Source organism: Dermacentor variabilis, chromosome 3 (assembly GCF_050947875.1).
Source record: "Dermacentor variabilis isolate Ectoservices chromosome 3, ASM5094787v1, whole genome shotgun sequence".
Lineage (NCBI taxonomy): Eukaryota > Metazoa > Arthropoda > Arachnida > Ixodida > Ixodidae > Dermacentor > Dermacentor variabilis.
The window spans coordinates 17,793,614-17,865,702 of NC_134570.1; the positions used below are offsets into that span (position 1 = coordinate 17,793,614).

The 72,089-nt window shown below is 46.3% G+C and overlaps 1 protein-coding gene across 2 annotated transcripts; it reads right to left on the bottom strand.

The window, feature by feature from the left end:
- Positions 1-15,428: 15,428 nt before the first annotated feature.
- On the bottom strand, positions 15,429-51,439 carry LOC142575213 (chromatin assembly factor 1 subunit A-A-like). 2 transcript variants are annotated; one of them, XM_075684349.1, is made up of 7 exons: positions 51,095-51,439; positions 49,595-49,704; positions 40,365-40,478; positions 38,771-38,953; positions 36,816-37,173; positions 34,878-35,091; positions 15,429-16,252 (listed from the first exon to the last, which is right to left on the bottom strand). In XM_075684349.1, exons 1-7 carry the CDS (start codon positions 51,126-51,128, stop codon positions 16,084-16,086), a joined length of 1,182 nt encoding a protein of 393 aa, XP_075540464.1. In that variant the 5' UTR covers positions 51,129-51,439; the 3' UTR covers positions 15,429-16,083. The 2 variants fall into 2 exon arrangements, with proteins under 2 accessions (XP_075540464.1, XP_075540465.1); XM_075684350.1 differs by having other exon boundaries at positions 15,429-16,260; positions 51,095-51,435.
- Between the last annotated feature and the right edge of the window lie 20,650 nt (positions 51,440-72,089).

Below are 72,089 nucleotides of genomic sequence, written 5' to 3' on the forward strand. Positions count from 1 at the left end.
TACAGGGGAGGATTTTGCTAGAGCCAGTCATCAGGCACACTTGCAAGTTGGTAAGGTGTCACAATGAAAAGACGACAAGAGCGTTGTCAAAATGACAAGTGCTCGTGTCTTTTTCTCAGTGTCCCTGTCCCATTCACACTCATTTTTTTTTTTTTTTTCATTACGGATGGCAAATTGGCAAATCGTTCATCTTTGAACTTCCTACTTCTCATCATCATTTCTCGTTTTTGGTTGGTTGAGAGGACACTCGATTTCACTGTACAGCACAGCGTAGATGAGATGCTGTAATTACATCTACAGGCCAGAACTCAGTTCCATGCGAATTACTTCTTGTTTCCATGAATACATGTCATTTCTGTGAGTGATCACACTTCACATGCTCATCGACACAAATCATGCATGTGGTAAGCAGTGAATTTTTACCTATTGAGCTCTTCCATTTTGTTTATTCCAATTCGGTATTACTTGCAAGTTGCTTTGTCTTAAGCAGAGGCCTACAAGCTGAGGAATATTCCATCATGCCATAGTTCATGCTGACTTTGCTTATAAAAATTTTACTTATAACCTAACTTAAAATACCAGTTGCAAGAACATTGCCCATTTATTAAAATCTTGTGAGGTGTTTTGTTCACTGAATGTTTTAGTCATCAGAATTATAGGAACATATAAAAAGTATGCCTTCCCAAAATCACAAGCCTTGCAAGGAAGTTTTTAATGAAGTTTTTGGTTGCCACATGATTTTGTTATATCAACATACAACTATCATATATTTTATGCATTCCTATTAGCTGTGAGGCACTTCTGACCCGTATATTAAATTTGCAGTGCTTTAGAATGTTTTGCTTCAAAAGAAACATCATGGACTAGCACACTGGTTCTCTCTTCCTCTTGATGTGCCACCGTTCAAGTAATTACTTCTTATCAACACTTTCCTGCAACTGTCTCTGATACTTGAGAAGTACCTTTCAACTCCAATGCCTTGGTGCAGATGCTAAAAGTGTGTTTACAAATAATGTCTCTTAATGAAAGGAAAAAATTGGCATCTACCCATTTTCCCTTCATTTTTCCTCTTTCATGATAGAAGGCATGAGAAAGGATGGTATGTTGAGCCAAGGTTTGTTTGTGAATGCACCTATTAATACTTTCTGTCAAGAGTAGCAAAAGAGGAGGTCAGTCATGTTGGCTCACGGGCTACCTGACTTGCCCCCAAACGTTCACACATGCGGCCTGTGTGCAACAAATGGCCAATGAACACACTGTTACTGGAGTGACCACAGTACAATGCACTCTCAGTGCTGCATACACACATAAAAAAAACTACTCTTGCCAAACCTTGATAGTGGTATAACCAGGGTCCTTCTATACTTTTCATCTGGTCATTAAACTTCCCCCAAAGTTTCATATAAGGACAGATGGCAGCACCAGAGGCGCTGGCGTAACCAGAACGTGAACAATCTGCTGCCCAAGATGGCCGGGTGGCATCATCATGCAAATCTTTCATGAGGAGAGGCACCTCTCCCACATTTATTTCAGCATATTTGTAGAGCGTTTGTTTTCAAATTATGCACGACACTGTTTCGTCATTGACGTCACCTCCTCCCCCTAGTAGCCTTCCTTGCACAAACTGTTTCACTTGGCTGCCTCTTTTGCACTTTGTCTAGTTAGTTAGATAAGTAAGTTACATTTGGTTAGCTAGATCAGTGTAGTTATTACTTGATTAGTTAGTTAATTATATTTGCTCAGTTAGTATAGTTAGACAACTTGGTTAATCAGTTGGTTTGCTTTGCTGGTTTGATTAGTTATTTAGCTTTGTTTTTTACTTTAGTTGGTGTGCTACTTAATTAATTAATACGGGTTTAATGGCACAAAAGCAACTAAGGCCATGCTGTGCCAGTCACAGTACAGTGTAAGATCCAATGTTAAGGCAGCAGTAGCTGTGTTAACTTAAAGTCGATGTAGATAACTGGTTTCATCTAAAAACTCGAACAAGTTAGTGAATGGCACTAGTGGATCATCGCCCAATAATAAGGCAGGGCGCAAAGGTATATGCAAGTGATACAAATTTTTGATATGTCCCTGCCTCTGTGTTTCAGTGTGTGGACATGACATAATGATGTGGCTTACTGTAAGCGATTTATGACATTTCTTGCATGTTGGTGGGTTTTCGTTTCGAAGTAAAAAATTGTGTGTTAAATGCGTGTGTCCAATTCGAAGTCGATATAATATTACCTCATAGAATCGTTCTTGGTGAATGCATGATTTCCACTCGCGAAGCAGGGGTTTAGTCATATGTAACTTGTTATTTATGCACAAGTTCCATTCTTGTTGCCATTTTGATGCTAGGGCCTTAGGTACGAACTGCTTGAATACTGTCTTTGTATGGAAGTTTTATCTGTTATGCTTTTGTGCGCTGCCATGGATGCGCTTCTATCTGCAGCTTCATTCCCTGCTATCCCAACATGGCTTGGGACCCAGCAGAATCGTATGGTTCCTCCATGTTTCGTGTTAAATACTATGTTTAGGATATTGTCAAGCGGAGGTTCAGACGGGGAGTTTAGGTTTAGAGCTTTTAGGGCACTTAACGAGTCAGTATAAATAATAGCATTCTTCTGCTTGTCGGTAGTAAATTTCTTAATTGCCATCCATATCGCATAAACTTCGGCAGTAAACACATAAGAAAAATTATTTATCTGAATGCTATTTTCCCAATTTTTCGTTACGATCCCGACATCTACGTATTCTTGTTTTAGAGCCGTCAGTGTAAAATTCCGGGTAGTTTTTATATTTTTCTTGAATAGCTCAGAACTCTTGTATTATGTGTTCGTGCGGAATGTCTTTTTTCTTTACATGTGTTAACGTCCAGTCACATAGCTGTGTAAAAGTGCACCACGGGGGCAATCTTGGTGGCCTTTCGGCAACCTGCAGGGCTTTAGGAGGAACATCATGTCATGTCAGTATTGTTCGTGTCGTAAGATGAGTGGCGGAAGCATGTTTGGTTTGTTTTTATAGTGTACCCGTGATTTGCACTGCGTTACGATGCTGTAGCATGTGTTGTGGTGATGACCGAATTCTCAGTATGAAGGAAAGTGTAAGTAGTGCTCTTCGGTGCTGTAAGGACGGCTCATTGCAGTGAACGTATAAACTTTGGACAGGTGATGTTCAGTAGGCACCACTTGCCAGTCGTAGGCCGAGATTGTGAACTGGATCAAGTCGTTTAATGTAGGACTGCCTAGCTGCACCATAAACTACACTACCGTAGTCGAGGATGCTACATATAAGAGACCGGTATATATGTAATAGACATGTTCGATCAGATCCTCGGTGCTTGTGCGATAAAACATTGATAATATTTTGTGCTTTCTTTGCTTTAATTTTAGTTGCGTTGATGTGGGCCAGGAAATTAAGTTTTGTGTCAAAAGTTACGCCTAAAAATTTGTCGCCTTCTTTGACTAGCAGCATTGTACCATACAATGTGAGAACTGGAGTGCCATTGTAACCCTTGCTTCTGGGAAAAGAGAACTGCAACAGTTTTGTGTGTTGAAAAACGGAAACCATTTTTATCAGCCCATTATGTGAGATTATTTATAGTTATTTGGAGTTGCCTTTCACAGGTGGGTAGATTTGAAGTGCGGCAAGCCACTTGCAAATATTCAACATATAATGAGTGCATAACAGAGAATGGGACGTCCTTATTAACAGAATTCATTTTGACTATGAAAAGTGTCATGCTTAGAATGCAACCTTGTGGGACGCCATTTTCTTGTGTAAATGTGCGTGAAAGTATTGTGCCGAGACATACTTGAAATGTTCTATTTGACATGAAATCAGATAGACAATTTAGCATTCTGCCGCGAATCCCCAGGTCAGCCAGGCCCCTCAAGATTTCATATCGCAACGTCGTATCATATGCATTTTCTAAATTGAAGAAAACCGTGAGACAGTATTGCTTGTGTAGAAACATGTCACGTATTTCCTGTTCTAGTCGCACGAGATGGTCATTGGTGGAGCAGCCCTTTTTGTATCCGCACTGGTGCATGTTTATTAGGTGTCTCATTTCAAGGATGAATATGAGTCTGATGTTTATGATGCTCTCATAGGATTTGGCTATGGCTATGATGTTGGGCTGCTGAGCACGAGGTCGCGGGATCGAATCCCGGCCACGGCAGTTGCAATTCGATGGAGGCGAAAGATGAAAACACCCGTGTACTTAGATTTAGCTGCACGTTAAAGAACCCCAGGTGGTCCAAATTTCTGGAGTCCTCCACTATGGCGTTCCTCATAATCAGAAAGTGCTTTTGGCACATAAAACCCCATAATTTAATTTTTTTTAGGATTTGGCTAGACAGCTTGATAATGCAATGGGTCTATAGCTGCTAGGGGATGTTGTGGGTTTACCAGATTTTAGAAAAGGCACTACTATCACATTTTTCCAATCTGTGGGCATTACCCCAGACTCCCATATCTTATAGAAAAATTTAAGAGGTGCCCCTACCGATGCTTGAGATAGGTGTGCCAGCATTGTGTAGTGGACACGGTCAAGACCTGTTGCAGTTTTTTTACTGGCAGAGAGAACTCTGTTCAATTCATGTATTGTGAGGGGGTAATTGTACATTTCAGCTGAAGCCCCAGTGGTAGGCAGTCTCTCTTTCTCAGCCGATTCTTTATATTTTATGAATGAACTTGAGTAGTGTGCTGAGCTAGAGATTTTGTAAAAGTGTTCGCTTAAAGAGTTGGCCTGGTGCTGTAGTGTTGTCTGTGTGCCTGGACATGTAAGTAGTGGTATTGTGTAAGACGAGTACTCTCCTCTAAATTTCCTCACATGGTTCCACATTCGCGTCGATGAGACCATACTATTAATTGAAGATATATTTTTGCCATGATGATTTTTCAGCCTCTCTTCGAATGAATCGTGCTTTGGCTTGTTTGAAGTTTAAGAGGTTGCAACAAGTGGTGTACCTCTGTAGGATTCCCCAGGCCTTACTTTGTTCTTCTTTAGCATTGGTACACTCCTTCGTCCAACAGGGGTTTAGCTTTTCGCGCACAATACCCGATGACTGGGGTATTGCCTTTTCTGCCGCTGAGATTATTACCTCAGTGAATTTTTTTCTAAGTTCATGAATGCTTAGGTCTGGCGAAAAGACATCTTCCAGTTTCGAATTCTCTGTAAAGAACGGCCAGTTAGCGAGCTGTAATTTCTATCGGCGTGGTTTAGTGGTTAAGGTTGGTTGTGATGATAAGAGCTTAATGACTGCTGGTAAGTGATCACTACAATATGACGTGTTGAGGGCCTCCCACTTAAGATCACCAAAAAGAGATGGTGAGCAAAAATCTAAACAACTAAAACTGCGGGAACTTGGTGAAAAGTATGTCGGGGTATCTGAATTTACTTAGTTTTTTACCTGAATACTTAGTTATTATTATGTAATCAGGGTGTCTACCAAATTGACATTTCCAGATTCACTGAGTTTTTCAGGTTTTCCTTGAGTGCCTTTGCAAAGTTCCCTGAGTAACACAGAACTTTGTTTTACGTCAAGACAGGCTGACACTATGTAGCCTGATGCCATCACTCTCTAGTAAGCTGCTAAAAAACAAGTTAATCCACTTTGAATAGGAAGAATTATCATTTATATTATTTTAAAAAATCTGAAGCAAGGGGTTAGTAAAATGCACAGCGACTAAAATATATTTGAAAAAGAAATGGTAAAACTCATTGTAAATCGAGTGGAGCATTCTCAAATACGAATAAAAAGGAGATGCATACATAAACAAATGTTTTCGAATATCCACTTCAGTCATGAATTATGATTGACCGTCGATAAATATTCGTGAAACATAGGTGGTGCTTGAGACTCCACTGAAAGCAAATAAAGGTGATAGAATGGCTCTTTCAGCATTATATGAGTCATTATACTTTAACTTAGAGAGTAACTAAATATTTGAATATTGTAAAATCAGTCATGCTACGTTTCTTTGTAAAAAGGATTAAATCCCCCGCTTGAATTACGCGCACAAGTTATTCATTAGACTCAAGCATTTCAAAAAAGAAAAAAAAAATTTCAAGGTTGCTACCGACACATCTCACACATCAAGCATCACGTTAGTGCCTTGACGAAAGCGATACTCTGAAACGATACATATCACTCAGAAGCAAAATGGAAGTAAATTATGTTATCAGAATGTTCAATTTGCTTTAAGCTTAATGTTAGTGCTCTATTTCTTGCTACCACTGCACAGAAATGGCAAAAATAGGTCGCGTCTACAAATGTGGACACCATGACTGAAGGTGATATGAGCTATTTTTATCAATTTATAGCAACCTCATTGGTGCTAGGCCCGAACTTCATCACAAATGAGTCTCAACAGCTGGTGTGTAAACCTCAACTGTCCTGACATACTCGCAGCCCGCGCACAACGCCTCAGTGTTGCGTTTCACTGCTTTAAAGAGTTTATTTCGGTTTGGATGAGGGACAACTGCATTCCGGCGTCAGCCATTGTTTTTTGAGCTCAAGCTCCTTGAAAGAAGCGGCGGCAGGCTTCCTTTCCCGTTCATTGCTCAATGCGTAGGCCCCTTTTGTTCTCGTCTTCCTTCCACCGCGCGTTCGCTCCACGGAACATTTGAAGCATCCTCTCATCAGCTGTACAGTCAACGTCTGATTTTTCGGACTCCCTAAGGGCCGCGAAAACATCCGGAAAATTAGGCAGCGCGAAAAAATGAATGCATTTCTTTTATTATTAAAGGCTCAAATCGTCACAGACACATCCGAAAAGGCCTACCAGTACACTTATTAGGCATATCGGTGCTCGTACTGTGACAGATGGCGGATGGACGCGTGTATAATTAAGGAATAGATACTGTGTCCCGTGACATTTGCCCCTTCCCACGCTTGTTATGCTTCACCGCGTAACACTTTTGTATTGAGGCGAAGCTGCTTTTGGGAGCTGCAATTATGCAACGCGCCGGTCTTTCCGAGCTTCGAAGCCAATCGCGAGGACCACAAAGACGGAGTCGGCGCCATGCCATTGCTTAAGCGGCGAATTCTTTCAATGAAAAACACGGCACCGAACGGCAAGAAGCTTAATAGCGAACGTTGATGCAGCTAGGCTTAGCGTTTACCACGGTATGGTGTACTAGTATAACCACGGCGGCGAGGTAATCAAAACGGTGGCAGTGGTGGCTTTGATTTTTCTGTACTACTGTAACGCCCCCCTTACCCAATGCCTCGTACGAGGCCTGTAAGGGCATTTTTAAATAAATAAATAAATAAATAAATAAATAAATAAATAAATAAATAAATAAATAATGCCGTTTCTGACCACGGCAAAAAGTCCGGAAAATCGGACGGCGAGACGTTCTTGGACATTGACTCAATGGGGTACGTGGTGGTAGAACACCATAGTGGTGGTGCCGCGGAGCCGTCGGACGTCCGGAAAGTCGGCCATTGGCTGTACACTGGCAACTCATAGAATAAAGAACCAACTCCTCCAACCGACGACACGGCGTCAAAAGCGATTCGTTACGATCCCTCTCTGTTACACGAGCCAGCATTATTGCGACTTTCGTTCTTTCAATAAAGCTACAGCTAATTTTCCCTGATAGAAGCACAAATTCCCCGAGTTTTCCCTGAGTATTTCCAGACTATTTAAGATCACTGAGAAATCCCGGTTTTCCCGCTTGGTAGACACCCTGGTAATTAGTTTACTGATTGAGTTGGTTTTGTTACTATAGTTTGTTACTGCTTATTGAGTTTAGCTAGTTAATTTAGTTGTTAGATTAGTATGTTAGGTTAGTTATTAGTTTGATAATTAGTAACTAAACCTATATGTTTGGTTATTTAATTGGTTGGTTGCACAATTACATAAAAGTGTGAGGTGAACTTGCTCTGTAGTTGGTTTCTAACGATGGGGTAGTTCAAGTGTATAATTTGAATTCTGAATTAAGCCGGTGTTGCGAACGCAATTGAACCTGGAAATGAAACAAGGCACTGCAACTGTTTCGAAATTGTTGTCATTTAATTTTTGGAATACTGCATAGAAACAGGGCGGTATTTGCATGTCGTGTCAACAATATTCCTACACCGATACAGGCAGGTGACCCCTGCACAATAGTGAGCGCATGCACAGAACGCCTGTGGCGTCCATTCGGGATCTGCTCCATTACACCTTCTACTTGCCCCAGCGTCGTGGTGCGTCCATTGTGGGCGCTATGTGAAGTTCTCTCGTAGCGTATTGAAGGACCCTGGTATAACTTTGATGTTTTTTGGGCAATGCATATACGATCTGTTCTGTGAAGCAGCATCAGTAATGTGTGAGCCTGGCCTCTATGTATATGATGCCTGCCCAGTCATGTTAAAACTGGGAAGAGTGGTTGCATCTTTCACTTTCATTCAACACTCATCACTGCTGCTTGTTGAGTTGCATGTGTAAGTAGAAAAGAGGGGAGCAACACAGTGAAGGCTGCCTATGGTCTAGCACATGACATGTAGATGGTTTGGGTTTCGTGGCCCTGCCACAGCAGATCATTGCCTTGCATGCATTTTTGTGAATCTTGGTGGGCAGGCATTGAAAAATACACGAGGCAAGGATTGCAACAGCTTGGCATCCACTGCTTTGAAGCTTGCCAGGCTAGCCACTGGGAAAAGCTGTCCAGTGGCTGGCAGGAGACAAATTGGAGTCAACTACACCATTGGAACATTGCCACTCCTCAATTTCCTGGTCTAACCAAAGCCACACAGGCGAATTTTCAGGATTTACAAATAAAAGTGAAAGAAGGCACCTCTACGAGCACTAAACCCTGGCGAGGATGCCACAGCTGTATGTCTAAAAATGTCATGTGCTGTATGAAATAGAAAAGATCAGGAAGCATGAGGAATAGATGTAGTTCTGAAGCATTGTCAGCCTACTCTATTTACCCAATATCCATATTTGCACAAGATAGCATGATGAAGGACTCTCACAGCTGAGAACATAATACTGTAACTACAGTTGCTACAAGATGACAGTAACCATGCTTAGCTGTAGATCAATTCTGGATAGCATGATGTTACACTTCAAGAGGCCAAAAATAATGCATGCTCAGACGCAGGAGCGCTTGATCAGATGAAATCATGTTTCCATTCACGTCATGGTAGGAGCAGTGAGAAGAGCAGTAGTTCTGCAATATTGTATTACATTTCCACCTCTTTTTCTCTATTCTTGTGTTTACTCTCTTTGTAGACTTGTGCCTGCCCTAACACTTGCATATTTGTATAGCCAAATAAATGCACACAGACCTGTACTTGATTATTCAATAGTTTTTGATTTTATTTGATATTTAAGCATGTTTAGTGCATATGACTTGTAGCAAATTCCATGGAAACAAACACACACACAATAAATAATAAAATAAAAAGAGTCTGTATTATCGCCCAACACATCAAAGATGTTGGCTTTTGTATAAGTCTCAGCTTTTGGTGGTTCAGCTCACTGGACTTTGAAGAGTGATATTATACTGTGTTTCATACACAGCAGGCAATGCTACGAAGGCTAAAGACACTTCTCTCACTGCTCACATTTATGACAGAAAAATAGCGTATCACTTATGAAAGATATAGCTATGCATCATGTAATCAGGTGTAACATTAAGCCTTGTACACATGTCACAAAATATGATGTAATTATTACATGGAGGGCATCACATACTTAAACATACTTACTACTGAATTAGTAAAATGATACATTCCTGCAACTAGTGGCCATAGCACAATGCTTGTGTTAGTGACCAGAGAGAGAGAGAACTTTAACGATACCAAATGCAGAGAATTCAGCCAGAGGTGCATTCCTCTAGCCAGCTACTCTGTACTGGGGTAAGGGGAAGAGGGAAAACAAAGAGGTACATGATGGGTGATGATGATGATAGGAGGTGTAAAACATATAACAAGCAATTAGGTCTACTCAAAGCCTACAGTCCGGACCCATTCTTTTCAAAAAGTCAAGTAAGGCCTGGATGGCCTGAAAACTAGATTTAACATCTTGCCAAGGCCTAAGATAACATTCTCCGACCAGTGTTGCAGCTAGAAATTTATACTGAGGGGGGGTGGGGGGTGCATTCTGCGCCAACAACTGCCACTCTTCCCCCTTCTCTGTCTCTCTCTCTATATATATATATATGCGGAGGTTGTACACCACGCAAAGACAAACTCCTAGCACTCCCTGAACAAGAATGCGTTAACCACGAGGTTGCATGCTCTTGCGTTGCCGAAAGAAAACTTTGCTTAATTTTTTAGAAAAGTTTTTCTTTGCTGAGGCGTGCAGCCACTTTGCATAAAATTGTGTTATCATCCTTGTGCTATTTTTAAAAATGATGATATTAATAAAAACTAAAATTTCGTTTATGAATGGATGCATTTATATAATGTATGGCGATGACCCAGCCGATACATGATTGGAAAAACGAACAGCATAAAAAACGGGGCCAAACAAGAACAAAGTACATACTATCCTGCGTCTTCTTGTTTGCAGGCCAGACTTCTAGCAGCCCAGGTAACAGGGAAGATAACAGTTGCTTTCCAGCCAGATCTTATAGAGGGGCACAAGCACATTTACGTACATAAGAGAGCAGGCACTATCATGCAAGTTGCCTATCACTCACATTGTGGGCCATGCTATATTATTCTAGACTTAAAAATACAGGAACGAAGCTTTGTGCTAGAACTTCGACAGTGTCATATGATTCAAATTTCGCTTACTTTCGTTGGCCTGCTGTCCGACTTGCCTGAATAAATGTTTGGAAGTAACCAGCGATCATGGTATTGTAGTCATCAAGCAATGTATATTGTTATTTAATCACACTCGGGAACTGATGAGGCAGACTGTTCAAAGCTGGGCTGCTTCCTGTTTAGAAGCCTTTGTGGAAATTATGACATCCGTAGTTCGCAGTAAAATAAGGGCAAGGTGGTAGATTTGAGATTTGAAAGCCTTGTGGCTCCTGACACCTATCTATTCTGTCAATTGCTGAAACGTTTAGTAAGGATGGGCTCTCCGCTGCAAGCAGCATGTGTTACAACGGCGTAGGTGAGCCTCAGCTAGGCGACTGGCCACGGCCACCTGGTGTTGAGCGATCGGGCAGTGACGAGACACACTCCCTATGTCCATAAGTATCCGGCAACTTTGTTCTTGACGCCTTTTATGTGCGTTGTCCCTCCCCCACCTCCTTGTATCCATCGCCCCATTCTCCTTCTTAAAATTCTTTTCCATCAGTCACTGTGACACTCAACATTCACCGGGTTTGTTGAACGACACAGTGCCCCTAACATTCCTATATTTCTGTTTCTGCGTGGACTTCGAGGCCATCGACTTACCTGCCCTCCGACCTGTTTATTGCGGCAGTTTCTTAGCTTCCCTCGCCCAGCACCCTCGTCCTTGATATATTTTGCCGTGCGCAAATAGGCATTCTGTAGGCCCTTCTTTGTTGTCCCGTCCTTTTGCCGTTTTCATTCTTAACAGTGCGTTCAAACTAGGCTAGCAGCAAGCTCTTCTCTAGTTTATTAACGTAATGAAAGTCAGAGACAAGGGAAAGCAAACAAAGAAGAAGAAGAAAACAATGGAGTTGGGGGGTGGGGGGGTACTTATGCGTTTCCTAGACAAGCAAGTCGTAATATTTTCGGAATTCTTTTCTTCCGTGCAGCATGGCCGACAATTCGGTCAAGCACCAGAAATGAGAAACTCTTCATAGACACAAAGGCCTGGTGGGGAGCAACAATGCCCTCAAGTTTTATGCACATGCTCGTCCCATCTTTATCTGTGTGCTAGAACTTCGACAGCGTCATATGATCCAAATTTCACTTACTTTCGTTGGCCTGCTGTCCGACTTGCCTGAATAAATGTTTGGAGGTAACCTGCGATCATGGCATTGTAGCCATTACGCAATGTGGAATTTTTAGCATGGATCACCCCTCAGCTGTTACAGTTAACATGATCTGGAATGAGGCAGTGGCTGCGCCATGAGTGGGACCATAATGTTCTCAGCATGGGAGAGGGGATCGCCCTCATGAACCCCTCCCCCCCCTTCATACTGCCACCAGGCCTCGCCTTACTTTCACATTCAAGCTTTCCCTTTCATCTATGTGGCTCTTTCGGAGCCCACCTCCTGAAACTTTCTGTTCTGTGAGGAAGGGGGAGGGAGTTTGTACGAGAAGACAGATCTGTCTGTATCATATTCACTGAGAAGCCGCATTCTTTCAACGTATATTCAAGTGTTAGATGTCCAAGGCCCACGGTAGGTCGTATTCGCAATTTTTTAGAAATACCAGGAATAGAGAGACATACCCATATTTCGGATGTGACCCATGGGGATATATTAGGAAGGTCAGCAGGGGCAAAGTATGATGGTATGGCAGATTTTTGGTGTTTAATGGCTCTCGAAAAAGTGGAGTCCAGCCATATATTTGGAAGTGTTGATGAGGAGTGGCATCAGCGAGGCCACATCTGCTGCAGCAATACTTGGTGAGGTTTGCATCGTGAAAAGAGAGGTACAGGGGTGGCATGAGCTTCCTCAATTGTGCCATAAGTTGAGGTGCAACCCGGAACTCTTACACATGCTCTAAGCGTCTGGGCACGGGCACTCTTCAGCGTACACAAACATGACATGCTCATGCCTGATATAACTGGCAGGCTGTACCAAATGTAGCTGACGTGAAGAGCCTGGTACAGCCGTAGTAGCAAATGCCTCACTTCATATTGGCTGGAAAGCGAAAAATTAAACAAGCCCACTTAATTTTTTCTTTGACATTGCGACATGCTTCGACCATGGAACTCCATGGTCAATGACAACGCCAGGATATCTGTGGTGGGTCACACATAGATGACATTGCCAGTAATATTAATTGGATTCCGACACATAGGTTTCCATGTGAACGCTATCGCAGTTCACTTATCTGTTGCCCGTTGCAGCCCTTGGCACTGCAGGTACCGAAACGCTAAAGACACAGCTCACTGCAATCGTGCACGAATTTGGCGTTGGCGTGACTCCGGGCACTTATATGCACACATTATCGGCATAGGTACTGATGCGTACTGTATAAGGGATTACTTTGGGAAGTCCAATGAGGGCAACATGGAAAAGGGTCGGGCTGAGCACTGCTCCTTGCAGCACTCCGTGGACAACAATGTGTCTTCTCGTTCCACCAATATTCATAGACATGAAGACATGTGCAACCATCTAGGTAATTTGCAATCCACATGTAGAGGAAGCTGCCAATGGTCAAATTACTGAAGGCATCAAGAATTGCTCTGTGAAGTACATTGTCAAATTCACCTTTTAATTCTAAGAAAACTGCTTCTACAAGTCAGCACCTGCTTTTTTAGTGTTCATTATGGACACGAGACCAATCCCATATCAAAATCCAGTCATCTTTTCAGGATAAAGTTCATTCTTTTCCATGAACCACTCTAATCTAGTTAGCATCATCCGTTCCATCACCTTACCAACACAAGCTACTGACTGGCAAGATTACAGTTCATAAGGTGCTTTTCCTGTCAAAAGGAAGGCCACCAAATGGTTGGTTTTCTGCAGCTACAGAGCTGCACTCGACCGCCATGTGGCGTTACAGTATGACAGCAGGACTTTCTGACCTTCCACACACAGGTGACACGGAGCAGTACATCAAATACCGTCAGGTCAAGGTGCAGATGATCATCTCAAAGCAGAAAGTGCAACATCCAATTCTGGCATTGTGAAAGGAATTTCAAGATGAGCATCTTTAGGAGTTGGTGCAGCTCAATACAATGGGAGACATGTTGAAATATTTCAACTGGTCTTCGGTGGCTTACACTTCCGCCAGAGGCTGGCGAAGTGCTAGAGCATGGAAAGAATGTTGTTGAGGAAGAGCATGAAGACTTTGTACTATCTGCCAGATCCTAGAGAGTGGCTTTCGAGGATCCAGTGATGAATAGAAAGTGCTTTCACATTATTGAAGGTGACACCATATTTTTTGTTGAGCTTGCTGACATAAGACAAGGTCTAATCAAGATTTAGTTATACACTTTCTTTCGACTCGACAACAGATTATGCGGAACCATTCATGCTGGAAGTACAAAAGTGTACAAATCATGTGCAATTTGACAAACTTACACTCACAAACTGTGGTTGTAATGTGTGAAGTAACTTTTGCTGAGACATTGTTAATAGCACTAACAAGACTAACAGAAAAAAGTTGGGACAGGACAGAGCGCTCTGTCGTGTCCCAATTTTTTTTTTCCGTTAGTCGTGTTAGTGCTAGTAGCTATGTCTCAGCAAATGCATCAACACCAACTAGCCCAACTTTCTGCATTAATTACTGTGAAGTAGCTGTCCCAAAGAAAGCATTGCAGATCTAAAATAACTGCAAAACGTGTAAAGTGATACTTTTATGACTATACTAATTAAATAGCTTCCCTTAAGTTACCAGCAAAGTATAAAGCTGTCTAAGTATAGAGGGGTGGAGGCAAAAAATTGTTGCATTATGTATGAAGCATCATTTAAATTTTAGCATGAGACAGTTTCTCAACCTGGCAATCAACTACACACACGGGCACATGAGACTTGCTTAGTTGCAAAAACATAGTACTGCACGTAACTAAGCTGCACAGTCAGATGTTACATCTTTAATTTAGCAGGCGGAAACTCTGATGCTTGATGTACCGCATTTGCTCGAACATAGGTCGAACACGAATACAGATCGATCCCTGCATATTAAACTCGCTAAGTAATAAAGAATTATCACTCGAAACTAGGTCGACCCATATATTTTTAGAAAAATGAAATACTTGGAGCATGACGCACCTATTTACCGTAAGCTCAGCTACTAAGTCTCGCTAGTTAGAAACTGCCAGAGAAGTCAGCCTCATCAGATGCTTCGCCAGTGTCCTTGGCACCGCAAACAATGTCGTCCTCTGTGCGATCGAGTGCATTCGGCATGCAGCACTTCCTAAAGCCAGTCTGGTTAATCTCCAGACTGCTGTTAGGGTGGGTGAAACATATAAACTCTGTTAGGTTGGTACTTTAGTAGTTTTTATCAGAAGTATAGGATGAGAATCTTTGGTCACAAATATAAGGTGATAGCTCACTTTGGGTAACATTTCTGGAGAGAGAAAGAGAGAGAGAAGTCGGCATATATTCGAATAAATATTCTGCTGCTGGTTGTCGCACCCCACACTGCCGGACAAGCAGTGCAATGATTAGCAAAGTAGTAACACGATGAAGTGTCGTAAGGTGATGTGAATAGAAAGAATGCAAATGATGTGGTGCATGTTACAGTGCTTTGACCTAACCTTGGAGACCCAGAGCTGAGAGAAAAGACGTGTTTCAACCCCGCTTATAAGCAGTATTTTTTAACATTTTGGGAGAATATTTTCCAAGATTTCTTGATGCATGCACTACAATTTGCAAGGTAGTGAGTTGGTCTAAGCAAATCTGCAGCAAGAAAAATCTGTTTATTTAAGACGCAAGAATTCTACAGCAATACTTTGAAAAGTACGAAGGAACTGTGCCACGGTGAAAACAAGCCTGCAACAATCTATGCTGTGCTACATCATTCACCAGATGGCCCACCAGAAATTGGGGAAAGTTAGATAAAGACATATCTTGAGTGTCTTGTGCGTTCTAGGTCAAATTGGAGTACAAGTCAGCAGATCGTTGTTTGTACTGGGATGGACTAACTAGCACCAACTATTGCAGTTAAAGCACAGCTGAAAAGACGGTAGTGATACAAGCACTCGGCAGAACTACTGTTTGGTTTAGTGAAAGGAGTGCTTACCCGGTTGCGCAATTTCACCTGCAGAGCTGAACACACACAGAGAAGCCATCTCTGAGGCTACTAGACCTGTTCTAATAGGAGGTTTGTGCGTCAATTGCTAAAAGAGCAATGAACAAATTTTGGAACACGATGATGGCAAGAACTAGCACGCTTGACACAGTTTCCTGCTAAGTGGTGTATTTTCCTGCAAAAGAGTAGACGGTGCCACAATAGCTGGTTTGCTGGCTGCCAAGGGCACAAATTTTCCCTTCTGCAGCAAAAAAGTGTGCACCATACAACTGCAGACCTGCTTTGAAGTCTACTGCATGGTAGTCTAGGGAAAGTCTATGGGCCTGTCTTGCACGGAGTTCCCAAATCTGCAAGCACTTGTGCAAAAACCACACTTTACGGTTGTGCAGCAACTGAGCCACATCTTCACTGCTGTGACTCGACCGGGGTGGTGTGACTTCCAGTCTCTCGGCTCCAAAGACGGTCCAGGGGACCTGCGGGCCTGCAGGGTTGACCATCACTAAGATGTATACTTGCATCACATCACTAAGCCGCACGCAATGTGCACAAAAGCCTAATTTACTTATTTGTTTGAACAAGGGGCATGCAAATATTCAAAAATGTCAAATAATATAGAATATTATATTTTTAATATTCGTATTCGATTAAAAAACTAGGTATTTGAAAATTTCTGGATATTTGGTTGGCTACGTATATTGCTGGCTGTATGGAAGCAAACACGGTTATTAGCATTTTCTTCTATCTAATCAAACAATATGTGTCTGATTTTGTGCTGAATTTTGTGATAATGTCATGGCGCTGGGCGAAATTTCACCTGCAAAACGTGCTCAGCTAAGAACGTCTAAGGTTTGCGTGAAAGCCAGCTTCTCAGTAGCAAGGGGCATGGGTTTGCTGTAGAGGGGTGTGTGAATAGTGATTTTTGAGACGGGATCGAATACTTTTCGAATAGCTTTCGAATAATGAACAGCCGTTATCACAACTAATATAAAACAATGTTCACATCCCAGTATTCTTAATATTAGCAAGTTTCTGTCATTACATAGTACGCTAGGGTGAGTTGTTTAATAAAAGCACAAATGAAACTTAGGAGCAAACAACTAGTTTTTTCGCATGCACAAGGCTCTTCAGAGTGTGCGAATGATCGCTGTACAACCTCTACAGTATGGCTACCTAAGAGGCGTAGCCTGCTCCACTACGCAAGTTCTGATGTTTTATGTCTATACTATGCCCATGGGTGTGAAAATTTACCGCACTTTTGCTCCAATTTTACGTTCATTTGGGCCCAGTTAATGTTGTGAAATATTTGAAAAGCTGGATCCTACGCACTGTGGGAATTGATGTAAGCGAAGCTTTCTGTGCTGTTTGCATTGACTGACGATAATTAGCAGTGATGTTGATGTTAAATGATACCTTGCGTGTACCACTGCTCTTTGTCTGCGTAGTACACAAAACATAAAGGGAGAAGTGTTTGCTTGAGGCATTGTTGTGCACCATATTAAACTCTGAGAGGGCTGAGCATTGTCACTGCCTCACATGGAACATAGCATCTTGGCAGAAGCACTAAACTTGAATTGGATTATGGGGATCTACGTGCCAAAATCACAATTGGATTATGAGGCAGGGCGTAGTGGCACACTCCAGATTAATTTTGGCACCGTGGTGTTCTTTAATGTGTCTCTAAATCAAAGTGTGTGAGCATTTTTTATTTCGCCCCGATTGAAATATGGCTGTCTCTGTCAAATCCGCGATCTCGAGCAATGCCATAGCTGCAAAGCTCTTGCGGCAGGCAGAGAAGTGTTGATCTGATGTGCGACTGCTTCCGTTGTGTCGCCTAGACCCTGCGGTGCACTTTAATGAATGCGACTCTGCTTTTGCATGCCCTGCGTAAGTTGCCCACTAGACATATTTGCATGGTTATATTTTTCAGAAATAGCAGAAACGCACCGTACCTTGAACTTAAGTATATCCAGCATTTCCTTGCCTTCTTACGTCACATTTTCCCTATACCCCCTCCTTGTATTTGTATGGGAACTCTGAGCGTAGAGTGGCAAGGCTGTTATTCACGTGTTTCACGACTGCATCGGTTCTACCTGTTCTCTGCCTCCTCCCGCCCTCCTCTCTTCCATTCTATCTAGCTTCCCTCTGGACTTGCATGTTGCTAGAAAGGTAAGCGCTTGCAAGGGGTCACAGATAATTACAGCCTTCAACACACTAATGTGGCGATGAGCCAGTAGCTCCAGAGAGCATTGCGCACATTCGATGCGGTGCAGTCCAAATGAGTTCCTCGCGCTTATTTTCTTCTCTGCCACACTCCTTCCCTGTATATACACGCTCTGAACCCCCCCCCCCCCCCGACGCAGTTTGCCGGATAGCAGCAGCAGCAGCAACAGTGGGAAAATAGAAGAAAAGGCAAACAAAGCTTCGCTTTAACATAATCGCATTTATGAATAGTGACTATTCGATTCGTTATTCGAAAGTTTAGAATATTTGCACACCCTTCTTTTGCTGACAGCAGGGGTGCATGCCACCCCCAATCCTGAGCTTATTGCTTCATAGCAAATGCGATGAGTGGCAGCTGGCACAGAGGCACAAGGCCTCTGAGTTTAAGGGTGTTCGACATTGTATAGTAAGGCACAGGTTGGCAAGAACAAACAACTAGAGGGAATTACTTAATTGTCAATGTTAACATTAGTCTTATACACAATCTTTTAATATAACGGCTTACTAGCCTAATTTCTTGCTATTGACAATGTAATTGCGATGTTTCAACATGTTAAACTAACCAAACATGCTAATAAATGCATCAGTATATCATTATTCAATATTAGAAGCTAGGTACTCATATTTAATTTGTATGCAAAAATTTTATAGAACACCCACAGTTTAACATATTGCAGCTGTACAGGCTTATTTCAAGTGTGAGGTGTACAAAATACAGTGCAAAATCAGTGGGTCACAACACATGAAAGCCCACCGTGGTGGTCCACTGGCTATGGTATTGTGCTGCTAAGTGCAAGGTTGCAGATTTGATCCCAGTTGCAGCGGCCACATTCAGATGGGAGCAGAATCCAACAATGCCCATGTACCACACATTGGGTACCTGTTTAAGAACCCCAGGGGGTCAAAATTAATCTGGAACATTCCACTACGGCATCCCTCATGATCTGCCGTGCAGTTTTGGGACGTTAAACCCCATAATATTTAACAATATATGAAAGAAATTCAACAGGCAGTAAATATTTTACATGACTGAATAAAACATTTCAGCATTCTATGGTGTGGACAAATTAACTGTACTTGAACATCTCAGTGCATTGATAGAAAGGATATACAATGGAACCTCGTTGATATGGTTATGTACGATTTCTTGGCGCCAACGCTCACGATCGAGGACACAAGAAATGATCCAATACAGTAACGCTCATACGTTACCGGTTCATATTGACACGTGTACTTGTTTGTCTTTATCGGGCGACACGTTTCACCACCTAACAAATGTTATCGCACAGCACTGGACGCGCCTGCATGTGTCAGAAGTTTCTGGAATGTTATCGATGCTTCCATCCGCTGTCTGTGACCGAACCTTGTGTAATCTGATTGCATGTATGCGCGACGCGAATAATGTAGAAGACACGCGGGTCCCAGCGATTACTCTGGAACATTCGACGACTGATGTATAAAAGCTGGCGCGCTTGACCCGCTGATAAGATTTTCGCCGATCGCCAACTGTGTCCGCTGCTGTCGCTGTTCTTTGAGTGTAGCCTGTTCTTGAGGGCCACAAGCTTGCCAAATAAAACGCTAGTTTCGTCTTTCCCAGTTTGGCTGCTTTCTTCACCGTCACTACCACGTGACATCTGGTGGAGGTGCTTGTGCGTTCATGTACCGAACGCCCCCGCAAAGCTGCGATCCAAGCCCAAAGCCCGAGGACAAAACCAACATCGCCCAAGACCAGCGTGCTAGCCACCCACGCTGGTCTTGTCTTCTACCTGAGACGACAAAGAAGATCGTGGCCAAGACAACCCCAATGGCTGCCCCAGCGTCCCCCATTAGTCTGCAAAAACCTTGGGACCCACCGATCTTCCATGGAGCAGCGACTGAAGACCCGGAATCCTGGCTGGAAACCTACGAACGAATCAGGACTTTCAACAACAGGGACTCCGACGACAAGCTGCGACACGTATACTTCCCCTTAGAAGATGCCGCCAGAACTTGGTTTGAGGACTAAGAGTCGACCATGACAACATGGGACCTGTTCTGTAGTGGCTTCCTGCGCACCTTTACGAGTGTCGTGTGCCAGGAAAGGGCCTAAGCTATGCTGGACGCCCGAGTGCAGCTACCTAACGAGAACAGTGCCATCTTTACGGAAGAAATGAGATATCTGTTCCGCCACGCCGACCCGGATATGCCCGAAGAGAAGAAAGTCCGCCTACTCATGCGTGGTGTGAAGGAAGAACTTTTTGGCGCAATGCTTTGAAACCCACTGAAGACCATAGAAGAGTTCCTTTGCGAGGCCACCAGCATCGAGAAGACACTCGAAATGCGGAACCAGCAATTCAACTGCCACACGAACTCTACCAACTACGCAGGAATTCAATCACTGGCCCTCGACGATTTGTGCGAGACCATCACGGCCATTTTACGCGAAGAACTGCGCAAGGTCTTGCCTTCGTCGCAGCCTTAAGTGGCCTCGATCGCCAACGTCGTGAAATAAGAGGTGCAGCGATCGCTTGGAGTTCCCGAGGTGCAACCACAATTACCACAGCCCCAGCCAGAAGGGATGACATACGCCACCGTCGCATGCCGTCAAGGTCCCCCTCCGCGACTGTGCCAGGGCCCTGTTGTGCCGCAATTCTGTCGTCCGCAGCCACCGCCGCCAGTATGCCCACCCGTCGCCCAACGCACCTACGCGAGGAAGACGGACATTTGGCGAGCCCCCGACCACCGCCAGCTCTGCTATCAGTGCGGATAAGCCGGCCATGGTGCACCACCGATGCCCATACCGGGAGATGGGACTGCGAGGTTTCGCCGTTAACGCACCGTGACCACAGCTTGGCGAAGGACCTTGCGATATCGCCGACTACCTCGCCACCACTCAGTGGAGCCCTTGACGACCGTCCCGTTCACCGTCACCAGGCCGCTACCTGTCACTGCAGCGCCGACCTAAACACTGGCCCAGCCTGGGGCCGGTCTGCGAGCCCATATCCGGAAAACTAAAAGCAGCAACCAATGGAGGTGCGGTTGCTGTTCGTCAACTGACGAAGATCCTCCGCCGCTGACGAAGACGCCGAAGAAACGACCTCGACGACATAACGACACGCCGCCGTCCTGACAAAATCTGGAAGTAAAGAATATGCCGACGAAGGACGACACCATGCACCAGCCACAGGCCAACGCAACACAGCCGAGATCCGACGCCAGGACCTAACTGTAACGCAAGACAAAGAACCACCGACCTCGACGTGCTTCTTGACGGCCACGCAGTCACCGCCTTAATAGACACAAGAGCTGATTACTCTGTCATGAGTGGACCCATCGCCGCCCAGTTGAAGAAAGTTAAGACTGCATGGGAAGGCCCTCAAATTCAGACCGCTGGAGGACACCTCATCACACCGACTGGGATCTGCACGGCAAGAGTTACCGTTCATGACCGGACTTACCCTGCCACCTTCGTTATCCTCCAACAGTGTTCACGAGACGTCATTCTCGGCATGGACTTCCTGAACCAACACGACGTAATCATCGACCTGAAGTCGAAGTCGATAACGCTGTCGGAAGATCGAGCGATATCGCCGGAGAGCTCTCGTAGTCACCATGCCTTAAGCGTGCTTGAAAGTCAAGTCAGCATCCTGCCCTGCTCCAGCATTGTCATTTCCGTCGGCACCAAAACACCTACCGACATAGAAGGCGTCATCCAGGGTGACCAAGGTCTACTGCTAGACTGTGAAATTTGTGTTGCAAGAGGGATCGCTCGACTGCACGGAGGAAAAACGGCAGTGTTGCTGACAAACTTCAGCCAGGAGTTCAAACACATCAACAAGGGCACGACGATCGCATACATTGAGGAAATTCTGGAAACCAGAAATGGGTTCGTCCTCTCGAATTCTGCTGCATCTACCCCGACGACCATAGTTCCCGAGCCAGACTAGGACATAAATCCAAGTCTCCCCATGATTAAGCAGCGACAGCTCAGAAGTCTGCTCCGACGATACAAAGGCTGTTTTTCGACGTCATCGAGGATTCGACTAACACCAGTCGCAAAGCATCGCACAATCACCGAAGAGTGCGCTCGACCACTCCAACAGAGCCCTTACCGAGTTTCGACGCGAGAACGTGACACTGTTAGGCAAGAGTCGACGAAATGCTGCACCGACATCATTCAGCCGTCGAAAAGCCCATGGGCATCTCCTGTAGTCTTGGTGAAGAAAAAGGACAGAGCCCTACGTTTCTGCGTCGATTATCGTCGACTAAACATGATCCCGAAGAAGGACGTATACCCCCTCCCACGGATAGAAAACGCATTGGATTGGCTCTGCAACGCTAAATACTTCTCATCCATGAACCTCAAGTCTGGCTACTGGCAAATAGAAGTCGACGAAAGAGATTGCGAAAAGACTGCCTTCATCACGCCAGACGGCCTCTACGAGTTCAAGGTCATGCCATTCGGACTGTGCTCGGCGCCTGCAACGCTCCAGCGCGTCATGGACATGGTGTTAGCAGGATTAAAGTGGCAGACCTGTCTTGTTTACTTGGATGACGTCGTCGTCTTCGCTGGAAATTTCGACGATCACCTTAGGCGGCTAGCGACAGTACTAGAGGCCATCAAGTCATCAGGGCTCACTCTGAAGACAAAAAAGTGCCGCTTCGCTTACGATGAGGTTCTGTTACTAGGCCAAGTCATCAGCAAGTCTGGAGTCCGGCCCGACCCGCAGAAGACTACAAAGTCTCCACAGCCCATCGCAAAGTTCCCACAGCCTATCGACAAGGCAGTGCGTCGATTCCTTGGCATGTAGGCCTACTACAGCTGCTTTGTCAAGGACTTTTCACGCATCACTGAGCCGCTGACACATCTAACTACATGTATGTCGAGTTCAAGTGGGAAACACCGCAGGCCGACGCATTTGAAGAACTCAAACGACGCATACAGTCGCCCCCAGTAATTGCGCTCTTCGACGAGGACGCTGTTGCAAATGGGTCGCAAGCCTCAAGGGTAGCATTGGCCTGGCGGCCTGGGGCACAGCTGGAAGCATCCGAAGGTCCTGGCAAAGCATGAGTCGACTGCTAACAGAACAACTTGTTTATTCTAGCATCGCAAAAGAGCAGCCGGTCAGGTCGACCGAAGCGGAGAAACGGGAGACCACGTTACTCGATTGAAGAAATCGAAGCTTCTCTCTTAGCGTCCAGGGGCAGCTGCTTTTATACTCTCGGAGTCGAGGGCAAGAAGGAACGCCTCGATAGAGGCGCACGTGACGGCGGCGCACGGACACGTTGTGACAAGAAGTGACGTATCCGCCGGGCCGGCGCCGGTCAGACCTCCTCGCTTCACAGTTGGGGAGCTCCTCTCCCCAGCTGCCGCGCTTTGAAAAGCGTGGGCACCAACATGCACACACACACACACACACACACACACACACACACACACACACACACACACACACACACACACACACACACACACACACACACGAAGACACATGGCATTGAAACATGCCTGGACGCGCTTGGTAGGAGGCGTTGGGGCAGCGCTGAACTGGCCAAAATGTCTGCCGCTGTGAACAAAACCCCGGCGTCCGTTGCATCCGCGCCGGCTATACCACACGTCGGAGGCGAAACGTAACAACGCCGATACCGAAATCCACACTGACGCCTCGGTGCTGTCCTAGTCCAGAGAAAAGACGGACTTGAACGTGTGATCGCTTACGTTAGCCGGTCGTTTTAAAAAGCGGAAGGCAATTCTACAACCGAAAAGGAATGCCTCGCCATCGTTTGGGCTACAGCGAAATTTCGCCCTTACCTTTATGGCAGGCCATTCAAAGTCGTCAGCGACCATCACGCCTTGTGTTGGCTAGCGAATTTAAAGGACGCTTCAGGACAGCTGGCGTGGTGGAGCCTAAGACTGCAAGAATATGATATCACTATAATCTACAAGTCCGGACGAAAACACTCTGATGGCGATTGCCTATCACGCGCCCCCATTGACTCGCCTCCGCAAGATAATGAGGATGACAATGCCTTCATTGGCATATTAAGCGCGGAAGACTTTGCTGAACAGCAACGAGCAGACCAGGAGATGAAAAACCTCGTTGAGTATTTGGAAGGGCACATCGACGTCCCTAGGGCATTTAAGCAAGGATTGTCTTCGTTTGTGGTTCAAAACAACCTACTTGTAAGGAAGAACTTCTCACCAGTCCGCGCCAACTAACTTCTTGTTGTTCCCTCAGGGCTGCGTCCAGAAGTATTGCACGCCCTACATGACGATCCGACCGCTGGACACCTCGGATTCTCCCGGACACTATCGATGATACAGGAAAGGTATTATTGGCAGCGCCTAACTGCCAACGTCGCCCGTTATGTAAGAACATGCCGAGACTGTCAGCGACGCAAGACACCGCCGACAAGGCCAGCGGGATTACTACAGCCAATCGAGCCTCCTTGCTGACCATTTCAGCAGATTGGGATGAACTTGTTGGGACCCTTTCTGACGTCAACAAATGGAAAGAAGTGGATCGTCATGGCGACGGACTACCTCACCTGCTTCGCTGAAACGAAAGCACTGCCGAAAGGTAGTGCAGCCGAAGTGGCGACATTCTTTGTCGAGAACATCTTGCTGCGACATGGCGCCCCAGGAGTCCTCGTCACCGACAGAGGAACAGCCTTTACAGCGGAGCTCACCCAAGCCATACTGCAGTACAGCCATACAAGCCACAGGAGGACAACTTCCTATCACCCAGAGACGAATTGTCTTACGGAGCACCTGAATAACACCCTCACCGGTATGCTAGCAATGTACGTCGATGTCGAACACAACACCTGGGATGCCGTCCTGCTGTACGTAACATTTGCTTACAACATGGCAGCGCAACAAACAACACAGATGACGTCGTTTAAGCTGGTTTACGGCAGGAACCCGATGACGACGCTCAACGCCAGGCTGCCGCACGTCACTGACGAAGAGAATCTTGACATCGCTACCTATCTTCAGCGCGACGAAGAAGCCCGACAGCTCGCCCGCCTACGGATCAAGAGCTGGCAGCGTACCGACAGCCGACACTACAACCTCTGACGATGCTTCGTCGAGTACCAGCCTGGCGACCGTGTTTGGGTTTGGACCCCGATATGCCGACGAGGACTGAGTGAGAAACTATTACGGCGCTATTTCGGACCCTACAAGGTCGTTCAACGTATCAGCGCACTGGACTATGAGGTCGTGCCAGATGGCATTTCACATTCACAGCGGTGCCGCACAGGATCTGAAGTGGTCCACGTGGTGCGTCTTAAACCCTATTACGGGCGCTGACGAACTTCCTTATTTTGTTGCTTTCTTTGTTACAGGTGTTTTTCTTTATTACTTTTGTTTGTTTGCAGCATCGGGTCGATGCTTTTTAAGAGGGGAGTATTGACACGTGTACTTGTTTGTCTTTATCGGGCGACACGTTTCACCGCCTAACAATTGTTATTGCACAGCGCAGGACGCGCCTGCATGTATCGGAAGTTTCTGGAATGTTATCGATGCTTCCATCCGCTGTCTGTGACCAAACCTTGTGTAATCTGATTGCATGTGTGCGCGGCGCGAATAATGCAGAACTTTGTGGAAGGCACGCGGGTCCCAGCGATTACTCTGGAACATTCGACGACTGATGTATAAAAGCCGACGCGCTTGACCCGCTGATCAGATTTTGGATGATCGCCGACTGTGTTCGCCACTGTCGCCGTTCTTTGAGAGTAGCCTTTCTTGAGGGCCAGAAGTTTGCCCAATAAAACGCTAGTTTCGTCGTTCCCAGTTTGGCTGCTTTCTTCACCGTCACTACCACGTGGCAATATGTTCCCGGAAAACATGATCTTTTGGCATGAACATTCAGTACATCACCAAACTGTGATCGTATGATACGTTTTGCTGCTGCTAGATCCAATGTAAACAAGAAAATGTGTGATTGAGAACAGCAGCTGCCCGCCTTGGCAGCTTCATCGCAATAGGCACGGGGCGCAGAATGAGTTTGGACCGATGGCACTTTCATGCGGTGGCGCCGCATATGTAATGGCATGTGACGGCCGAGGCGGGGGCAGCAGCTGCCGCCGCTGGCTACGTTGGTTGAATGTGTTCCGTCATTTCTTCTGATTTGCATTTTCTGATTTCTTCTGATTACCATTCTGCATTGCATTTTATTGTGCTAGCAATTATATGGACACTCCAAGCGCATTTCTGCCGTTGGCGTCGTCGTGAGGTTCCGTATAAAGTCCAAGGGCAATAGGTAACTTTCACCACGCGCCCTAAACTGTATGTGCGAGTGAAAGTGTGCAAAGGGAGGAAGGGGGGGGGGCAGCGTTCTACTCTGTACTACTCTGGCTGCAACTACGCATGCGGCGGCGGTGCGTGGTAGCATGGCCGTATCTTGAGAGCGATTTGTGTTGGGGGCAGAGTCTAGGTGTGTCCACGGCTTATAGCTTTGTGCGTGCTGTGTTCTCCGCGCTCACTTAGATCGTTGCTGCTGCCGCGTTTCCTCCCGCCAGCGTTTTGACAGCCAGTTTCTGCGGTGATAGAGTGAGATTGTGTTTGTTTGCTTGTGAGTGCGTGATACCATAACTGCTAATTTAGTTAGTGTGCCTATGTTTACCAGTTAATATGGCCGATAAAACTACTATCCTTACTTCGTATAGCTGTCCACTAATTTGCTATCATTATCGATGCTTCACCTCTAGTGTGGAACTGCAACTTTTTTGGGTGCATGAACAGTTACTGAAACATTACTGAAGCTGGTAGGGCCATTCGGTTCAATCGGTTTTCATTGCGGCATTATCAAATGCTATGGCAGGAAGCCTGGGTAAGCGCAGTGTCTAAGCAACGCTAGCTACATACAGTGCTCAACAAATGAAATGCGATACTCGGTGCGCATCGCCGCCGGTGCTTTTTGCACCGACTGTGAAGGAATCTTGGCGTTTTACGTGCCAAAACCATGATTTGATTTTGAGGTATGCTGTAGTGGGGGAACTCCGGATTAACTTTAACCAACAAAGATCTTTAACATGCCCCAATGCACGGGACATGGGCGATCTTGCATTTTGCCCCCATCGATATGGGGTCGCCATGACCGGGATTTGACCGTGCAACCTTGTGTATTGTGCCGACCGTGAGCGCTGGGTCGCCGAGCTGATGCATCGTGGTATAAGATTGAAGTTTGAGACAGTGTAACGCATTGTTATTGCATTTGGTCTCTCGGCGATCGCCGATGGTGAAAAAAAAAAAAAAAAAAAAAAAAAAAAAAAGAAGACAGCCTCCGCACGCTCTGTTTTGGACTCCCTCCGTGGATTCGTTTTTTACTTTATATACTACCTGATGCCATGAATGTGACCAGCCTTATACAAATGGCAACCTTTCTTAAGAGCACACACAAGAAAATGCATTTTCCGGTACGTCAGGCCTTAAAAGCCATACAGCGAAGTCAGTGGGTGTGCCGTGTGCACCTTTGTCCCATCATGTGCTTCACATTCCAGTACTCTTACTGTTGCCGTTCATGCGCTTTTCGCCAGCTAGCTGCTAGTGTCTTGCGATGACCACCCGGTGCTTATACTCGCCTGCCTATCTCACGTGAAAACAGGTCGTTGCATGTCGCATTCGCAGCCATCGCCGCCAGCCCTATTGCAATAAGCATCTTCAGCTACCGTATTTACTCGCATAATGATCGCACTTTTTGGTCATAAAAAACTGACGCAAATTCAGGGGTGCGATCATTACGGGGGTTAAATTTCCCGCGAAAAAAAAATTTTTTTTTCGTCCCGCGTTTACTGCGGGATGCGGGTGCGGGACACCAAAACAAAAATGGCGGCCGGTGGAGCAAGCTGAATGTGCCGAACGCGATTTTTTTTTCTTCTCGCGAGTACATTACATGCATCGAAACAGTTTCTTCCGTATCAGTAATGAATAATATTGTTAATATCGGCAAGTTTGCGGCAATAACGTAGCCATGTCCACTTTGAGGGGGCAGAAACAGATGGGCGCGCTTAGCTGCCAGTGACATAGAAACACATGGCGGGCATGCTGCGGAAACTGCGGCATCTGTCTTCACTATTATCCTAATACCGCACGTCTGCGCTAAGGGTGGGTGAATATCTTAGCTGTGTTACAAACGTTGGTGTATGAATAAGGTACACTTTTGACATATCAGTGTAAACGTGGCTACTATCACTGCCGCTCGCGATTTGTTGTATGCCCATGAGTGCAGATGAGAAGAATCGAAAGGCGCCTTTTTTTGTTGTTGACCACAACCATTATAAAGCCGACACATAATAAAGGCAAGTTTGGTTGTACCTCTTTTTGTCATGGAAGTGCGGAAAGTGATGAAAGTAATGAAATGAGGCACCTACTTAAGAATGCTTGGTGCGTGCAGACCGCTTGGTTTGTCTTGAAGAGTCGTTCGCGTAGCATTCGACAGATGGTAAGCGTGATCATTATTAGCTAGACTCGGCACGCGACATATCGCTGCGGCAAGTTTGGGGTGCGATCATTACACGGGGAAATAAAAAAAAATCGAATTTTGACGACAAAATTCAGGGGTGCGATCATTACGCGAGTGCAATCATTATGCGAGTAAATATGGTATATGTTTCACAGCGCATGGGGCATAGTGCCGTTGGAACCATCCGTACTGCACGCTTTTAGTGGGTGATAATCCAAATGCACCGCCATTCCCATGCTGCAGATTGCGATCGTATGGTATGTTTTCCGGCCACTGGATCCCATGTAAACAAGAAACGGTGGAAGGCGCGTGCAATCGAGAAAGTAACCGCCTGCACGTCTCATGTGAAAAGCCAGCGCGTGCTCAGTTTCTTATACCAGTACCAGCAAATCTCCTCCCGGGTTATCGAATGCTGCATTCACAGCTATCGCCGCCAAAACTTTTTACAATAAGCATCTTCACCCGTCTGTTTTACAGCGTGTGGGGTATAGTGCCACTGGAAGAGTGTGTACTGCACGCTTTTAGAGGGCGATGATCCAAATACACCGCCATTCCCTGACACAGGTGCTGCGATGTGAGCATTATGTTTTGCTTCAGTGGCATCTGGTGTCGCCCGCCAGTTAAATTTCATTTGTTTCCCGTCGCCGTCCTTAAACAAGAAGACATGTCTTGAGCCGCCGAAGCCCCACCAGCTCCACGCCTGTCGGCATATCATGCCTCATGCGCAACAATTAACGCAACGCTTCACATTACATAGATGTGAACTACAGCTGAGTTTGTCAAAGTTTTTAGTTACTTCAGATCGTAAGTTTTCCCAGTTAGTGCGTTTTTCTTTCTAAACTGTATGAACGAGGTTCTACTATAGCATATTTAATGCATGATAGTGTCTAGTGGATGCAGCTATACAGCTGCCTTTAAACTAGGCAATTGATTGAACCATCCAGTTGCTCTCAGGTGTGAACTTGAAAACAAACGCGTAGTCAAAATAACTGTTTGCTGTAGTTGCGGACAACTTTACATGGCAATGAAGGGAAAGCTACGGAAACCAAGAAGGCACAAGTGAGGGCGCTTCTGAAAAGAGTCCAGTGTTTTCATCCACATTAGTTTAAGTTGGGGAAGAGAAAATATAAACATCTTATTAGCAACAATTAAATAAGATAAAACACACCACTGAATGTAAAAGTTTACTAACTTTGCGGCTTTTCCCTTCTGTGTCTGGGAAAATGTGAAACCGTCTCGCGTGAAGCTGCACTGATTCAGTGTATGTTCCGAGCAACCAAAAGCACTGTCAAACGATGGTGGAGTACTTGGTGCCATAACACGTGTGCAGCAGCCACGTACCCGTAGCTTTCCCTTCATTGCCACAGAAAGTTGTCCGCGAGTATAGGAAAGCCAGGCTCTTTCATCGCTTTCTAGAGGCATGTTGTTGGTTTAGCACAAGAAACGTAAGATCCTGACATGTTACTTCTTGTTGCAGGACTGATGTAAATATTTATGTTCCTGCCAACAGGGGCATCATGCCCAGATAATAATGTGATGGCCTTGAAAATGCCAATAATGCATAAGACGATTTATTGACATGTGCATTTTTTTCAGAAACGGTGCATCTTGGTTCATCTTATAAAGACATATTGTGCCAGAAAGGTATCTTCTTAATCAGGCTGTCCAGACATCAGAACACAAATGTGGTAATGATGATGAAGTTATCAGTAAAAAAAATACAGGCAAGGTGAAACATTTGCTGCACGTGAAAGCATGTGAATAAAATTATACCAAAACAGTAATTATTCGTCATGAAAAAGCATGGTTGTCTTTCACATTAAAGCCCTACTAATAGTGAATCGTATTGTGGGGAGGCTTCAATCTACTAGAGGGCTCCATCTGCTTGAATAATACAACACAATTTCCACACTCACAAAGTGCCACTAAGGCGATTTTCCGCCACAAAACTGCAGCAGGTCTATAAAAAAAAATAACAGACTCTGCAGCATGAAGTCAATTACTGCACTAAACAGCTCCAATGTATGCACCTCTTCGCATGACCTATCAATTGCAGTCATACAACCAAACGATGGCTTACAGAAGCGATGCTCAAGATTGAACTTCGCATGAATGCCACTGTGCACTGTTCAGTCACTTAGTAAGGTAAACGTTTGGGCTAGTTGGTGGGTCATCCTGAATATACTTAATGTGCAAGGCTAAGCATGGACTCGGTGTTGTCTTTTTGTTTCTATCCATGTTTAGCCTTGTGTTGTAAGTATATGCAGGCAGGTTTGGTGTGGCAAGCACATGCGCCATTTCTTCCAGCTCATTGCGTGACCTGCAAAGGCAGCTGGTAGAAGGCACAGGGATCACACCATGCCCCGTTCAGCCCTCACTTTCCGACATCTCCATAACAAGCATTCCACAAGACTTGCAAGTAAGGGGGAAAATATCTGTCCCTCAGAGAGCAGGAAAGTCCTCTCGCTGAGACTAAAAAGGTATAAAAGAGCAAGTCTCAAAGGGAGATCCTCCCTCTTATTGTAAGCCTCTTTGGATTACCTACCCTGTCCCATGAGTGAGCTCGTTACCCGATCACGTGCGACGAGAGTTTAGCCAGCCCCATTACTTCTCATTAGCAATGCTGTGGATGACTTTTGTCTAGTGCTTGGCGCAGTTTACTTATACAGTCGAACCTGGATATATCGAACCCAGATATTTAGAATTATTGGTTACATCAAACACATAGATTATGCTCTTGAAAACCCTGTGTAAATGTATAGAAAAATTGTGTCATATATCGAACTCTAATTTTGCAAGTCATTCGATATATCGAACCCCTCGCAGCACACTGGAAGGTGCGCTTTCCCCAAAGGCACAGGCATCTCCCGCACCCATCTGCGGTCGTTCAGCGTGCGATGCCACGTGATGTTTGCGAGCCGCGTGCGCGAAGGAAACTGACTTGGCGATGGCCGGTCTAGAGCAGTGCCGTGTCCTGGAAGGTGCACCATTCCCCAAAGGCCCTCACATCTCCCGCTGTCGTTAGGCGCACGGCATCCCATGACGTTTGCAAGCCACGTGCATGAAGGAATTAGAAAACCGGTTTGGCAATGGCCGGTACGGAGCAGATGCAGCCAATGGAGTCGTAGTGGGGGAGACAAAGCGAAAAAGAGAACGGGGGTATGAGGAAGGCATTGCGCCTATACACGGCACATGCCGCCATTACGGCCATTACTGCCATTACTGCCGAGCGCTGCTGGGCTCTCTCTTTACTCTCTCCGCCCTTCCCTCCTTTTTTTCTCCTTCGCAGTAGTATGCAAGCGCCGAAAAGCCAGATCAGCGCGTGCCAGACAGAATGCCCATCGCTTTTTCTTGGGTGTGGTGAATGTTCCATGGGTGGCGTGTGTGACGTGCGGCTTTGTCATGTAGTGCAAGCTATGGTGGCAACGAACGTAAAGAAACGGAAAAATTTGGACCTTGCAACCAAGTTGGCGATTATAAAGGGTGTCGAAAAGGGGGAGAAGAAGACCTTGGTGGCTGATGCACTTGGCATTCCACGGAGCATTTTAAGCACTCTGTTCAAAACCAAGGAAGATATCAAGCTCAAAGCAGATGAGCAAAGTCGCTGTGGAGCGTTTCGTGCGCGCCCTGCGGCTCTTTAGAAAGTTGAGAAAGCATTGCATGCGTGGTTTCTGGAAATCTGAGCTAAAAATATTCCCGTAGATGGCCCCAGGTTGATGGAAAAGGCGAAATGGTTTGAAGCTGCTCTCGGCGAGGAAAACTTTTGTGGGGGCACTGGGTGGCTGCAGAGGTTTAAAAGCCACCACAGCATTGTAGGAAAAGCTATTTTAGGCGAAAGTGAAGCTGTCAGCAGCCAGGAAATGCAACAGTGGCTTTCTGAGAAGTGGCTGAAGATCGCCACGGAGTTTTCTCCCACAGAAATCTTCAATGCGGATGACACTGAACTTTTCTGGCAAATGCTGCCATGCAAGACGCTCCACCTCCGAGGGGGCACGTCACGGTGGGAAGATGAGCAAAGTGCAGGTTACGGTTTTGCTTGCAGCAAATATGGATGGATCTTGCAAGCTGAGGCCATCTGTGACTAGAAGCAGTATCTTACCTCGGTGCTTCAAGAACTGCAAGCAGCTTCCAGTATGCTACAGCTTTAACAGGAAAGCGTGGATGACGCGGCAGATTTTTTATGAATAGCTTCGGGCATGGGACACTGAATTGGACAAGTCAGGCCGCCGAGTTTGCCTTCTTGTTGACAACTGCTTGGCCTATCACACCACTTATGAGTTGCAGCATATAGAGTTGAAATTTCTCCTGCCTAACACAACAGCAAGGTTGCAGCCACTGTACCAGGGCATCACAAAGGGGCAGTGAAGGTCGGCTACAGGAGGAGACTTGTTCAGCGGCTCCTAATTAACCTCTGCATGGGAGTCGATGTGAAGGTTGACCTGTTGGGGGCCATTCAGATGATCACTGGCGCCTGGAATGACATGAAGCAGGACACAGTGGCCAACTGTTTCTGCAAGGCAGGTCTTGCAGTGGCAAGACCTGCCTTGTCTGGAATGTCTGGAAGCCTCAGATGAATACGGATATTTGCACGAGGCATTTTGCGTGTTCCGTTTTCTGGGCGCCGTCCCGCCCGACGTGACTGTTGACGATTTTGTCAACGCTGACAGGTTTTGCCGCTCTAGCTGACGAGGACATTGTGGCAGGAATTGCTGGCACCCACGAGGAAATGCGCCCGTGCACAACCGCTGAGCTGGCGTCAGCATTCAGCCTGATTCGGTTTTGTTGCTGTGAAATGGAGGGCGCCAGACTATTGCACCTGGAAAGACTCGAGAGGATCGAAAGCAGCATTCTAAACTTTATTTTCCAGAGCAAGAAGCAGTCAAAGATTAGAAAGTGCGCCTTCACATAGGGTGCATAGACTTCGCCGTTCTTGAATGCTCCGATAAGCCACCATTTGTTGCTACTGCGAGGGACGCCTCCAACTGATTTCTGTATATAGAATTATCAATATATCAAACTATTTCGCTGTTCCCTTCGAGTTCGATATATCCAGGTTCGACTGTAGCAACAGATAGCAACTGAGTATTTGCTGTCATTTTGCTTGCAAGGCGTGTAAGAGCTGATAGTATCTTCTCTAGCAAGCCAGCAATAGATCACAGCAAGCTTCTCACTCCCTTTGCTTTCATGATGGGTGTGCACCACCGAGTTTGCTGGTGGATGCTTACACGCCATGCCTCAGTTTCCCTATGGCCATGTGTCCCTGAGGCTGGATTCTCTAACAATCCACTTCATTTTTCATTCTTCTGGCTCTATGCCATTAGTTCAGGTGCAGCTCGGAGGTCACTGCACTGACATCTTTGCTGGGATCATACCCTCGGTGAGACACATGATAAGAACAAAAAATTAAATGGAATGTGACACAATCACGGAGTAAGACATTTAGGAGGTGAAACTCCCGTCAGCGCGAGCGAGTGCGGGCGACCAGATAAGGTCACAATTGTTGTATGTGCCGACGGGGCCGCATACAGTGGCGGCACCATGCGGCGCGTCGTAGAAGCCGCAGCGAAAAAAAAAAAAAATAATGCAGCCTCCGGGCAGGTGGCTCCGGCGCGCTCTCAACGGCGGTAATTTCTTTCCAGGCCGCCAGCATGACAACAGCTCCGCGGGCTTGTGACCTTTTCTGGTCGCCGCAAACAGCGGAGTTACCACTCCTAAATGTTTCTTGCTCCGTGGACATAATACAGGCCTTCATTGTGCCAAACCTATTTAAAACATAAAAATAGGTTGCTTGAATTTCACTACATTTGTAAAAAAGTAATTTGGCCAGTTTACCATTTCTGAATAAACACTGCCTAACACAGCACACGCACGAGGCATTTTGTCGCCGTAATGTCACCCAAAAGATTCCTTGCTTGTGTTTCCTCAAAGTAAGCCAATCTAAAGAATTTAAATTTGCTATAAAAATGTGACCCTGGGGACATGCATTTCTAGAAAAAATTTCACCCTTAAAGAGTTAAACAAGATTGCGCAAAGAAGGTGGAAGGCTTGGCATATCATATGTACACATAATTGTAGAACAAAAATGCCAAATAGCAATTTTGGTTCTGACCTTCCAGCAGGTACCTTAAATTGAAAGAGCTAAGAGTATTACAAAGATGCACAACTCTCGATCAGACGAGGGAACTATAATGTCAGGTAAAAAAATATAAGGCTATTGATTAAAATATCAGTTGGAAGCACAGTGCCAGTCCAGCTTTTGTTGTCTTCCTGTGTTCCCCAGTCTGTTTATGCTGCTAGCTGCCATTCGTGTTGAAACAATTTGCCAAACGAAAAGTATTGTAGTAGAGCAAGTTGACAACAAGTGAGGCATGCGCCATACTTTTTGTAACCCACAGTGCTCCTGCTGCCCATTTTGTTGGGCGTTACTGACCGTGAGAGCGGCATGCCAAGCCGCTGCAAGGATGGGGCAGGCAGGCGCCAGCAGTTTCCTCCCCGAGGGCGCTCCGGCCCTAGAGCTTGCAGGGCGTCCAGCAGTTGCCTACGTGCCACAGGGGCACCCTCCCACTTGGATTGGAACTGACGCACTAGCTCCCCCTGGCTGCAGCAGGCACGTCCATGCACCAGCCGACCCAGTAGCTGCAGGGCTACATGCAGAGATATGTTTTCAGGGACAGTCCTAAAGAACATAGGGTTTACTACAGAACTTATTAGAGGGAACTCTAGTGCTAGTGTCTATGGGAGCAGCAAGTATTTGTAAAAAAGTAATTCGGCCAGTTTACCATTTCTGAATAAACCCTGCCTAACACAGCACACACATGAGGCATTTTGTCGCCGTAATGTCACCCAAAAGATTCCTTGCTTGTGTTTCCTCAAAGTAAGCCAATCTGAATCTGAATACTAGTTCATTTTGTCAAAACTTCCTCCTGGCTTCAAATGGCTTGTTTACTTCGTAAATTGACAATTTTTAAACAGAATATTACTTTATAAATGCAACTATTTTCAATGTTTATGCATGTGTGCAGAAGCTTATTGCCTTCATGCATTTAGAAAAATTTACTTCTTGGAAATTTAAAAAGATCATCATTATTTATGTCCAGTGCAGGACGAAGGCCTCACCCAGTGATCTCCAATAAACCCTGTCTTGCACCAGTTGACTACACCTTACGCCTACAAACTTCTTAATTTCGTCACAGCACCTATTTCTCTGCCCTTCTCTTGGCACCCATACCTTAACTTTATTAGACCACCAGTTATCTGCCCTGCATATTACGTGGCCCTGTGCAGCTACATTTCCCCTCTTAATGTCAACTAGAATGTAGACTACTACTGTTTGCTCTCTGATCCACATTGCTGTATTTATGTCTTCAAAGGTTACGTCTAACATTTTTCGTTCCATCACTCCAGTCCATGGTCCTTAACTGCTCCTCAGGCAAGCAGGGGTGGAGGCGTGCCCCGGCGTCTATGTGCGGGCGTTCACCTGTCCTGTCGTCCCTACGCCTCTCCCTTTTTCCATTCGCAAAGGTTGTAGAAGGTGACCTTTGCCATGGACCAGTTTGCACCAACGTTTGCACTTCTTTTTGTGGCCTGAGCATGTGCGCAGTGGTATGCTAGATTATGCAAGGTGGTGGTTGACGCGGCCCGGTGGCTCACTAAGCCTGAACCCATGGTGGTCGGTACTCCTATCAGATGCAAGACCCCTGCAAGCTTCTTTGTTAACCTCCAAGTTTCTGCCCCATATGTTGGTGCCATGATTATACATTTTTCTTTCCAATGCCGGTAATAAATAATGTCACAAGACTATGCACTGCTGTCTTGTTGTCCATCTTTGTGGATACCTGCATCCTTTACTTGCATATACACAAACATCTGGCAAAGTTTGTACTACGGATGTTCAGGACAAAGGGACAACCATTGTTCTCACTTGAAAAACCGACTAGCCTCACATGAAGTAGCAGTAGCACCATACCTAAATGCAAGTCACTGGACAGGAAGTCAACAACATGCTGCCATGTCTATTCATCATTTAAAGGAGCTCCATCTTTTTTTTGTTTTGTTTTCTGCCTACCATAAGCACAGCATGCAATGTGTACTTGCAACTCGTGACGCTGTATGACAATCATTAGTTGTCTAATGTGGGCATTTCTCTGGTGTTCTATAGAGCAAGCTTATTTTTATTTTAGTTTGGTGCATTTGGCCATGGGTGCAGAAGCAGTTTTGTCATAACACAGATACACGTCTTTCATTATGTGGCCTCACTACAAGATAACTCATGCCCACAATAAACCTATGTTGTTCCTTGTAGGGATTCTAAAATTCAGCCTGTCCAAATTTCATGCAAAACGTCATAAGTGTTGCCAGTGGCACTTACCATCATCGGGCAGACTTTCCTCTTGCCAGCTGGGACGCAACGGTCCTGGCTTCAACCGCACGGCCGCAAAGCGTGCCAGCAGTCCAATGTCCTGCCCACTGACTACCAGAGGCTGCAGCCTTGGACCTTTAGCACCATTCTCACGCAGCTCATCCTGGAGTTCCAGCTGCCGCACCTGAAGTGCAGCAGCTGAGGGGCCACCGCCTTCTTCTTCATCTTCAGACAGGTAGCCGTGAGGCACAAAGACTTCATTGTCAACTTCATAATCATCAGGCTCGCTCTCTGGCTCGCTGCCTGACAAGCTCTCGCCGGGCTCCTCGTCCCACTCAGCCTCACTGTCCACCTCGTAGTCCAGTGTCTGTGTCAAATTGTACAGATTTTACAAATGGGAAAAGGTGTCTTTCGTAAATTGCCCGAAGTGCAATACTGTGGTGGCAAAAGGCACATAAGCAGGACTCACGATTTGTAAAATTAAAGTGCTTTGAACAGCTGGAAATTAAGTGATGAAAGCTACATGTGTGGCCTAAGATGCAATTGTTTTACTATTTACTTTGACAAGGTAGTGTGACTACAAATTTGGGGGCAAGGCATATTTATGACGACCTTGCAACAGCAGGTTCACAGATTAAGAGGTTTTTCTACGTCACTAGGCGTTCAAAATATTCTACCAACAAGAGCCTAATACAGAAACACCTACAGAATACAGAAATACCTCAGTGTTCTCCCTTTCACTAGACGAAAGCTTTAGTTTTTTTCTGCAATACACCTTCACTTTTTAAAAAATATTAAGCGAACAGCAATAATAGTTGCCAAGACCCTACGTGGAAAGTTATTAGTGGTATGCTGTGACATGGCACTTTCCTTCTTGAAATATTTTTGTTCTTATCACTTTGTGAGAAGAGTAGTCATTTCCAAATGGTGACAAACCCTCGTACATATTGATTAAAAAGGAACGTGTATAACAGAACCACGAATAATATCAGTTGGACATTCTTTAGGGGGCCACTATTTTCTAGGTCACAGAGATGAGTCCACAACCTTACATCACCTCTACCAGTTGCACCTATGGGCTATGGAAGTGTACATACAATATAAAAGTACACAAAGCAATGTGAAACTAAAGAAAGAAAAAGACAACACAACAAACAAATGCTGATGTAATGAGCAATCAGCAACAAGTGTGATTATCGTGCTGCACATTTATGCTTGCATACAGCAAGCAAAATACGTAGTGACTCTCCACAGCTTGGTGGAACCAATGTGGTTCAGGCCTTAGAAGCATTTGATGCTGTTCGCCTGCATTTATTAATTTATGATGTCTGTTTCCTTACGTTGACACTAGAATCACTTGAAGGACACAGAAAAAAAGAAAGCATAACATTAACAAACAAATGCATGTGCTGTAAGAGAATCGTCAGTGTGCTGGTGGACATGGTAACAAGTGCTCCATGTGACATTTCAGGTAATGCGTCCATTTATGTACAGCTGATGAAGATGCAAGTTCTAAAGTCAGTATACATGCAGGGCATGACGTGCAAGGCACATGTGAAATTGACTTTATCTATCCTGGTAACCTGTATTGAAGGTACAGGATAACGGTGCCTGAAGGCGCCTCGCATCGTGGGCTGTTATGCTGCTACATAAGGCTGGGCAACAAGTACAGTAGCAGCACAGCAGACTGAGTGAGCTGTAGCGACAGCCAAAACGTGATGTTCTGCTCCCACCTTCTGCGTCATGTCACGACATGTGCTCCTCCTGTGAAACCATACTGAAGCTTGTTCATAGAAAAGCTCATATAGCAAATTATTTAAGGCACTTTGAGGCGTGCCATTATATCTTTCTGGGGGTTTGAGGTTGAGGACCTTCAGTTAATGCAAAAGTGAAAAGTAGAGAATATCACGACAGTAATCCCTTAAGCCTGATTAGGCTGCCTGTGGAAATGTGCCAACACTCACCTGGTCCTTTGCCCAGGGATTGCGCCCCGACACTGTGTGACTTCGTCGGCGCCAGGTTCCCCAGTATGCAGGCCGTACATTTTCGCAAAACTGGAGCAACTTGGCTCGAGGTGCTGATCGAGGTTCACGAACATGCCGATGCCACTGTTCTCTTCGAGGGTTGAACTGGATTTCTGCAGCACACTGGAAACACACCATGCCACAGCCTAATGATGCCATCTGACAAACTTTCATTCAACACTTTTGTTCCTGCTGCAGGCCTGCTGATTTTTGGTGGTTCTGGATTTTAATTTTTATTTGATATGTTACTTGCAATGTACATACTGTGACATAACCAGATAGAGATGGCTCCTACAATAAAATCAATGTTGAATTAGCCAGCTGAGTTTTTTTTCAGTTATTTGTACGGAATCATTGGTGATACTGTGTTACTGCACTGGCCAAGAACCTAAAAGGCAAATTTGTAGCACTTAAAGGGGCCCTGAACCATTCCTCGGGCTTGGTGAAATAACATAGTCCGTGGATAGCATACGCTGCTGTGAACATCTCAGCCAAGTTTCGCTGTTATACGCGGTGCTTGGAGCTCACAAGTAGATTGCGATGTCACCTTTCTTTCAAAAACTCTCTTTTCAACAGAAGCCTGCCTCCTTATTTTCTTAAGGAGGCAGGCTTTACACTTTATTTCGTAATAAAGCGGATTCCTACACATGACTGCTATTGGTAGCTGCGGTCAGCTACAGAGTGTAGATATAGCGGCCATTGTGGGTTGCTGCCACAAGTCCATTGGCTAATTGCACTGTGGCTCTGTGGCATTTGGCTTATGTTTAGCGTGTCGTAGGCACCAAAATCAGAAGTCGTGGCGTATATGTTAACATCCAGAATGAAATCTGAACTGGGTGCCAAGGCGACAATTAGAAAGCAGGGTGTTGTGGGCGTGCCCCACTGCGCCGTAGCCTTCACAGTGCAAGGCATTGAAGAAGGAGTGGGAGCACAGCGGAAGCCGTGTTTGATTTCCAATAACTCCGCTTCTGCTGAATGCATTGAAGTACTTTGTGCAGCAAAGTATTTCTGACATAGCCTAGTTTCACTTCAAATGTCTTTCTCCACTTTGATAAAAAGTGGTTCAAGGGCCCTTTAAATGTCCCTACCAGTGCATACCTTTTAGAGCCAAAGTACTGTGGAAACACTAGAGCACCCTGAACTTTAACTGCTATAACTGAACATATTTGGCAGTACTGCCTTACATACTTGTGGCTAATCTGCAAACAGAACAATATTTGTATGGACATGTTCAGCATGTCAACAGCTAAACTGTGGTGTTTAAACACCCCAAAACTGCATAGAGGGTTCTGAAGGATACCATATGTGATGGAGGGCTCCGGATTATTTTGACCTCCTTTAGCTTGCACATTCTTTAACATTAACCCAGATCATGGCAAGCAGTGTGCATTTCAACTAGGGACTTCAGTAATTCCAGCACATACAACAGTGGGCAAATATCCACCATTAATAGCTTCTAAATTTCCAATACAGCTGTGCTGATCAATGAAAAGTGATGTGGTCTATTCAGGCCTTAGTGGCTGTTGTAGCTGACCTCTGACTGCAGGAAGCGGTCCATCAGCAGGTGGTCGAAGCGTTCTCTAACGCCGGCAGGTACAGCTGGTGCCAGAGTCATGCCTGCTTTCAACTCGAATGGTCTAAATGTCCCCTGCAGAAAACCACAAACACTATTCACTCTCTCGTAAGGAAGCTGCAGTGCCCCGCCATGTTATTTTTTTCTCTTTTAAAATAAAAAGTGGCATGGCAAGCGATGCTATACACAAGTATATTTACAGATCTATATGCTGCACTTGGCCAAAAGGCAACAGCCCGTGCTAGCTGCAAATCGTCGTCATCTTCACACCACTGGCCTCTTTGTCCTTGGACATCGGGAATACTGGTCCACAGCACTACCGCGGGTGGCAAAAGCACCGTCCTGGAGCATCTAAGGGCCAGGCTCGGAAGCAGTGCCTGGAGCTTACTGACGAGCACAACATCACTGGCTGCTAGAGTAGAGGGTGAGATAGAATTGACCAGAGCAATTTCGTAGGTCACTGGCATCACCTGCACAGCACGCAGTAGGGGCCCGAGTACTGGGAAAGAAGCTTTTCTAAAAGTGCCACATGATGAGAGCGTTACCACGAGCACGAGGCAAGAACTGTATGTCATGGTGGCGGGCGTTGTACAGATGCTGCTAAGTAGTTTGAGGCTGTCAGTCGAGTATGTGCAAGCTGGCGTGCATGGTCGGCCAATGAGTTGGCATTGCACACATACTCGCTTATTGGGGTAGCAGCAGGAGAAAGTGAAGTATCAAGGGCAAGGTCGGTTCGCGGCCATACAATAGATAAAATGGAGAAAATCCCACAGCGCCATGGCAAGAAGAGTTGGAGGCAAATGTGATGTAAAGAAGGACAATGTCTCATTCATGATGGTCCTTTGAAACATACATGGACAGCATGTCTGTGAGGGTACATTTGAACCGCTCTATCAATCCATTGGTTTGAGGATGGCATGAGGTGGTCAGCTTGTGTTGAGTGTAGCAGCTACGTACAATGTCTGAGATAACTTTCGATAAAAAGTTACAACCATGGTCAGTGAGCAGCTGTCGTGGGGCGCCATGAAGCAAGATGATGTCATGCAAGAGAAAGTCTGCGACGTAAGTGACGCAATTGGTCGGGAGAGCTCGTGTGATGGCTTGCGGGTGGCGTAATCAGTTACAATGGCTACCCATTTGTTGCAAGAGGATGACGTGGGAAAGGGGTCGAGGAGATCTAATCCGACATGGAAGAACAGTTCCACACGGACGGTGATCGGCTGGAGATGACTGCCAGGCAACACCTGAAGCATTTTCCGATGCTGGCAGGAATCATGAGCAGCAACATAGCGGTGGACGAAGCAAGCGATACCAGGCCAATAAAAGTGGCGGCGAACGCAGTCGTACGTACAAGATACCCCCAGGTGTCCTGCCGTGGGTGCATCATGGAGCTCGAAGACCACAGTAAGTCATAGATCTTTGGGCATGACAAGAAGGCCAGATCCATCAGGGAGGAAGTTCCTTCAGTACAGAATGCCGTCCTGGAAGACGTATCGGTTAAAAGAGGCGTTAGTAGGTGAAAAGTGCAGACACTTGAGTGCTCGTAGCGATGGGTCCTGGTATTGCTCGTAGCGAGGGGTCCTGGTATTGCTCATCGGCGATGTTAGTGTAGGCAGACACACAGAAAATGCCGTTGGCAGTGTTACGATCGGCATTGTCAGGCTGGCCAGCCAGGTATCGGGACAGGCAGTCAGCGTCCTCGTGGAGATAACCAGATTTGTATATGACAGAATATGAACATTCTTGTAGGCCCAGTGACCAAGTCGTCCTGTAGGATCTTTCAGCGAGCACAACCAGCAAAGCGTGTGATGGCCTGTGACGACCGAAATGAGTCGGGCGGAACTTCGCAACCGCCCACACTAGGGCCACACACTCATGCTCAGTGATGGAATAGTTGTACTCAGAGGTTGAGAGGAGCCTGCTGGCATAAGAAATAACATGGTCCTTGCCACACTGAGGTTGTGCTAGTACTGCGCCGATTCTGTGGCTACTGCCATCGGTACGGACTTCGGTAGGGGCGGGGCAGAAGGATCAAAATGAGTCAGAACGGGCGTGGTGAGAAGGTTGATTAGATGCAAGAAGGCAGAAGCCTCGTTATTGCCCCACTTGAAAAGGTACCTTTCTTCAAAATGTCGGTAAGAGGTTGTGTGATGGATGGTTGGATGGATGAACTTTACTGTGGTCCTTAAGGGCATGCATTAGCATGCAGCGGGCCACTGCCATGTCGGGACGGAGAGACTGAGCCTCTCTGCCATGTCGTGGGCCTGTTGGACAGCCAGCTGCAAAATTTTTCATGAAGCAGCAAAAGTACGAGCAGAGGCTGATAAAGCTGCGGACATCCTTGACACACTTGGGATTGGGAAAGTGCTTAAGAGCATGGATTTTGCCCGGGTCCTGTTGCAGTCCGTTTGCATCAACGAGGTGTCCAAGCATGGTAATCTGGCGATGGCCAAAGTGGCACTTTGGCATTCAGCTGCAGACCGGCTCAACAAAAAGGTCCAAGACTGCTGAGAGGCGCTCGAGGTGTGTGACGAATGTGGGGGAGAATATTATAACATCGTCTAAGTAGCACAGGTATGTGGACCGTTTGAGACTGTGAAGAAGGAAGTCTATCATGCGCTCAAATGTGGCTGGATTGTTACATACACCGAAGGCATCACTTTGAATTGATAAAGACCGTCAGGTGTTACAAAAGCGGTTTTTTTCGCGGTCCAGATTGTCCAGGGCAATCTGCCAGAAGCCGGAGCAAAGGTCAATAGAAGAGAAATAGCGAGCACTGTCGTGGCAATCAAGGACATCATCAATGCAATGTAGGGGATACACATCCCTTTCTGCAACTCTGTTAAGGTGCCGATAATCCATGCAAAATCACATGAGCCATCATTCTTTTTCACCAGGACAACAGGTGACATCCAAGGACTACATGAAGGTTCAATTTTTCTCTTGGCAAGCATTTTGCAAACTTCTTTGTTGATAACTTGACGCTTAGCCGGCAATACCTGGTACGGGCGGCGATGAATAGGAGGGGCATTGCTGGTGTTTATGCGAAGTTTAACAGCTGTTGTTTGAGCCAAAAGACGATCATTAAAGTAAAAAATATCGCGGCACAAAAACAGAACGTCGTAGAGCTTATCAGCATGCTTGGACGGCAAATCAGGTGCAATCATTCTCTGTAAGTTGGCGATAGTACAAGTTGCAGACTGCGGTGCTGGAGAAAGGTCGGTTGAACTGTCGTCTACTACAATAGATGCTACTGTGTGATGCTTGAAGGTGCAAAGCTAGGCCAGAGAGATCCTGTGTGGCAGCACTTGTGTCATTAAACAAAAATTGACAACTGGCATGCAGACGCAATTGGTTGTAATAGATAAAGCTGTATGAAGTACCATGATACTGTGTGCAAGGACGTTTTGCATGGTAGTCGCAATGTAGTGACTGTTGGGCACAGGTGAGGATGACACAAAGTCAACATAAGTCAGTGCCGAAGGTGGCAAGCGAACGAAGTCTGCGGAACTGAGGCAACTGGAGGGTGGTTCAGCGGCGTCCGGGACAGGCAGGTCATGGCGGAGAGGAAGTCCAGGCAGTGAATAATGTTGTGGGGACAGTGGGCAATGATGGTAAAGAAAACGATAGTTGAGCGATCGGCGACGGAGACTCGGGCGGCACACATACCAATTATGGGAGCTGTTCCGCCGTTGGTGACATGAACAGGCATTGGAGCGGGTGTTATTATTTTCTTCAGGCGGTTCCGAAGGGCAGCGCTCATAACAGATAAATGCGTACCAGTGTCTATAAGAGCAGATACAGGAACACCATCAACTTACACATCAAGAACGTTCATATGAGTTGGCAGCGTCAGTAGAGAATTTGGGTGCACAGGGGGCAATGCAGCGTCCCCTTGATGTGCTGCATTGTCTAGTTTTCCAGCTGCGAGCGTCCGTAGGGAGTCGGGGAATATGAGTGACAGGGCAGGGGCAAGCGACAGTGTCGGCATTAGGGTGAAGATGACCGTGAATAGGGGTGCTTCTGTGCAGGAGGTCCAGTGACGACATTGTTGGATCGTGTGGCATAGGGACAAGAAAAGCCGCTTAGTTGAGAGGAGCCAGCATAGGTGGTCTGGGCTGAGGAACTCCAGCAACTCCAGCAACTGTGACAGTGGTAAGAAATGTGCCCGATTCGACGGCAATGAAGACAAATGGGCTTGTTGTCAGCTGTGCACCAAACCAAGATGGGTTGCAGAAAGGCGGGACATGGTGGAATCTAAGAATCCAGGCGGGCGTCAGGGTGATGGGCAGAACACACGGAGTGAAGGCCCATGTTGACGAACTCTTGATGTCCGGCTGCCTGAATCAGGGAAATCATGACTGCAGATGTGTTGAGAGAGCTGGATTCGAAGGCAGTCGGAGAGGCGACCTCAATCTCCCGTCGGACGATTCGAGTAACATCGCCAGTGTTGTTGGAACGGGGAGCGTTGGCACAGGAAGACGTCACCACGGAGTTTGGTAGGCAGGCAAACTGCTGGTCGGTACGTCACCTTGTGTGAGTCAGGCTCAGCGTTGCTCTGTAATAGGGGCGCCGACCACTCAAGACGACGGAGACTTCAGTAAAACATGGAGACCTCTGTTAACCCCTGAAAGCTGTAAATAGAGCAATAAAGTTTTTCCTTCCTTTCCTTCCAGGTGGCAGCACTCTTTGCGTCATCGGCAATCCCTTTCAGAATGTGGGAAAACTTGTCTGGCTCAGTCATGTGTGTGTCACCTTTGCGGCACAGAGCCAAGACATCTTGAATATACATGACGTAGGGCTCTGTTGATGTCTGCACGTGGGTGGACAACGCCTTCTTCACAGCTAGTTGGTGGCCATAAGGATTGCCGAACAAGTCATGCAGCTTTTGTTTAAACGTATCCCAAATTTGTGAGCTTGTCTTCATGTGTCCTAAATCATACTCGAGGTGACTCACCGAGGTAAAATACTATGTTGGCGAGCATGATAATAGGGTCCCACCTGTTATTGGTGCTGACACTTTCATACAGGCTGATCCAGTCCTCGACGCCTTCCCCATCTTTTCCTGAGAATATGCCAGGACCACGGGGAGGGGAGAGTGTGATGAAGGTCGTTGGAGTGACAGCACGTGTCAGAGCCAGTTGAGTCGAGCTGCCGTCCCCAGGAGCCATGATGGAAGGCTCGACATACCATCCATTACAAAGCTCCATGACGAGGTACAGGAAACATCCACCTCCGTCAAATATGTTACATGGTAAGATGGAGACGCGACACTATATACAAGTATATTTATAGATCGATACGCTGCACTTGGCCAAAAGGCAACAGCCTGCACTAGCCGCAAATTGTCGTCGTCTTCACATCACTGGCCTCTTCGTCCTTGGACATGAGGGATACTGGTCCATAGCAATACTACGTGACTAAATGTATTGCTTACAATGAAGTGAGAACTGCTAAGAACTATGCAGGTAGGACTATAATTCTTGAAGGTAGTGACACGAAGAAGTGAGCAGCACCTTTTAAGAAAGGTGGAAGGATGTAAGGGAAGCGAGAATATTAAATCTAAGCAGGAAAAAGAATGAGCGCATGGTATCGCAGAGCAAGAATGTCTAATAAAAAACACTAATGCTGATTATAACTGGAACACTGACAAGAAGAAATAGGTTAACTTCAGTTGCTTGAATACACTTTTTGTTAGATTTCCACTACAGCACCTCAAAAGCTACAGTAGCTGAAAAGTTACAATGGATGCAGCAAATAGCTGTACATTTGGTATTTGTAACCACTTCCTGTCCATATGTTGTAACACTGCTAATCCATGGCAAATAAATACTTGCTTTTTGGTTCATCAAGTAAGTAATATCTATGTCAAGAGATCATTTTGTTGACTTCAAGTTGGCTTGCAATGAGAATTTGGCAGCTGGTTAGTCAAAGGGACCCTGAAATGATTTTGACGTTTTTGCAAACATGCTTTGGGTCAATAAGGTAAGTTCTTGTGATCCTCAAGGGGCAAATTTGCATGCTTTGAATAAACCATGTAATTTATTATCAGGTTTTAAACATCTGCGTTGCTATAGGATGGAGCGGCGCTGCCCTCTGTGTTTTCAGCTGCATCTACCTATTCTACATAGGATAAGTTAGTGATGTCAATTAGGCGAGCATTCTCATTGGCTTTCCATGTGACATCATTGGGAATACCTAAGCATATTCTACTGAGCTTATTTTTAATAGTACATGTACACATAGAAACACAGATGTAATAAATGTCAACATTTCTTCAAGCCAACAGTGCCTTTCCAACTGAGACTGCAGATCATCTGCTACAGCTTTTTTCTGAACACATCCATCTGCATGTGTGTGCAAGAGAAGGAGCAGAAATATTTGTCTTAGAAATCTGGGTTGTGTGGAAGCTTTATGAGGCTGCACAAAGGAAGGCGAGGGATGATAAAAATTGCAACGTTGACACTAGTTCAGTGGCAACTGCAACCACATGGACGGTTATCTCATACTAACATAGGTGCAGCAAGAATCATGACTAGTACCAGGACTGTACTGTACTCATCTCACACTGCAGGTGTATGCAAGGAACAAGCTGCAGTAATTGCACCCTTTTGAGAATGTGAGCACTGCATGCAAATTTAATTTCAAAGCAAAACATAATCGGTTCAAGTCAACCAGAAGTCGACAACACCCACTGTGTATCACTATGCCTTAGTGGCACATCGCTGAGGCACAGTGCAAGTGTCATGAACCAATGGCTCACCAGAACTCTGACATTACATGTTGCATGCTGACTCCCTCTAGTATCCCTGAGCAGGTCGCCACTTTGTTTTGTCATTTGCTGTCTTTCTCCACATGGAATAAACGAGAAAAGAAGGGGAACTGAGGTGCTCGATTTTGTTAATCATGACCACATAAAGCCAACAGACAATAAAGCCAAAGAAAGCACCGGGGAAATTAAGTACGGTTGAAATTGTAATGTAGAAAATAATGAAAAAAAGGGAAATGAAAGTGGACAAAAAGTTAACTTGTCACCAATGGGAACTGAACCCACAACCTTCGCATTATGCAAGCGTTGCGCTACCAATTGTCCTACGGAGACAGCTATCAATTCATCCACTAAGTTGGGTATTTATGTTTACTAGATCTAGCCCTAGGAGTGTTAGCCGGCGTCACTCAGAACCATGGTGGGAGGATGTGGAACATCCTTTTTAGCCCAATGGCGTCACGTAACATGTGATAGTGATTTTAGGAGAAAAGGCACATGGCTAAGAAACCCTCGCTTGCTACCTAATGACATCAAGGCTATCAGATTCGAGACCCTTGCAATGAATAAACCAGAGAAGGTTGTGGATGCGGAGTTTGTGAGTTCGGCTCCCACTGCTGACAAGTTATCTTATTGTCCACTTTCAATCCTCCTCATTACTTTCTACATTCCAATTTCAATTATGTAATTTCCCTGACGCTTTCCTTGGCTTCATTGTCTTTTGGCTTTATGTGGTCATAATCCACATGGAATAGTTATACATGAAACTCCTGTGCATTGTGACAATCCTCCCTTTATTGAGTACATCAACCGGTCTTTCTCTTGTGAATCAGTGGCAGTCTGCTTGATGTGTTTGTTTCTACTGCCTTTAATTCTCTTGCTGTCCATGAAGGAGATAAAGCACTGCTGTACGCAGGCACACTCTACTGTGCTGTTCTCCTCACCTACTAATTTTTGTTTTCTTTTAATTCGTCAAGCCTCCTTGGTTGGAGAAAATATTAATGAAAACAATTATTTGGATCAATATCTTTTTTTTTTTTTTTGGTGTGTCGGCCTAGGCAGTATGGTTTAATTTCGAGCGATGAAGCAGTGCCACTGAGTGTGCCTATGTCCTGCTTGAAAACCAACTGCAACGAAATTTCACTTTGGCTAAATTTGTTATAAACAAGTAGCATATACCACTCAACCAATCTTGGCAAAGCTACAGAGCTGGTAATCGTATAGCTTTTTTTCTTTAGCAGTGCTTAAACAGCACCTAACAAGACGATACATGCGCTGGGTGCTCAGGCTGGTTCTATCAGAGCTCAGAGCCCGCAATAATCCGAGTGTCTCACATTAAGAATGGGCTCATCATGGCACCCTGTGGTGGCCAGAGTACCTATGTGACGCAGCAGCATGGCCTCTGAGATTGCAAAGGTCATGGCAAGGAATTTTGCATTATGTCACGCATCACTTCCAGTATGTGGCTATGGCGGTGTTTTCGCCATTTTCAGTATCTAAAATGGCAATTTTTGCAAGCTTTTCATGACACTCCCACTTATATTTTGAACGGCAAATTTTGCAGGGAGGCTTCTCTATACCTACATTATTTTAAGCTAGGCTTTTTACGTGGTCCAAGATTTCCTTGCAGTTGCCATGACCTTTAATAAAACATTAAATCACAATCTGAAACCTGTACATATAGTATCGACATATAGGTATCAAAAAAGCACATAGCCCTTTTAATGGAACAGTGCATGATGTTCATTCGCTTCTTTGATTTTCTTAAAGTTCTTATATTTGATCTACCACACTCTTGGGCCAATGAGCAACTGGCCATTCTTTGCCAATCCTCCAGAATGTGTATGTTGCCAGGCACGAGGGCTACAGAATGCTCAAATATACTAAGATATGTGTTGTGCTTCTCTGTGCACACAAGTCTTATCACCATTCTTTCCTAGATAACCGTCATGACACCTTAGTCTGCGTCATTGCTTGTTAACATCTCATGCTACATTTGCTTCATTTTGGCATAACTTGTGAATGGTATAAGAATAAAAATTGCATCAGATTAATGTTATGACCAATGCAGCACAGCACCATAACACTTCTTTGGTGAAGTACAACAAATCAGTCCTTATGCCATCGCTGTCATACCACTGTCATTGTTGCTTTGCTTATGCCATCACACATGCAATTACTTACCTTACACAAACATGTTCTTCCATCTGGAATTACTTTGCAGAACCCAGAACAAAACAGTACAGCCAACTACCTGCAAAATTCTTCACATAACATTGATTCCCACAATGCGTGGGATCTGCACAATTTTTATTCATTGTGAGAGATAAAAACAGAACGCTGTGTTCACATGCTTCAAAGCAACAGTAAGCACTTTTTATCCGAAAGAGTGCAAGTCCCAAGTTTCCTCAGCTGCAAGCCTCACCTGTCCAGGGCTTGGCTGGTCAGGACGTGGCTGCTTGCATACAGGTTCTTGCTCTGCAGCTGCCTTACGCTTCTGGGCACTCCCCGCAAGTGCTTGAAACGGAAGCCGTGCTGCACAGTACAAAGTGCTTGGTGATATAATCAAGAAGAGCCACTAGCGTAGGTTGGCATACTCATAAGTACATGGACTCAAAGTTGCTCCACATCTGCTCCATGCTCATTTCACAGGCAGGCATGAAATAGAGAATTCCTGACGAAGGGTGTGAGTGGACATGAGAATGAACGGGAGTGAGCGCTGGTGAGTTTGAGTGGACATGAATATGAACATGAGTCACAGTCAGAGAGTGTGAGTAGACTGAATGAATGAATTCTGGGGTATTACGCAGCAAAAGGACAATTTGATTATGAGGCACACAGTAGTGGGGGACTCTGGATTAATTTTGACCATCTGGGGTCCTTAATGTGGCCCCAATGCAGGGGACATGGGCATTTTTGCATTTCGGCTTCATCGAAATGCGACTGCCATGGCCGGGATTTAATCCTGCGACATCGTACTTAGTAATGCAGCTCCATAGCCACTAAGCCATCACGGCAGGTGAGTGTGAGTGGCTAACTGTGAATGGAAGTGACTATATATGCATGTGAATGTTGCTGAGCATGAGTGGTCATGAATAAGGTGAGCGAATGCCAATGAGTGTGAGTCAGTACACAGCCTGCAAAAATATTTGCGCATATTCATTCATTCTGCAGGCCACTAGTAATATCAGGCGTGCGAAACCTCCCTTTTAATAAAACGACTGCATGTTGATGTGTGCTACATTTTGGGGTAAAGCTATTAAAGCATAAATACAGTGTTTGGTATTTACCTAAGTATACCATTTTATGATTGAGTTATGATGGCTTGCAAAGACATGTAGAGGGGTTGAGAGGAGCTTTTACTTTCATGCAAATGATATTTTAAACACGGACCCGACTCGGGACACAACTATCTTGCACACAGCAGCTGAATGAATTAGCATATAGTGATGTCCGTCCCATAAGCTGACACTTATGGGACGGACGTTTACATGACCAGAGCAGTGATCAGCTGAGCAAGGCATTTGCTACGTTACTCCGTGTCATGTGCAGCAATAGTCTTTGAAAAAGCTAGGAATACCTGAATGGTGCTTATTTAATCTTGGTCACTCTGGGACATGCATATTGTTGTTACATTTATTTACGTTTAAGAGAGCAGCTGTGCTTCGTACATGTATAGTACGTTTGGACATAACGGCGCATCAGCTGCTAACCCATTTTGCAACATTTTTTTATCATGAATATTTATTTATGGCAATTTGTCCAACACCTTCGTAGCTAACCCCTTACAGCATACGTTGGGATGGAGATGGCACAGCTGACGGTATCACGCAAAACACATCAGTGGACGACATACGTTCACAGTAGCAATAGCTACTCAACATTTTTTGACGTCAATGGAACCGTCATGAAGCTGAAAACTTACACTGCTTCATTTTCTTGGAAGGAGTGCAAGGCATCGCGTCAGAGACAGGATCGGCCTCACCAATGAACACTGCACCAACGGTGAGTTACGCAGCACAACACTAAAGCACGGCAATCTACGTGGGCACACACATTCCTGAAGTTTGGCAGCGCTCTTGCGCACACATCAGGAGAACGAACGAGAGAGGATTTTACGTTGTAGTGACCCTAACAGGAACTTTTCAAGATTTTAACATCGCAAACTTTCTTGCTCACAAAATGCAAGACAGAGCCCACACGCGCTTAACCCCATGGAAACTCCATTTGGCGGGAAAAAGCAATGCGCTGCTCTGTAAACGATGATTGGCCGAAATAACTATCGCACGTAGACTAAAATACACGGTAGAGCCTGTTGAGATTCAGTAGAGCAACAAACGCTGACATAAACGCAAGAGGCACTGCTAGCGCTAGCGCGGTGATTCAAACCAGGGTTTGCTTCGACTGGCTTCGACCTACAATGTTTTGTGTCAAAAGCAGCCTCTTTGTAAGATTCAGCGGATTTACTTATTACACATCAAAATAAATAAGTAAGTAGACAAGGTTTTCTGTCTTTACTTATTTTGGATCTTGTTACGAAATCATTTTCTAACAGAATTTCTAGTTGCAAGCTTTGAAAGCGTGGCCTTTGAGATTATGCGGCGCGTGCCTGTTCAATCTCAGAGGCCACGTTTAGAGGCTCTTCCGCCTATCAGACGACGCCACTTTATTGCGGTTACGCCAAAGGTAAAGCGCATGAAAAAAAAAACTATAGAATGGTAGGCAACGTTCTTAGACCCATAGAGTTTCATATATTGTAGAAAACTCTATATATGCTTAGACATAAGTGGATGGATGTTATGAGCGTCCCCTTTGGAACGGAGCGGTGGGTTGCGCCACCAAGCCCTTGCTTCAGTTTCACCATACTTTGGTTTCACAGCTCAGCTCGGGAGGCCATAGAGTTTCTCACTGTCTATGCGGGAGGTGGTCGAAATGGTGGACACACGAACTAGTGGCGCTGCGACCGCGTCTTTAGTCACTTCTACCACTTCTGGTTTCTCTTTTGCTTTCATTTCTGTTTTCATTCGGAGGTGCTACTTCGTCTGTGGTTACTATGGTCATGTTGTTCGTGTCGTGTGAAGTGCGACGGCTTCTTCCGGTGAAGAATTTCGCGCTGAAGCCTTTCGGCGTCTCATAATAGGAAGAAGTTTCTTATGCAGTTCTGTTTTGCCCACGGCTGCTCCAGCGGCCAGATGCAACCTGATGCTGGTGGTCACAATTTTTTTTTTTTTTTCGTGGGTTGGGGCCGCGGAGGCCGAAGCGTGCCGGGGATGTTCGCATAAAAAAATTGCTCTCCGCGACAGCGGGCAACCGGTCTTATACACACCCCTGGCACGCGCTGGCCTCGGCGAGCGCCATCCCACGGACCAGTTCGGGTTCTAGCTTTGGTGCCCCGATGCCGCTTTGGTGTCCTGGAGGGGCCACCAATAATGCGAAATAATGACACGTTGTCAGAATTAGTAAAAAAAGAAAACACGATTGAATTAATCTAATTACGTCTAGCGACCAACTTGTGACGCCAAGTTCAGCAGTACTGCGCCCCACTACTTCTGCAGCACCAGTCACAATTAACTTTGCCTCTGAAGGTACGTCAGACAGACTTTCTCGCGCCTGCAGCGGTGGTGCTGAGTCAGTCCACCGGCGGCCTTTCAGCCACTTGCGTTCAACCGCGATTGCTAAGGCGCTCTGCCTTCTAGAACTTCAATCTATGCGGCCCGGGCTCTACTACGGTCGCTACTGCGCCCACAGAAACATCTGTGATGTTATTTACAAGGTACATCGCCTTAAGGCGCGAGAAAGCTATGATCCGCCATGACTAACTTAGCACGAGCGCAGCAGGTGCGAGACAGTCTGACCGACACAGCGATCGCCAAATCGGGCGTCAGAGGATAGGGGCCCCAAAGAGCTTTGCGGGTGTTATCGTTGGGGCACGCAGGAGTGAACAGTCTTAAAATAGGGTTTTGCGTTTGCGGACAGCGTCTTGCGCTCACAGCGCCACTACGGCGTCAAAGAAAAGCTATTACGAATAATTAAATAAACTATACCATCTTATGATAGAAATAGTAATTTTGACTTGCGTGTATTCGCGTTTAATTACAATTTAGAGGTTATTATGTAATCAGCAACCAATTAGTTGCGCTTAGTTTTGAGCAAACCAACTTTACGTGCCTTCACCAGCTAAGCTTAGCCGTGTTAGGCCTACGAGCCGTAAAATCCACAATCAAATTCGGAATCAGCGGCGTCTAATGAATCAATCTTCATAACACACGCTAGTTGAGAGAAAGCGATAACCGCAGACACTTCTAGATTGCGAACTTCACGCATTATCAGGAATCGAACCCAGTTTAGTGCTAGGTTAGAGCCATCGCTTCGATGGGTGCCGCCATGTTTGCTGACGCAAAGCTTTTGGGGCCGCTATTTGGACTCCCGCTAAATCGGTGAAATAGCGTTCCCAACGCAAAACCCAAACGCAGTTCGCGTCTCGCGCATGCGCAGTGGCTTCGACGCTATTTCTTTGGGGCCCCTATTCTAAAACTCTCTAATGTCTGCTGCTTCACCATTTTACTGCGCCAGCAGCCGGCGTCGGAGCGTAAACAAACTCAACCCCACTCCGCAATGCCCGAACGCCTAAGGACAAACGCCTACAACACGCACTTAAGAAACCTCATCCGTAGTAGCTAGCAAAAGCCCCCAGATTTTCTCTCTCGCGCCCGCTCACTCGCGCCTGCGCACAAACGACTGGCGATCCCTCACATGAACGTCTCGAACCCCTGGTGTCGAGACCGACGCCTGCACGCATGCGCGTCCCTCCGAGACTGCAAGCGTGCATATTTCCGCGCTTCCGCTTTGCGCGCCGGCGATATCCGAAGGTATGCGCCGTGGCGGCTTCGACGGACCGAACTTCGTTTATGCAACAGAAATCAATTGTCCATTTTCGTCTTGCCGGTCTCCTTCTATAGCGCGCGTCTTCTGCCACGCTCTTCTGCGGTAGAACGCACCGTTCGTAAAAAGAAAGAAACAAGGAAGATTAGCCACGAGGAGGTGCAGCCCAGAAAAACAAAAGATGACTTGTTGCGTTCGCCACCGGGCAGGCCCTATGCGTCAGCGCTCGTAACTCGACAAAAAGCGGCCGCAGTGGCGCCCGCAAGTTCACGCTTCCGTTTCACACAGTTTCGCCCGTCGAAGAGGCCACAGCGCACATCGCAGGAGGGCTACCTCGCGGCTACATTCGAATATCACCGGCGCGCAAGGAGGAAGCGTGGAAACGTGCTTGCAGTCTGGGAGGGACGCGCATGCGTGTAGGCGCCGTTCTCGACACCAGGGGTAACCGCTAGAAGAGAAGGAGGGTCGCTTTGCCACGAGCTATAGCGCATCCCGCAAACTTTTGCTGTTGACTGTACAGTTCGCCTCCATCATGGCGCGACGGCGCACGCGCCCTGCCCCAGCGGATTAGTCGCGAAACGTTTTGGAAGGATCGCGCGCGTGGCCGCTCGCTGGAAAGTCCCCCCCGAAAAAAAGAAAAAATGCTTGGACGCGCGCTGCTGCAAACACTCGTGCCGTGTACCGCGTTGAAACTCTACTGGTATAGCTCGACGTAGGTGCGGTGCCGAAAACGTGCGTAGCGTAAGACCGCAACTCTACTTTAAAAGAGAAAGCGGCCAGGGCATCGTCCGAGTTGTCCGGACTACACCATGAGCCAGGTAGTTGCCGCCTTTCATGAATGGCTCGCAAATTTAACGAAAAACCCGTGCGTTGCACTTAGGCGACATTAAGTACATCACGTTGCTGACGAAGTCTTTCTGCAGCGTCGGTCTTCACTTGCTGGTGGCGGCAGCGCGTTCCTGACTGCACGTACTCGTAAGGTGCGGCAACGCTGGGTCGATACGAGACCGACAAGACGCTCACTCCAATGACTGACAGACTATTGTGCGTCACTGAAACCTTTTTATCATAACAGGTCGACAACGACGCAACCCGACGAGCGCGAGTTGTACTGCGACAGGCTTTCTTGTCGAAGACACCGGCAAAATCTGCATGCCGACCATCGTTCGACCGAACCCCGCGCGATCGGCAGTCGAACCGACAACACAACAGCGACAGCGTCTTCGCTTGTATATATAATTAATCGTGCTCAAAATGAGCCAAGCAAGCCTACCAAGTTGAAATGGACAAGCTTTAACCCTCTCAACCCGTACCCACGAAGTTTGAGCCAATGTTGATCCTCTTCAGCGAAGGTTAACCTGGCGCCGTCAAGTTCGTGCACTCGCTATCGGTGGACCTGAACTGAAATGTAAGCAGTTAGGTCGAACGAAGCTGCTTTTATAGTTCAATTCTGGCCTTAGCGATTTGAAATCAGCTACACTTCACTTCGCACGGCGCGTACACAATAAGCGGTAAACGGCGACACAGCGCTGTGCCAACATCTGTGCGTCACCGTACCTGTAGGCTGTCGGCCGCCTTCGCTACGTATATGGGTGGGCCTGTACGTGTTGCTTTGCCGACACATTTCTCAATTCCAGAGATGCACTGTTTGCCTCTGCGTCAAGAGGCAAGCAAGAGACGGTGTATTCGGCATACAGCAGCATAAACAACCGCCTCGCTCATTTATACCAACGCCGTGTGAGCGGTGGCATCCGCGCGTTTTCGTGAGAGAACATGGCCTACAAATGAGCATTTATGTGAGCACAGCACAGCTTTCTCTAATAATGCTCTATGGCACGCAGAGATATGAGGTCGTTCAAAACGATCCTGGCATATTCACCTTTATTGAACGCGTACAGAATTAAACATTAATTCATCACACTTTAGTGAATCCTGCTTTCGGCGATTTGTTCTGGAACACTCCAGTCAGGCTGGAGAAACCATCTGTGAGTGCCTGCATTTTGATGTGAATACTTGTAATGGTTGAGATGACTTATCTATTTTTATGTGATCGTGCGCATTTACTTAACAAAATAGAAAAGAAAAAAAGAACAATATAAAACGACCGTTTACAGAGCACGTGCACCTGACCCGCCAATAAAAAATGCAAGATTGCTTTGTAAAATGGTTGCTAAAGCAAATAAAAGACTTCACAATGTTCGTTGTGTCAATTTTGTTCGTCGAAAATAACATAATCCTTTGACCCATGAGTGTTCAGTTGTCGAATCGGTTCTTGCCACTTCCTTTCGATCACATTGAACGCACATACAGTTATATGCGTGAGGCATGTAAAAAGGCATGCACAAATTAGGTTTAATAGACACGGAACAGATGGCGGGCGGATAAATTCCCCGAGAACATTCAGTTTCCAGGTAGGAATTTCATTTTTTTATCGTTTATCTATAGCTTATACAGATACCAATCATCTAAATTTATACTGCTTTTACGATTAAATGTACGTCTTAACTTCGCAAATTATGTATTTTTGTGTCGATACAAGGCATTACACTTTTCGCGCGACAGATTTTGCAAGGGGACTCGCCCAAAAAAATTTATGCATTAAAATAACCAGAGTTAGCTTACCAGCAGAGGAGTAACATTTGGTGCACCTTACAATCTCCAGCTGCGTGCGATATTTTCTTAATACCGCTGCATACTATATACAGGTGCTGGTCTTTATTACACATGGTATGAATACACTGCCAGAAGAAAGCACTGAGCAGACCGGTGTGGCGCTTCTGACTAGGAAAAGTCGGTTGGAAAACCGAATCGTCGCACCCGGCCGCTCATTTGCGCAGTACAGTTAGTTACAGCCTCGATGCGCCAGCCACACGTGCATTTCGAGGTCGGCTCAGGAAAATATCGTTTTTTCATTTACCTTGGCATAAAAATTTGAGCGGGCAGTAACCACATTCGCTAACGAGCAAGCGGCACAGGTTAGGTGTGGCAAACGACGCATCGCAGCAATCATAGTAGACGAAGCACCGTGCGGGAATAGGGGCCCCAAATAAATAGCGTCGAAGGCACTGCGCATGCTCGTGACGCAAACTTTTGGGTTTTGCGTTGGGAACGCTATATCACCGATTTAGCCGAAGCCCAAATAGCGGCTCCAAAAGCTTTGCGTCAGCAAGCATGGCGGCACCCATCGAAGCGACGGCTCTAACCTAGCACAAGACTGGGTTCGATTCGTGGTAACGCGTGAAGTTCGCAAGCTATATAGGAGAAATGACTGCGGTTATCGCTTTCTCTAAACTAGCGTGCGTTATGAAGATTTATTCATTAAACGCCGCTGATTCCGAATTCGATTGTGGGTTTTATGGCTCGTAGGCCTAACGCGGCCAAGCTTGGCTGGTGAAGGCACGTAAAGTTGGTTTGCTCAATACTAAGCGCATCTAATTGTTTGCTGCTTACAGAATAACATCTAAATTGTAAATAAATGCGAATACACGCAAGCAAAATTACTATTCCTATCATAAAATGGCATATTTTATTTAATTACTTCTAATAACTTTTCATTGACGCCATAGTGGCGCTGTCAGCGCAGGACGCTATCCGCAAACGCAAAGCCCTATCCTAAAACTCTTCACTCCTGCGTGCCCCAACGCTAACACCCGCAAAGCTCTTTGGGGCCCCAAACTATTGAGGCCCCTATTTAAAACGCAGATACACTGACACAGTAAAGCTGCTGTTACTTCTTGCAATAAAACTTCCGCCAAGGATGACAGCAGTTGTTCAGGATAGCCACAGAAATGCGGTGGTTCGCTTTTGCCACCACTCGATGTCCAGCAGCCTCTCCAATCAAGTCCAGCGGCTCAAAACAAGTGGCTATCCTGAACAACTGCTGTCATCGTTGGCGGAAGTTTTATTGCAAGAGGCTCGTTCCCCCAAGAAACAGCGCGAAGCGGGTGATGTCTTAACCAAGACTGTTGCGATCCCGTATATACATGGTGTGTCCCATCGCATCAAGAAAGCCGCAGGCCGGGCTGGTATAAAGGTCATGTTCACTGCGCCTAACAAGTTGGGAAGGATGTGCAAAAAAGTCAACGAAAGCCGGAGAACACTGTGCAATAAGCAACATGTCGCCAAGCCTGTAGACTGCAGTACCAATGTAGTGTATTCCATTCCCACCTCTTGCGGCTGCACTTACATAGGGCAAACAGGACGCTGTATCAATGAACGTTTGCGTGAGCAGGCGCATTGTGTCAAGATTAAGACTGGCAGCAATCTGGCTGTTCATTGTGCAAAGTCTGGCTGTTCACCACTCCTTGACGACACACGTGTGTTGAAAAGGTACAGCAATCAGATGGCCAGAGAAATATTTGAGGCAATATCAATGTGTCAGTTAGGAACCACCTGTGTTAGTTCCCCTTCCATAGCACTTTGTGATAAAGAACTTAAGTTTCTTAGAAGTTAATCTGTTTGGCATGTGTCCACCATGTTATGGTTACTTTTATATTGTTTAGTGTTATTGACGCATGCGCAGCAGGAGTTGACTGACAATGACTCGCCTTCCCCTTCGTCTTTCACGCTTTTTATGCCCGTTGCAAATTGTATATATTTGCGCAGGCTCCAATAAAGGTGTTGTTGGCAGTCAGCGCTCGTCCTGTGTCCTCCCTTGTCCGTGTTTCTTTGGCGCTGTTTTAAATATGAATGATCCGTACCAACTAGCTCGCACCCAAACCCTTCTGAGTTATTATAAGGCTTTAAAATGTACATCTCTGCCGATCACACCACACTGCTCGGCGGAATTTTCAGCCGCCCCTATCCATATGATGTAAATCACCCAATTGACGTCACTAGGGCAAGCTATCCCATATCTACAGCGACTCCATAACCGCTATCAGAGCTTTCCAAAAGGGCACGGTCTGCGCACAGGCTCTCAGAATTGTCGCAAAGAAAGAGAAGAACCACGTCATGTACTGGTTCCCGGCACACTTAGAACCAAAGATCGGCGACGTCTCCAACCTTGAAGGGGTGGATACATGAAAATTTTCGTTCATGCGTTCTTCAATTCAAGCGTTGCGTACTGCTTCAGCAAGCACGATACACACCGCGGGATTCATATATACCCGATAAATAATGTGATAATAGCATTATTATACCGAACGATTTCGGTTTCGGTTTCTGGGCTCCGGGGTGCGTGTTTCTATTTACGCCCAAGCCCAGCGCTCGACCGCTGCGCCACCATGCGCCGCTCGCGTGTACCACGTTTCTAGGTACTTTTTCCCAGAAGCGTCACGGCGAGCGCTTTCTAGATCCCTGTAGGTACTTGACGCGGGACTGGGGAGATGTTTTGCCTGGGCGCACAGTCTGCTCACCCAGCTGTCACTAAGAGAAAATAGGTTTTTCAAAACAAGCCGCCTAGGCTGTTTCGAAATAAGAGTTGCGTGCGAAAGCTGACGCAACACTGGACGAAATTTTTCACTTTGGATAAGGGGATAAAGGGATGTGATAAGAAGTTGGTCGTGGTGTGCGAGGCGCTTCGATCTACAAAAGCTGGGATAATCGTAGGGCATGGAGGGTTTTTCGCACCACCAGTTCAACATCTGTATCATTGGTCTTTCCGAGAGGTTGGCACGCGTAGAGGGCGTAAAGCACACCATATACGCCGACGACATCACCTTATGGTGCTCCAGCGGCTGCGAGGGCAGAGTCGAAGAATCCATGCAGGAAGCGATCGACGTGATCGAGGAGTATCTCCGCCCCACCGGACTTCGATGCTCCCCCGCCAAGTCGGAGCTTATGCTTTACAGAAAAGAGAAGGGAGGCAGACCTAAAGATTGGAAGCCAGTCTCCGAAAGCAGCATCAGTCTTCGCACTTGTGACGGGGGGGGGGGGGGGCGGTGATACCCAGGGTCGACGTTATTCGGGTCCTGGGCATGTTTGTCGAATTCAACGGCGGGAACGGAACGGCTCTCCGCAAGATCATCGCAAAGACGGACAACGCTTTCCGCCTCGTTCGCAGAATAGCAAACCGGCACCGTGGAATGAAGGAAAACAATCTCCTCAGGCTTATCAATGCCTTCATACTATGTCACTTTACGTACACACTTTCTATGCATAACTGGCTCAGAGCGGAGCGCGACAAGCTCAACGCTCTCATCCGCAAAGTGGTCAAGAGGGCTCTCGGGCTACCCATCAGGACCCATACCGAGGATCTCCTTAAGCTGGGGGTGCATAACACTGCCGAGGAGATTGCCGAAGCCCAAGAACGCGCGCAACTCACTCGCCTGAGCACCACAGCGGCAGGTAAACACATCCTCGACGATCTGGGTTACCAACCTGCGGGATTCCCGATGGTCAGTACCCCGATCCCCAGGTGCATTCGAGACAAGTTCGAAGTGGCCCCTGTGCCCCGAAACGTCCATCCCGTCCATAACGAGGGCAGACGCAAGGCCAGAGCAGCAGCCATCCTCAAACAGATCAAGCAACGAGACATTAGAGCAAGCTTCGTCGATGCCGCGGAGTACAGCAATGGGAAGACCTTTGCCATCGTTGTGGTCGACTCCAGCGGCAAGATTTCCAACTGCGCCTCCATTCGCACTTCAGACCCCGGTGTCGCCGAGCAAGCCGCCATCGCCCTCGCCCTGCTAGACGGTTGTGGGTCCGAGATATATAGCGATTCCAAAACGGCAGTTAGGGCTTTTCAGACGGGTTGAATCGCCAAGCAAGCTGCTCGTCTCCTTAGCAGCTCGAGTCGAGATGCTCTCACGCATCATTCAATCCACTGGTTTCCAGCTCACGTAGGGTCGGTCGAGGGTGCTCCCCCGAACCTCAATGAGTCTGCTCACGAGGCTGCGCGTGACCTCACCGACCGCCTCTGCAAGAAGCACCGACTCCCCTCCTCCCTACGGCCACAGGGACGCTCCCGCTACTCACAACGAGATTATTAAATTCTTCTACATGTCTAGAAGGGTCTTTCCACCCCCTCACCCCAAGTTGAATAGGGCGCAAGCCGTTTCGCTTAGGCTTCTGCAGACCAGTACGTATCCGTGTCTGTCCGTTCTCCACGAGGCTTACCCGGACCTGTATCGCCACGACGCCTGCCCCTCCTGCGGGCAGACCTCCACTCTAGCGCACATGCTGTGGGAGTGTGGGTCCACATACCCCAAGTTCATCAAGGAGGAGTGGGACTCGCTTCTGCGTAGCCCCGCTCTAGAAAAGCAAATCCTGGCTGTCCGGCGGGCCCGCGACCGGGCCGGTGGGCTAGACCTGCCGGTCCCGACGTGGGACTAGCCGGGTGCGCGACGAGTTCGCGTCCTCGCCGGACCTACAATAAATGTTTCTTCACTCACTCAGCCACATGATCGCTGCGCTCAACCTTCCTTTCCTTCTTGACATCACTATCTCTCTTCCAGCAGTAACAATAGCAAGGCGCTGGCGCATACATGCAGTACGCATATTAAACGTCCAGAACTTCAAAGCGATTTGCGAAAGTTGCAGAATGAGGCGTTAACTGAGAGCACCGCCAGCACTGTGTTTTCGCCGCTTCGTTGCTGTTGAAGCTGAAGGCAGCACAAAGGCAAATTCGTTCGCTACTGCGGGCGCTATCTCGAAAGCGGTCGTCTTATTACGGGACGAACGAAGGGACAGTTTTCTCTTTGGTTAAGCATACAAATTAAGCTTAAGGTAAGCCTAGGGTAAGCTTAAGCATTCAGAATCAAAATTTACTTACACCGCCTAAACTAAGCGAATGCAGGCTGGCCGGAACAGACCGCGCGCCCTGGCACAGCCAGGGGAGTAAAACCAAATCTAGGGCGCGTGTCATGGCGCTTCGGCGAAAAAGTACCTAGAAATGTGGTACATGCGGGCGGCGCAGCGATCGAGCGCTGGGCTTGGGAGCAAATAGATACACGCCTACGGGTGATGCTATGACGTCATGGGAGATGGAAACGCAACACGGCTTGGTCACGTCGGTCACAAAAATAGTGGCGTGAAACTATGCTGCGTCGTCTGCTCGCGGATGCCAGCAGATCGTAAACAACTGGCGACTCGGAAGTGCATGTCGTGATTATTATAATTATTGCGAAGAGCGACAACAACGGTAAGAAAATATTGAGGCTTGTGAGAGTCGGTGATTCATACCGAAGAGCCGTAAGCTTTAGCTTTGAAGTGAACCGGAAAAGGCCTAGCGACGATATCGGCGGCGCCAAACATCAAAGGCGTTGAGGCTGCCGTCGGTGACAGAGTGACCACTCCTCGGTCGCTAATTGGCCGCTTCGCCGTACGGCTGCCGCACAAATGGGTCCCGGGCCCGTCCTCTCTACGGCAAGGAAATCTCGCTGTTCGCGAGCAAAGCCACCGTCGCACGCGGGCCCGCGAACGGCAAACGGCGTGCAGCGAGTTTCCGTGCCGGTAACGTGGACGCGGGCCTTCACATTGAGAAAGGCCAAGCGAACGAGAGACCGCTCCGAGCTGCCGAACTATGCGACTGGCAGAAGCTACGTCAACTGCTCTCCGCGACAGCGCTGTGCTCGGTTAGCCACGGGCCAGGGTTGGCTCGGTTACAGTGTTCTAGAAGTCTATAGCATAGAGAAAGGACTTTTAGAATGACAGGAAGCTGAGCTAGTTGGTTAGGATTTGTAATGCAAATTAAGGGGCAATTGCGTTCAGACACGGACACAACAGGAGAGAAGCGGACAACACGAACGCCGCATATCCTGGTCCCTTTCGGAGTCGGCCGGCCAGTGTTACACTGAAACGTGTATAAAGGCCCGTCCGCACGGCAACTCGCAGCACGCAGTTTGCCGTTCGCGAGCCGCCGTGTGGCGTTCGCGTTGTCCACTTCTCTCCTCCTGCGTCCGTGTCTGCACGCCTTACCCCTTTTTTGCATTAAGAAAGGATTTCTATATGCCTGTAGCTCGGTCATAGTCGAGGCTATGCTCGGTCGCTCGGCTCAGCAGGCTCCGTAATCGGCATTTCATCGCTACACATCATACGTCACGTTTTTGTGCTAGTGTGCTATGACGTCAATATTTTCGTTCCTCTGCTGTGACGTCATAACTGCCGCGCTAGCGATGGGCCTCGACCACGAGAAGGAGCTTTTAATGACTTTTTGGAGCTGAATTAAAATGTTTTTTGAAATGTTTGCAGCGTCCAATACCTTGTTGTGGGGGTCCTTGCATACGGAAGCAGCCTACGACATACTCTTTATAGCCTCAAAATTTGGTGTCCCAACCCCTTTAACGAGGCGGCGCACGAGGCTGCGCGCGCGCTTACAGACCGCGGGGCTTCACCCGACCACTCGGAGAAAAAGGACGCCCCCACTACGTACAATGAAATCGCTAAACACTACTAGTACCTACAACGTCGAGAGTATAGCACGCCACACCGCACGTTCGCTCGAGCTCAAGCGGTTACACTCAGAATGCTACAAACAGGCACATACCCCGCGCAAAACAGACTACACCATTACATGCCTGAGCTCTACGACAAGTCTTATTGCACCAATTGCAATACACCCCTTAACGTCTATGATTTACTCTGGCCGTGCTCGCAAGCTCACATAACCGGACAAGCGCAAGTTTGAAAAAGCAATCCGGAGCGAAGAACTCGCTCCCCAACTCTGGGCCGTCCAGCAGGTCCACGATACCGCCAGGAAACTCATCCTCCCGGTTCTGTCGTGGGAGACGCCCACTCCATGAGAGCCCAAAGCTCTCGTGGCCTGCAGGACCTCGAATAAAGTTGATTTCCTTCCTTCCTTCCGATTGACCACCCAGGGCGCGTCATCGATGATTTTTCCATCTTCATCAGGGGCGTATAGCCAGGGGGTGGGGGGGGGGGGGCTCATGGGGCTTCAGCCCTCCCCCCCCCGAAATTTTTTCGTGCTGTCAATGCACCGCCGACCAAAGCAACCCCCGGCGGCGGAAATCATTCTGGATTTTGTCTAGAATGGGGGTCTTTTTCATGCTCGAAAAGACATTTCACCGCAAAAATTGCAAACTCGGGCTGGATTTCGTGGCGACGCCCATGCACCGGGAGTCACATAACGCAAGCAGCCCCATCCGAGCACAAAGTTTCAAGGGCGTTTTGATGACAAACGGGCTCATCGCGGCATCTCGCGGAGGCCGCGGAATATACGGAGAGCATGAATATCAATTCCGAAACTTTATGGGTATAAATCTCATAAACTTTTGATGTGAAAGGTGCATTGACATTTCCAAAGTAGTGCTTTAGATTTTCAATTGCGGAACTTTGTGTTTCTAATGCTGTTATAAACATTTGACGCCAAACGTGCATTGACTTTTCTAAAATCTTGCATTGGAACATACAACGGGACAAGCCAAATCAACGCACTATTAGACAAGTTGACAAAGCACGCAGCGAGGCTTTCTGGCTAGCAGACGAGAAAAAAAAAGAAAAAACTATGGTCGCTCGCCGCCATCACTGTGGGGACTCAACGGATTGCATCGCATTCGCTTGAGGGCAACCTCTCCGGAAAGTCTTGGCTCGCCGGTGTAGGATACCGAGCAGTATGCGTATGGTTCTCTGTGGACCAAGCGTCTCACATTTTTTTCGATATTCCTTCAGTAGCCACATTAGGTACGCAAAGTAGGCATTCAATTGAGGCCAACATATCTTCCTTGGTTTTTCTTTTTCAATTTCGTTGCCTCCGCCCAACAAAAGGAAAAAAATACATTGTTGCGGCGCAGCCAATTGTTGCATGGTGAAAATTCGGTTTTGCTACTTCTTCCTTTGCAGAAAGTAATAGGCCACGGGGCACTTCAGTTGGCGGATACTCTTTTTAAATTATTGCGATAGCAATTATATCGACACTTCAAGCGCATTCCTGCCGTCACCGTCGGCGTCATGTTTCGTATAAAGTCCAAAGGCGATAACATCCTTACCGAGCTCCGCATGCAGTATGTGCGAGTGAAAGCGTACGGCAAGGGGGGGCTGGAATGGGTCAGCCGACGATGGTGACTCAGTCTTGTGTGCGCAAAGAAGAAAAGTGGAGAGCAAGCTAGTCATCTTCGGTAGCGCGCGATAGATCGGGGGGAGTGGATGAATGGGGGCGGTATCTAGGATTCTGTGAATCAGTGATTGCGCAACATGTTTATTTGCCTTGTTTGACGCATTATACACCGTGACTTTTTCTTAGATACGTACATTTATTGGATACTTATACGTATGTTTAAATATTTTGTTGGGAGATATTGTGTATACGTGCAGTGAACTTTGTTTCCAGTAACACTTTCTTGCCCTTTATCAAGCTCTATCTTCGCATTTGTATATCCCATTGTATCTTCGCATTTCTAATGTACGAGGGTGAGTAAATGAAAGTGAGCCTACCCACCCCGCGCAATAATGGTTCGGTTCATTATCTGCGAGGCATGTGCGTAGAAGAGAGGGATGTCTCATTTACAAAAGTGACGCGCAAGTGTGAGGGTAAAGGTTCTGTCATGCTCTCATACATTCGGTTGAACATGGTTGCGTGACATATTGGAAACTCTAAAAGTTGAACAGCGTGGTGCCGTGAAGTTTTTGACTGCTGAAGGTATTTCTTAAAAAGAAATTAGTCGCCGTATGGCTGCCGTGTACGTTGAACATCGCATTTCATTGGCCACTGTGAAGTGTTGGAGCAAACAGTTCAAAGGAGGACGTGAAAGTTGCAAAGACGATCCAAGACGGGACTAAAGCCATCGTGAAATCACCCTTAACAAAATTGCAAAAGTTGATGAGGTGATGAGACAAGAACGGAGGATAAGCATCGATGAACTGGCAGGGCGTCTCAACATCAGTCATGATTCGGTTCACGCCATAATTCATGAACATCTCTGTCATCAGCTTTTGTGTGCGCAATGGATGCCCAAGGTTTTGAACCACCACCAGAAGACGGAGAAGTTCGACGCTGCCTTGACTGATCCAATTCGGTATCACAATGAGGGTGACGACTTCTTGTTTGCAATTGTGATCGGGGACGAACCATGGTGCCACTACTACGAGCCTGAAACACAACGGCAAAGCTTACAGTGGAAACATTCGAATTCGCCACGCCCAAAGAAAGCAAAGGCCATCATATTCGCCGGAAAGTTGTTGTTGACCTTTTTTTCGATCCGCAGGGACCGTTACGGATAGAATTTGCTAACTCTTGAGAGACTATCAATTGTTTCCGATACTGTGAAACGCCGGAACGGCTGCGAGTTGCAATCAAGAAGAAATGATGTGGAAAATTGACGAATGGGGTCATCTTGTTCAACGACAATGCCCGTCCCCACATCGCTGATGTATTTAATACAAAACTGGCAACGTTCAAGCAGGAAACGCTGCAACATCCGCCACACAGCCCACACCTGTCGCCTAGCTACATCTACATTTTGGGGCAAGCGAAAAAAAAAAAAACAGCTCAAGGGAAATACATTTGTGTCGGACGATGACGTGAAAGAGTCAGTTGCAGACTTTTTGAAGCAGCAACCCAAGAAATTTTATGAGACCGGAATCACGCGACTCCTTAGTCAATGGGACAAATGTCTAAATGTTCATGGAAACTACTTTTAAATAATGTACCCCGTTTGTCATATATTAGCATTTACTCACTTTCATTTGACTCGCCCTCGTATATTTTGCAGAACTCCTGCTTTTTATACGTGCTCTCTGTTTGCGAGTATAATTTCGGTGCAATTACTGACGATACACGACCTGTGACAGCTGCTCCTACGTAATACATTGGAACAAATGCCAGTGTCATCGATATTTCGCACTGGCCGTTGCATACGTACATGAATGCAAACACGGTTCTTGAATGACAAAGTTTCATTAACATATTTGTCCTCAACTTGTTCATTTCATGGCCTTTACATTTTTTCATATCAGCGGCATGAACTGCTTTGCTGATTTCGAACTAATATAGTTCTAAAGTTGTTGTGATACTTTCTTTACTTATTAAATAGACAAAAAACATGGAAGCATTGATATCGGTTATTTTGGACACAATTTTTGTACGTAGGAGTATATTCTTTTATGAAGAATGATATATTTTACTTGTTTTTACGGTGAGTAGCGTTCAAGAATTCGTTTGCAGCATCTTTGGCAATGGCAATGCAATTATTATTCATGTATTTGATCCCTCGACAAATTGTTTAAGAGGAATCTTTAGCTCGGGCCCCACTCCGACGCGGCCTATTCAAGTACATGTAAAACGCAGAAACGCTTTTCTGAGATAACCTCTGGATCGCTTTTAATGAAATTTGTTGCATTTGAGAGATAAAGTTAAATTTTAATGTCTGTTGGAAGCGGAATTTCGGTTTAAGACCTGAATTTTGTCTAAAATATTTCGAAAAATTTGAAAGTTCGAAAAAAAATAGTAGCACGAGGTTTACGAACAGCTCTGCATCAAGAATAGATATCGCGGTTCTGTCAACGGCATCTATTATAATAGTCAAAGCGGGCAAATTTGGTATGTCAATTTGTATTTTACGTGAATTGGTTACGTTGTGTACAAGGGTTCTGCAAAAGTCGTGTTTTCATAATACTATTTTCTTTAGATTCATGTGTAACATATCAATTTTGTGCGCTGTAGATGTGCTATTAGATGAAGTTGACAGAATTGTGAGATCATTTTTCATTGTTGAGTTACAGAGTATTAAACTTGATAGTTTCGTTTTCAGAAAATGTGCGATTATAGCCAATCTTTAATAAAAAATTGACGACCTAAATGAAAAAGTCGAAACCAGCAGTCACTAGAACGCCTCCCCCCCCCCCCCGTTTTTCTTTTAAATGCAGCAAACTTCGTCAGATTTGGTGCAGTGGTTGCCGAGAAAAACGAATTTCCCCTTCTACATGTATTTAGATAGGAGCACCCGAGCTAAATCTTCCTCTTAAGGAGGATGCCGAGCTGCCATGTAAGCCCCCCCCCCCGCCCCCCGAACGAAATTTCTGGCTACGCCACTGATCTTTATGGTGAACAAATGATGAAGAAAGTAACAGAAAGAGAATCCACAAGAACAATTACTCAATACACTTATAATCACTTCCGGCGCACAGCAAGCGTTGTCTGCTTGTGTTACAACGTGCTCCATATTTACGAGAGCTCCGCGGTCAGAGTCGGTCTCGGTCTTTTCGCGAGCACTATGATTCGACTTCGTTGCGTTGTGGAGTGCGAACGTAGCGACTGGCAATATGTCAAGTAGCGACATCGTGTCCCTCTGCAAGGCTGCAGACGAGTGGACTGGCTGCAGCGCATCGGACTGCCGCTGTCCGATCGGCGCCAGGATTTGCGCGTTTGCGGCCGTCACTTTACACCGGAAGATTACTAACGCAATATCGTTTCGCGAGTCCGGTATTAAGGTAAACGCAAGCGCAAGGAGACAGGGCCTGGCCGTTTCACCGTGCCGTACGTTTCTCGGGATGAGCAGAAGCACAAATGTGAATGGTCTGCACGGTGCAGCCACTTGGTGGCACAGAGCTCAACCACAAACAGTAGCAGTAACGAAATGTATATTTCTTTACTGCTCGTGTAAATTTTTCGCAGGAGTGCAATCGTTAACACGTTGTTTTTGTAAATGTTTTACACGCACGTCTACGCTAAAGTTCCTTCATCAGCTTGAGTTTATGCATCCAGCCATCCGTCGAAACACCCAGCTCGCCTGTGGTTACCAGAATACCAGACACGTTCGGCGCTGCGACAGAATGCTCGCAACGCACGCTGCTTCGATAGCTCTTGCTTGGGGTCCACTGCCAAAGCAGCCGGCGGAGACACATCCGGAGAGTTTGGAGAGGCTTCGCGCGCTCGCTCCTAGAGAACCGGAACTCGACGACACGACGTGACATCATGACGCAGAGCCAGTGAAGGTAAAGCCCCTTAAACTACGAAGTTTAAGGGGCTTTAAGTGAAGGCGGAGCTTAGCCCCGATCACTCGGCGAATGAGTTGAGGAGAAAATGCACGACTATGGAGGAGGGTAACTTGTAATCGTCTGCAGCTCTCTTAATGTGAGACGTACGTTTCACCCAAATTGTGGTGCGAATGATTAACTTTAGTTGTACCCTACGCGTCTACAAAATTTGTCCGAGCCGTTTCAGGGGCCCTTTAATGAAAGTCCTGAGGTACGCGACTAAGCGTGCTGCGGGCCGCTCCCACGTGGGGACAGTCACCGCCGCATCATGGGCCCTCCGGACAGCCCATAGTTGCGGCATCGGGGCTCTTGCTAGCGGAGAACCACTTGTCCTCATTGATTTGTTCCGTGCCTCGCAACGAGGGGCAACGCCAGAGCATATGGTCTACGCTAGCGAAGTCATTGCAGTGCCTGCAAGAAGTACTCGCATAGGTGTCGGGATAAAGCTTGTGGATAACGCGAAATATTAGCAGTGTTTTAATGCCCTCTGTAGACGGCTGGGTGGATGCCTAAGCGGACAAGGCCATGAAGGAAAAGAGAGAGAGAAAGAGAGAGAGAAAGGCAAAGGAAAGACAGGGAGGTTAACCCGAGATTATCTCCGGTTGGCTACCCTGTACTGGAGGAAGGGCAAGGGGACGCAATAGGTGAGAGAGAAGTATAAAAAAAAAGAAAAGAAAAACCTAAACATGCTCACGCACGTGCAAACGAACTGTTTCTACTCAATCAACATTACTATGCTGCCTAGAAGCATAGAGTTTCATGCGTCTTCTGCACTTCGAAGAGTATAGATTGCTCTGAAATTTGCGACGATGAAAACATATACCGATTAATATACAAAGCAACAAAAACGTTTGAATCAACAAGCACGAAGATCAGACAAATCCATGTACTTCCCATCATTCTAGAGTACATCATTCCCATGGTGGGTCAACCAACGTTTTTAGGAATCTAAAAACGTTGGGGTCAACGACTGCAACGCCAGAGTTCCCTCTAGTATATAATAGGAAACTCTATGCCCAGAAGGGGGCAGTGAGACGGGCGGCGTATCTATGACAGAAGGAATTCGTGATAAGTTGAGAGAAATGATCATTGATGAGAAAGGGTTAGCAGCATAGGGAGTGACCATAAACGCATCATTTTGAAAATGAGATATGTAGTTGGGAAAGAGAGCAAGGAGTGCAAAATGGCCAGTCCAAATTTGAATGCGGAACAAATAACAAATGTAGTCACTAGAGTCGAGAAAGAACTTGGCAAATGGCCAAGTAAACAGTAGAATATAGTGAGCTTCTAAGTCTAATAACGGCAGAAATACGGAAAGAGAAACAACATGTTCGTTTGACGTAGTAGTTCTGCGGAAACCCGCAAGGTGGAGAGAAGTAATTAATAAAGGGAGAATAAGACATCCACCCGTTCGTAGCAATTGTTACAAAGGAAACCTATACGGGTTCCTCGAAATGAAAGCCTCACAGTTGAAGGAAAATTCGTCCAGACCCGGTACTCGAACCCGGGACCACCGCCTTTCCGGGGCAGCCGCTCTACCATCTGAGCCAACCAGGCGGTTAGCCGATGGCAGAGCGAAGTCGAATTTGTAAGAGTTACTGTATATAGAGTAACTATAGAATTTGTGAACAACTCGAAGCAAAGGCAAGCGTTTGACGCAGTAGTTCTGCGGAAACCCGCAAGGTTGAGAGAAGTAATTAATAAAGGGAGAATCAGACATCCACCCGTTCGTAGCAATTGCTACGAAGGAAACCCATACGGTTTCCTCAAAAGAAAAGCCTCACAGTTGAAGATAAATTCTCCCCGATTCTCCCTTTATTAACATGTTCGTTGGAAAGGAAAAAAGAAACCGAAAAGCTGGTGGAACAGGGAGATACGAGAAGCGATCGCCGAACGACAGAAAGCATCCCGAGAGCACAGTTTGGCAAAGAAGGCGCAGTTGCCGCAGGATGAAGTAGCCAATAAATGGGAAATATACCGGGAGAAAAAGTCTATGGTTCAGATACTGGTGCAAGAAAAATTAAAAGGTGAAAGTGAGCGTTGGTTGTCAGAAATACGTGAGAAAAAGAAAGCCGCACCTAGAATATTTTGGAACCACATAAAACTATTAGGCAGGAAGTCAACAACAATACAACAACATATACTAGACGAAGATGAAAACAGACTGAAAGGAGAAGCGGCAATAAATTACAGCCGAATCTTTCCAAGGCAATGACGAAGTTGTAGTTGAAGAAAAAAAAAAAAGAGCATGAAAGAGACCCAAGTGGAAAAGGAGCTGGTGCTGACAAATTTAAACTGGAAGAAAGCGGAGGAGAAAATTCCTAAGCGCCCAGCCACGGGGCTAGACGAGGTTCCCGTTAGGCTAATTAACGAAATAGGACCAAAAAATAAGGAAGATCTGGTGAAAGCAGTGGAAAAAACTTTAAGAGATAGACGAATACCAGACAGTTGTCGACAAAGTAGAATGAATTTAATTTATAAAGGTAAGGGGGAGAAAGATAGAATTGACTCGTATAGACCGTTGACCATTACATCGGTAATATACAGGCTAGCAATGCAGGCAATCAAATTAAAGCTGCAAGCATGGGCAGAGAATAATGGCATATTGGGAGATCTTCAGAATGGCTTCAGAATAGGTAGACGTTTGGATGATAACTTATTTGTTGCTACTCAGTGTGTTGAAATATCAAAAGTGGAAAGCAGACCATTATATGCGGCCTTTTTAGACATTACAGGAGCTTACGACAACGTAGACCGCAACATATTGTGGGATGTTCTGCAAGGGGAAGGCTTAGGTGACGATTGTCTACAGCTTTTGAGAGAGATTTACCTAGAAAATACCGTTTGCGTTGAATGGGAAGGGATGAGGAGCGAGGAGAAAGCTTATATCAACAAGGGACTGACGCAGGGGTGCCCTTTATCCCCATTGCTGTTTATGATGTACATGGTGAAGATGGAGATCGAGGGCGCTAGAAGGAAGCAATATCGAGTTTAATCTCTCATACAAACACGCAGGTACAGTAGCAGCAGTTTCCAGGTTTATTTTATGCGGACGACATTGTGTTGTTAGCTAACAACCAAAGTGATTTGCAACGTCTGGCTGATATCTGTGGACAGGAAGGCAAAAATTTAGGTTTGAAATTTAGTTTTAGAAAATCAGGTGTTAT

Coding starts and splice junctions, on each gene's coding strand:
- LOC142575213 (XM_075684349.1), bottom strand. CDS start 51,128: ATGCCTTGCACTCCTTCCAAGAAAATGAAGCAGT. Junction 49,705..51,094: donor TTCCAAGAAAATGAAGCAGT/GTAAGTTTTCAG, acceptor TGTACTGTGCAG/CACGGCTTCCGTTTCAAGCA. Junction 37,174..38,770: donor ATCCCTGGGCAAAGGACCAG/GTGAGTGTTGGC, acceptor AATTTGACACAG/ACACTGGACTACGAGGTGGA.